Source organism: Thalassophryne amazonica, chromosome 5 (assembly GCF_902500255.1).
Source record: "Thalassophryne amazonica chromosome 5, fThaAma1.1, whole genome shotgun sequence".
NCBI classification, from domain to species: domain Eukaryota; kingdom Metazoa; phylum Chordata; class Actinopteri; order Batrachoidiformes; family Batrachoididae; genus Thalassophryne; species Thalassophryne amazonica.
In genome coordinates, this window is record NC_047107.1 from 61,436,850 (window position 1) to 61,508,938 (window position 72,089).

Here is a 72,089-nt window from a genome sequence, read left to right on the forward strand (position 1 = left end):
TCTAGGCTGGACTATTGTAATTCATTATTATCAGGTTGTCCTAAAAGTTCCCTAAAAAGCCTTCAGTTAATTCAAAATGCTGCAGCTAGAGTACTGACGGGGACTAGAAGGAGAGAGCATATCTCACCCATATTGGCCTCTCTTCATTGGCTTCCTGTTAATTCTAGAATAGAATTTAAAATTCTTCTTCTTACTTATAAGGTTTTGAATAATCAGGTCCCATCTTATCTTAGGGACCTCGTAGTACCATATCACCCAACAGAGCGCTTCGCTCTCAGACTGCAGGCTTACTTGTAGTTCCTAGGGTTTGTAAGAGTAGAATGGGAGGCAGAGCCTTCAGCTTTCAGGCTCCTCTCCTGTGGAACCAGCTTCCAATTCAGATCAGGGAGACAGACACCCTCTCTACTTTTAAGATTAGGCTTAAAACTTTCCTTTTGCTAAAGCTTATAGTTAGGGCTGGATCAGGTGACCCTGAACCATCCCTTAGTTATGCTGCTATAGACGTAGACTGCTGGGGGGTTCCCATGATGCACTGTTTCTTTCTCTTTTTGCTCTGTATGCACCACTCTGCATTTAATCATTAGTGATCGATCTCTGCTCCCCTCCACAGCATGTCTTTTTCCTGGTTCTCTCCCTCAGCCCCAACCAGTCCCAGCAGAAGACTGCCCCTCCCTGAGCCTGGTTCTGCTGGAGGTTTCTTCCTGTTAAAAGGGAGTTTTTCCTTCCCACTGTAGCCAAGTGCTTGCTCACAGGGGGTCGTTTTGACCGTTGGGGTTTTACATAATTATTGTATGGCCTTGCCTTACAATATAAAGCGCCTTGGGGCAACTGTTTGTTGTGATTTGGCGCTATATGAAAAAATTGATTGATTGATTGATTGATTGATTTACAGAGCTCAGACGTTTCCTGTACTTCTTAATCAAGTTGCGGCAGGGATTTTGGTTCACTCCTCCATACAGATCTTCTCCAGATGTTTCAGGTTTGGAGTTTCAGCTCCCTCCAAAGGTTTTCTATTGAGTTCAGGTCTGGAGACTGGCCAGGCCACTACAGGACCTTGAAATGCTTCTTACAGAGCCTCTCCTTAGTTGTCCTGGCTGTGTGTTTGGGGTCATTGTCATGCTGGAAGACCCAGCCATGACCCATCTTCAATGCTCTTACTGAGGGAAGGAGGTTGTTTGCCAAAATCTCACGATACATGACCCCATCCATTCTCCCTTCAATATGGTGCAGTCGTCCTGTCCCCTTTGCAGAAAAGCACCCCCAAAAATGATGTTTCCACCCCCATGCTTCACGGTTGTGATAGTGATCTTGGGGTTATTCTCATCCTCTAAACACAGCAGGTGAGTTGATGCCAAAAAACTCTATTCTGGTCTCATCTGACCACATGACCTTCTCCCGTGCCTCTTCTGGATCATCCAGATGGTCACTGGTGAACTTCAAACGGGCCTGGACATGTGCTGGCTTGAACAGGGGGACCTTGCTGCCCTGCAGGATTTTAAACCATGACAGCATCATGTGTTACTAATGTAATCTTTGTGACTGTGGTCCCAGCTGTCTTCAGGTCATTAACCGAGTCCTCCTGTGTTGTTCTGGACTTTCTCAGAATCATCCTTACCCCACGAGGTGAGATCTTGCATGGAGCCCAAAACCAGGGAAGACTGACAGTCATCTTGTGTTTCTTCCATTTTCTAAGAATTGCACCAACAGTTGTTGTCTTCTCACCAAGCTGCTTGCCTGTTGTCCTGTAGTCCATCCCAGCCTTGTGCAGGTCTGCAGTTTTGTCCCTGGTCTCCTTAGACAGCTTTTAGGTCTTGGCTATGGTGGACAGGTTGGAGTGTGACTGATTGAGTGTGTGAACAGGTGTCTTTTATACAGGTAAAGAGTTCAAACAGGCACAATTAATACAGGTAAATAGGAGGGCTTCTTAAAGAAAAACTAACAGGTCTGTGAGAGCCAGAATTCTTGCTGGTAGGTGATCAAATACTTATTTCATGCAATAAAATGCAAATTAATTATTTAAAAATCAAACAATGCAATTTTTCAGATTTTCTTTTTAGATTCTGTCTCTCACAGTTGAAGTGTATCTACAATACAACTTACAGACCTCTCCATTCTTTGTTGGTGGGAAAACGTGCACAATTGACAGTGGATCAAATACTTATTTTCCCCACTGTATATAAATATGTATTTTTGCCACTATTTCAACATTTATTTAACCTCCAAGCACATAATCAATATTGTATCATATGCTTTGAAGTCACTGAATTTGTTTATGACATGTTTAAATACCTACAGTGAAAGAAACACAAATTCAAATGTTCCATTATTACAACCTCAATTCTAATGAAGTTGGGACGCTGTGTAAAATGTAAATAAAAACAGAATACAATGATTTGCAAATCCTCTTCAATTGAATACATGACAAAGACAAGATATTTAATGTTCAAACTGACAAACTTTATTGTTTTGTGCTAATATTTTCTCATTTTGAAATGGATGCCTGCAACACCTTTCACAGAAGTTGGGACGGGGCAAGAAAAGACTGGGAAAGTTGATGAATGCTCAAAGAACACCTAATTGGAAACAGGCGAGTGTCATGATTGGGTATAAAAGGAGCATCCCAAAAGGCTCAGCCATTCACAAGCAAAGGTGGGGTGAGACTCACCACTTTGTGAAGAACTGCATGAAAAAAATAGCCCAACAATTTAAGAAAAATGTTTCTAAATGTTCAATTGCAAGGAATTTCGGGATTCCATCATTTACAGTCCATAATATAATCAGAATATAATCAAAGATTCAGAGAACTTTTTCATGATATTCTAATTATATGACCAGCACTTGTATCTCTGTTTGTGTATTATTTATTTCTTTAATTATTTTGTCCCCGTCTCTCCCCTTTGAATGCATTAGAGATAGGCATCTGTTTAAGGTACAGAGTGACTCATCTTTGTCGACAATCTTTGTGAAGCTGGCGGGTGAGAACATTGTCTTGTGATGATGACTTCAAACTAAGGTTTGGAAAATGAATCTCCAAATTTTCATAATAAAAGGTGCACATCACCATGCCATGTGCAAGACATATCTGAAAGCTGAGGCAAATCTGACAAAGAGTCAGAGAGATATGCGAGCCCCAAACATACACACAGCCACATCTTACTTTATAGATAGATAGATGTTGATTGATTGATTGAAATTGGCCACTTAGCTCACAACTCATATTTCTGTCATCCACAACAACATCAAAATTGATAGTGAATCTGCAATATTCTTTAAATCACAGGCAGAATATTTGCATAAGTGTGAAAATATACAGAAGGATATTTTATTCTAGGCCATGTTTCCTGCCAGTTTATTTATTTGAATCAAATTTGACTTTTGTTGTGATCAAGTTGCAATTGCCAGTGTTCCCGACCATTCAGATACAGAAGCTGAAGGGTTTTAATTAAAAAATCTGAAGGACCTGGATGACAATGGTGAAATGGTGAGGAGCGTCTAGGCATGTGAGAGGCAAATAAAGAAAATTGCTTAAAATGTTGGAGGGTCAAGGGGGTCCTGGTGGGGGTATGGAAGCGAATTGAGAAAAAGTTTGAAGGACATAAATGACATGGTGAGATGGTGAAGACCTTCCAGTCATGTGAGGGGGAGCAAAGGCCCCCAGAAGATGAAGGGTTTCAGCCATGCTAACGATTCCCAGAACTATTTTACTGAAAAAAATGTGTGAAGGACCTAAATGACATGGTGAGTTGGTGAGGAGCTTTGCTCATTAATGTCAGCGACATAAACATATTATTTACTGTTGCTGTAAATGACATTGATCATTCAATAAATGAGCTCAAGAATACAGACATTTCTGTTCTTGATATTCTCATGAATCTCTTTAACGTTGTTTAACATATACGATGGCTAAGACCAAGCTTTACTAAATTATAAATAACTTTTGAATGATATGAGATAGAAACTTACTTTTTTTTGCCGAAAAGTTAACTCTGCGGACTTTCGAGCTAGCCATCGGCCATCTGTGTACTCCTCATAGAAGCTGTGTGATGACGTGCGCAATGTGAGTGTCCAATCGGAATTGGTTCACCATCACATGGTTTTCCAAAATCCAATCATAGGGAAGATTTCCCTTACGTGAAAAGCCAAAGATCGTTTTCAGGAGTGATATGTTACTAGTTGGCCCGTTTGAATAGCCCCCTGGGTGCTCCAATGAGTACATACTATTAGTATATACTCAGTGCGCCCTGCGCCATTACGCACAGCGATCAGTGAAAGTAGGAGCACATGGAAAGCCTCTGATGACAATCTCGTGCTCAAACAAAGAGTGTGTAACTATCAGGATTGAGCAATCAGAATTGCTCAATCCTTAGTTTGCATGTGAATGTTACTGGATAACTCTGTTGCTTTCTCTGTGTAAAGCACTGTTTACCATATCAATGGACAACAAAACGCATAGACCATTTTGTATATATTGTTCAAAATGTGCATTTGTGTTTATTGTTTGAACCTTTTTGTTGTACAGACTTTCACACAAGACCTCAAATTTACCTTCATAAAGTGTCAAAACAGTTGTTTATTATAGTTTGCTGTGTTTTTTGAATAAATGTGTGTGGAAAATAATTTTTCACTTTATTTTTTCCTTGCCTATTTTTGACTGTAAACCTTTATTACACTTTTAAAACACAAGAAAAACATATATATTCTGAAAGCACAGGTTGTCCTGAAAAAAAGAGACATAAAACTTGATTGTGGAATGCAGGGAGAGCTGTTTGGCAGCAATAATAAAACATTTATGACAGGCGAGTGAAATGTCCAAAAATTGGCCTCGGACCCCAGAGGGTTAATAATCCCACATGTATGTACCATTAAGCCTGCAATAGTTTATCATTAACAAATCATGTCAGTCTTCTACCTTCATCTCAAGACCTTCATTACACCCAAGCAATTTTGAACTATTGTGTATCACATACAATCGACACAGCATATTTACATCAAACTACGTCAATCTTCGGTCCAAGGCTTTGCCTTAGTTATATTAGTAAACATAGTACATCTCATGAAAATTTGAATTGGTAAAATGTAACTTAGAAATGCAAGTGAAGGTTTCAGATGTGAAACCCATTATCTCCCAAATCAAGCCAAATCTTTTTAGTTGAGCTCAACATGTACACTCTAAAATATAATGGTTCAGCTTAATTCAATTAAGGTAACAATTTGCATTGATCGTTTTACGAAATTCCAACTAAAATCTTTCAGTAAATCCAACAAGAATTTTAATTTTAGAAAAACAGTTAAGGATAACCAACTTAAATTCAAAAATGGTTAATGTTAAATTAAGGTGAACCAACTTAAATTTAATAAAATGGTTAATGTTAAATTAAGGTGAACCAACATAAACTTAATAAAATAGTTAATGTTAAATTAAGGTGAAGCAACTTAAATTTAATAAAATGGTTAATGTTAAATTAAGGTGAACCAACTTCATTTTAATAAAATGGTCATGTCAAATTAAGGTGAACCAACTTCATTTTAATAAAATGGTTAATCGTAAATTGTCAATTTACTTAATTGAAGCTATTCTAGCTCATTTGTTTAGCATTTATCATCACAAATATCAATTAATTTTCCCCTCAATTTCATATCAATACCATTGATTTTATAAACATTAATACAATTCAGTCAGTTTAATGGTCAAACTTGTTTATTATCAAAAAAACAAAAGAAAAAGCCAACTTGTCCAACTGTTTGCCATCAAATAAACGTGGAAGATCTAGAAATGCACAGCAAACTCTTGTTTGCTATGAAACACACACACACACACACATTCAAATTATTGAGATTTGGATGACTGCTCTCCTGAACTAAATTAAATGACTCACTCTCTGCATATTAAAGAACAAGTAAAAATAACAGTCATGCAAAAAGGAATGCATAAAAGAATGTTGCTGGTGTTTGGAAAAAATACATCATGGCAATACTTGTTCTCAGTGAAGAATATTGAACACATAAATTCCAAAAAAAAGAACACAGCTAAAATTGATGCAGTTTTTTCTTAATCCTTTTGGTAGTAAGTTTTTGCTGAAATGGCTTCAGAGACGTGTTGATTCGGCTTTGATGCTTCCTAGATTGTAGTTTGTGCTTGTTGTAAAACTATAATGCATTGTAGTTACATACTGTTTAGTCTTTTCTACAGTGAGGCAAAAGAGTATTTATTCAGTCACCAATTGTACAAGTTGTCCCACTTAAAAGATGAGAAAGACCTGTAATTTTCATCATAGGTTCTCAACTATGAGATACACAATGAGGGGGAAAATAAAATATACAGAAAATCACATTGTCTGATTTTTAAAGAATTTATTTGTAAATTATGCTGAAAATAAGCATTTGGTGCATAAAAGAAAGTTATGGACTCAAAACTTCATGATACATGGCCCAATTCATTCTTTCCTTTATATAGATCAGTCGTCCTGGTCCCTTTGCAGAAAAACAGCCCCAAAGCATGATGTTTCCACCCCCATGCTTCACAGTAGGTATGGTGTTCTTTGGATGCAACCCAGCATTCTTTCTCCTCCAAACACAACAAATTATTTTTAACAAACAGTTCTATTGTGGTTTCATCTGACCATATGACATTCTCCCAATCCTCTTCTGGATCATCCTAATGTTCTCTAGCAAACTTCAGACGGGCCTGGACATGTACTGGGGGACATGTACGGCACTGCGTCATTCACTTGGTGTCCCCAAGTGATCTGTGTAAAGGAAAGAATGAATGGGGCCATATATCATGAAATTTTGAGTGAAAACCTGTGTATTTGGTCCATAACTTTCTGTTCAATCAGACAATGTGATCTTCTGGATTTTTTTTCTCGTTTTGTCTCTCATTGAGGAGAACCTATGATGCAAATTACAGGCCTCTCTCATCTTTTTAAGTGGGAGAACTTGCGCAATTGGTGATTGACTAAATACTTTTTTGCCCCACTATATGTATTTTAGTGGAGGTCTAAATATTGATAACTCCTCAAAAGTACAAAAAATAAAAAATGTTCAAAATTATCATTAAATGAAATTATTGTTGCATGTAACTGCATTTGTTTTAGCTGTGTGTGTTAATCAATAACCCACTGGCAAATACAGGTGCTGTATGTTGTACCAAGAACGAACATAAATATAACAGTCCAACATTTACAGAAATAGAGTGCAGCCTAATTTTTAGTACAGCAGTTTACTTTTAAGAGACATTACCTTGGGACTAGCTCTCAGAGCATCCAGCTCAAGGAATATCTTTTGAAATGCCTCAAAAGTGCTTTTTAGTTCTTCTGGATAGCACAGGTTGAGTGCATACATAAGTCCCATGAGCAAGGCACATGCTCTTGGGACAGTCAGGCCATCCAGGACTTCTTCTTCCTCAATCACCACTGTTGCATTGGCTGGTTCAGATGACCCTCTGCTCACAACAATCTTCACGAATTCATCACCATCCTGGCATAAGTAGGTCAGAATCAATGTCAGTTTATTTTTTTTTTTTTTGGTCATATGTAAAAACAAGAATGTACAGTGTGTCTCAACTTCAGGATTAAACCTGGGCTTTGGGGATGGCCACTGAGAAGCAAAACAAACCATTCTAATGGCATACTTTTTGACACAAACACTGCTCACAAAGGCTTGTTCAAACTTACTTTCACTTTAGGGCAATAACAAAACTTACTGAATATATCACTGATCATCCTGATTTTCTTTCCTATCATTCAGTTGCACTGTTTGCCATCCCTAAATACAGCCCAGGCTAAATCCTGAAGTTATCAGTTCAAGTGTTGGATTTACCTACCAACTGTTCTTTGAAGAGATCCTGTTCCTGTTCTCTCAGGTAAACAAGCTACGGATTGCAGCTTCTCTCCTCCTTTCTACAGACGGTTCCTGTAATACAAGAAAATTAAATAAAAAAATAAATAAATCTATCTTTAAAAAGAAATAATGTGCAAACCAAAAACTATATTTATTCATCATTGTATTTACTTTTTTGTGTTGGAAGTGTTGAATGAATAACTATGAAGACATTTTGAAAGACAACTATTATGTATTAATTTATGATCCATCCATCCATTTTCTTCCGCTTATCCGGGGCCAGGTCGTGAGGGCAGCAGTCTGAGCAGAGTAGCCCAGACTTCCCGATCCGCACACACTTCCTCCAGCCCTTCCGGGGGAACACCAAGGCGTTCCCAGGCCAGCCGAGAGACGTAGTCTCTCCAGCACATCCTGGGTCTTCCCCGGGGCCTCCCCCCGAAGGGAGGTGCATGGAACGCCTTCCCAGGAAGGCATCCAGGGGGCATCCGGAAAAGATGCCCGAGACAATTGACAGACGGATCGGTGCAGCGTCTGCAGTGATGCGGTCGCTGTATCGGACCGTTGTGGTGAAGAGGGAGCTGAGCAGGAAGGCGAAGCTCTCGATTTACCGGCCGAGATGAGTTTCTTTCGCAGGGTGGCTGGGCGCTCCCTTCGAGATAGGGTGAGGAGCCCAGTCACCCTGCGAAAGTAACTCATCTCGGCCACTTGTATCTGTGATCTCGTTGAACCATGGCCTCAGATTTGGAGGTGCTGATTTTCATCCTGGTCGCCCCACACTTGGCTGCAAACTGCCCCAGTGCATGTTGAAGGTCCTGGTTCAACGAAGCCAACAGAACCACATTATCCACAAACAGCAGAGATGAGATCCTGAAGCTGCCAAACTGGACTCCCTCCGCCCCCTGGCTGTGCCTAGAAATTCTGTCCATAAAAATAATAAACAGAACTGGTGACAAAGGGCAGCCCTGGCAGAGGCCAACGTGCACTGGGAACAGGTCCGACTTACTGCCGGCAATGTGAACCAGACTCCGGTCATACAGGGAACGGACAGCCATCAGCAAAGGACTTAATTTATGATATATTTACTTAAATATCCCATCAACACCTCCTAAGACATCAAGTGATTTGATGTATTTTAAATGAACTGTGTTACATTAATTTATACCTCTAGCAGCATTTTCTTTATGTGCTGAATCTTCATTTTTGCAGCTCCTCCTCTTGAGGACACCAGTGCCATTATTTTTGGGGTATACTAGTCCAGTTTTGCGATGAATGTTGTCTCAAGGCCAACAGTGGTGAGCCTTCTGAATTCTTCATTTATCTATATAAAACACAAATAAATAGACAATTTGTTAATGTAGAAAATTGACTGACATGGCACATACTGTAAACCATTTTATGAAACAATTTTAACCTGAGTTGCATCGAAAAGACTCTCAAGTCACTGATTGATGGTGCTTGAATGACAACTTCCTGCCTGCGAATGGAGAATGTCTTTGCCATTTTCTCACTGATGACCAGGCAGTTGCTCCTCTTCTTTACTTCATCAAGGAGCTCCAATCTTACATTTTCCAAAGTTCCTTCCATTTCTCCTTGTGGGTGAGGAGGTAAATAGTTCACCTCTGCCCTTTTTGGCTTTGATATTCTTTGCGGGTGCTTTCTCATGTGCTCGCTTCTTTTTGAGAGAGTTCACGTCAAGCTCAGGACATCCAAGTCCTCTCAATTTAGATCTATAGCTGGCCATTTTATATTTCAGTCTTTGTTGCGTAGCATCCATTATATGACCCTGGTTCTTTAAGGCAAGGATGTTTCTGAATTAGTGCCTCAGCAACATCGGCTAACTGCGCACTTGTGGGATAGGCACTTGTGTACGTCGAGTTACATGTTCAGGTGATGAAAGAATCAGTGTGTCTTGTGATCCAGAAGAGCAGGCGCTGCTAGCAGGATGGACAGAGATCTCTGAATTAGGAAGTGAGGTTACTGATGTACTCTCAAAGGAACTGTCAACATCAGAAAAGGTTAGAGTAACAGTAGGAGCCTCAACAATGGGAACCACCTTAATGGTATCCTTGTCCTTGATGTCACTTATTGAGGTAAGAGAAAAAATTCCTCTCCAAAGTCAGCATCCTTATAATGCAAGGTAAAGTTCCCATCAAGTGCAAATTTCTCTCTCACAATAGACTCAAGTTCATCCACAGTATCAGGGATTCCATGGGGTAAGTCCAGTTTGCGAATTTCATGGTCCTGAAGAATGATGCGAAGTTTGGCTTGAGGAGACATCAGGGTATCTATAAGAGAAAACATTATATCAGTTTGGATTATAGAATACATTCATATGCATCCCATAATCATTCAGTATGGGAGAAGAATATGACCAACAAAAGTTACTCCAGATAAATAAAAGCTTAGACTTGTCATCACATTTATCATATAAACTAGTATGCTGAGAGGTACTGGATAACATTACATTACACTGTGACATTTTGTTATCATGAAACTTCACACCAAGTCTTAATTTTGTGTCCATAAGTATACTTCTATAGACCCTACCACAAAAACAAAAATCCTATATGATTGCTTATACTTTGACTAAATAATAAGGCAAACAACAAGGGGTGGAAGAAAGCTTTACATTATTCTTCAGGGCAAAATGTCAATGAAAATAAAACTACAAAGACTACCATCTTGTTGTCCATCTAAGTATTATGGACCTCATATTTACAAGTACTACTCCAGATGATGTTTTTACATCTCCATCTTCGCAGAGTAATCAAGAGCCTAACATCCTCTCCTTCTCAGCTAGAATTAATGTGGTCTGGGTTTAAAAGCCATACCATGCTTCTGGTAAATTGAGACACTAGTATTGCCTAATGTTTGATTATAGACTGAACAATATCACACTTTGAAAAATATTGGAATACACACATTGAAGGAGTTGTATAATGTCACTCACTACACCTGCAAATGAAACTTATCATTTGTGCTCAAGTGTGGGGCAAGCACATTCTTTAAAAAAAAAAAAAAAAGCAACTTTTTTTGCGGAATTAGACAGTAACCCCATATACAGGGGAGGATGATGCAATTTTTGAGGTCTCATCTATAAACTCAAACAAATGACAAGGTATACTGACCCCGTTCCCGTCTATGGTATAAAAAGGTAGTACTTCTGGGTCACCATGAGCTTCCCTGCAACACTGTATGCTGCCATGGGGAAGATGTCAAACAACTCACTAGGTTCAATGAGTTTGACACTTCTTGTGTTTTCAAGCTCATAGCTTCTAAGATGCTCAATATACCATGAATTTAAACATTTCACAATGAAGCCAACCTTCCCATTTACAACAACAAGCTGTATCAGTTCTACAAAATCTGGCAGACCACCTTTTGAACCATGTGCCAAGATCATGCCAGTGGAGTAACTGGTGCCATTGTAGCAAACTGTGTTTGCCATGTGAACAAATGATTCTCCAGGAAATTTTGATTCAACTGCTTTCTTAATGTCTTCCCTCAGCACAATCAAATCCACTGTTGACAATTTTGCTACCTGTAGAGGTTGAACAATTTTACTGCCATGTAGATGGTATGCGATCATTAACTGATGCTTCACTGCAAGAGACAACAGAATGTTTCGGAAGCAAAGAGTATGCCTGACCGCACGCTTAAAAAAAAGCTGTGCTTAGCTTCAAAGCGCATAGTCCACAAAGACACAAGTGGACCAAAAGTCTTTATCAGATGTGGGTAGTGTTCAAGAAAATGATGCTTTGGAATGAGTCTTTCCTGAGGGAAAACCTCCAGGAATCTGTGTCGATGCTCTGAAATCTTGCTGTCAAGGAAACAAATAGTGAGATCTGTATGAACAGAAGAAAGGACAAGTTCAACTATGTCCTTAAGGTTCAGAAGGATCAGCCAAGCTGGTTCATTCTCAGGGATTCTTTCTCCTACTATCAGGGGAAGGAGGCGAAGCAAAGCCCAGTTTTCATGGGCATTCCCACCAACAGTTTTTCATGGGCATTCCCACCAACAGTTTTTCATGGGCATTCCCACCAACAGTTTTTCATGGGCATTCCCACCAACAGTTTTTCATGGGCATTCCCACCAACAGTTTTTCATGGGCATTCCCACCAACAGTTTTTCATGGGCATTCCCACCAACAGTTTTTCTTGCAGCAAAGGTCAGTGGAACTGGTTGTAGTGCATCCGTTCTATCTGCCCATCTATATGGGAACTCTTTGATTAGTTTATTTAATTCATCCAGTGTGAAATATTTCCTTTTGATTAAGGCATTTAGACATAGTGCTAACTCTAAGGGAACAATACCTTCAAAGAGATCATGAAGCAAATCAGGTGGGTAGCCAGATAAAACATTGAAATATTTTAGTTTAGCAGTCAGTGGGCACTGTCCCTTTACTCCATAACAATGAGATGCACTTGTATCTCTCTGCGCTGTCTGAACATGCACCCTGTGCTCTTGTGTTGTCCGAGGACAAAATGCTCCTGTCTTAACTTCACTCACTTGGAATTGGGATCTTTCTCCAAGACAGAACCTGCAGACGTGTGTACTTGAGAAGCTCTCCACAAACCCTCCAATACAGTGGGCTCCAAGGTTATCTGCAACAACACAAAATACAGTACCTTTGACTCGTAGACCTAGTGAAGGAATGTAAAGTCCTTCTTCTTCTAGGCTGGCAATGTCCTTTAACAGTGGTTCTAAAACACAGCACTATAGCCAAACTTTTTAACATCATCAGCCTTGCAGAGAATGGCAAGGTAGACTGATGTCAGCGAGGATCTGAGCAATGGTGGCACATTAGCTAAAACCCAATATACAGCAGTAATTTTGTGTTTTTTTTCTTGATGTGCCAAGTGGATTACACACTTCAAAATCATCCACATACAGAATGAGAGAAATGGCTGGATTGTTTTCTGAGAGCAATGTATTGTTTTTAAAATGTATGCCATCATGAAATGATTTATATTGAGCGTCAGACCTGCTGTCTGTTTCAGTGCTATGTCTGAGCAAATCCTGGATCTCTTTTTTCTTCAAAACCTCATGTAAAGACTTCAAAATGGGTATATATTGGAAACTTTTCTTCTCCCTAGCACTGAGAAGATACTCAATACGTTCCACCATGGAAAAATGCTCCTTGAAATACTCTCTTCTTTTGTAGGAAGTGGAAAGAGGAGCATTCTGTCCTAGAGCTAATGTAATTGGGTTAGACTTGCATAGCTCTGTCACCATCTCTGAGATGATCAAATCATCAACCTCACAATTATGCTTCTTTAAGCATGACTATAAAATATCTTTTAAAATAGGACCTGAAGCTGATGAAGTAATAAAGTGCAGTTCTTCCACTAACTCATCAATACACCTTTGTGGGACATTGAATATGCTTTCCATTTTCAGCAGCAAGTGGACTAATTTGTTTTCAATTAAGTTAGGCAATTCTCTCATTTCTTCATCTTCAGGATCTTCACTCACTATACCCTCCATATCCTCCTCAATAGTATCATCCCCTGTATTTGAAGGATTAGCATACCTCTGTAAGAGATCAGGCTTGAAGTCATCCAGGGAATGATGAGTGTGTTTCTGGCTCCTATGAGAGGCAAATGTTCCATAAATGTTTGTTTTGAAAGAGCAATTTTCAAAAACACAAGACATGGTTTCCTGTTTTTTTAAATGACGGCCAATGTGTTCAAAGTATTCTTTTTCTGTTGAGATGGTGTTTGAAGAGCAACATAAACATTTAAAAGACAGAAGTTCTCTGTGTGTCCCTGTCTCACGGGCTGAATGGCTTCTTGACAGATGGGTTCTAAGGCTGCCCCATGTTTTAAATGAGCAACAACACTCCCAATAGAGGCAAGGGAGAAATTCTCCACCATGTCCTGTAATGCTTTAAAAGATCAGTTCTTCTTGACACTTCAAATTTGCAGATTTTACAGGACCAATTCATGTTTAAAACTAAGCAAAGCTCTGTTTAAACTGCTTGAAATGTTTAGAGATCCACAGCTATAATGCATACAGCCTTTGCAGTATCACTTTTAGAAAAACTTGTTGCCTATGATGTGTTTCTAAATTGAAGGTGGGAAAACCAAAAATCTGCTTGCAACCAACTGCACAAAAATTATCCTTTGTCTTAGGATATAAAATATTTTAAATACATTTGGACTGTCATTGTTGTCTCAATATGTTGAAATTTCTTTCCTTAAAAAGTGAATAAAACAAAAAGAACAAGGGGATGTGTTAAACAGAAGTTGTGGTGACTACACATACATTTTGATGATTCATTAACTTCAGAAAATTCCACGTGTCCCAAGGGCAAAACTAAAATACGCAGGCCTACTGCAGCCTCACTAAAAGGAAACCTTTTCTATGGCATTTCTACAAATAATGTCAGTGCCTTAACATATTGCACATAGACACAGACCAACACGTATAAAGTTGAAACAGAAATTTCTCTCCTAAAATAATTTGTAACAAGTTTAGTTGCGACAGACGATCTATCACCATGCACCTGTAGCTAGCAAAACCTTCACCAAACTTTAAACTTGGACAAAATAAAACAATATCTCTCTTACCTTTGCGGTGGCAGTGGTACAACTAACGTATAATACTAAATTAATTTGTTCGGCAGCCACAGCAAAAAAACATGAACCTTGCAGCAGAAAATGTCCAAGTCTGACAGTCACCTAATTAGAAATAAACGGTCGAGGGACGGCTCTTCAACAGAGAGCGCGGACAAAAGCAAAGTTCAAAATCGTGTGACGAATCCTTTTCTTTAAAACAAATTCTTGCACTATTTGTTAATACAGTTAGTAGCGGTTATGAACAAAATAAAGAAAAAACAGTTACTTACCCAGTGACACAGTGAAATTTTTCTTTTTCCTTCTTCTGATTTTTTTAATAACAGCCACAGTCTGGCTCCTCTCTGTACCTGATAGCAGGTCAAAAACAGAAGCAGGAGTAGAACATCCTCTGAAAGCTGGTGAATATATCACTTTATCAAGTTTTAGCGAGAATGTGACCCTGTAGCTTTCCAATATGTGTAAACTTCATCCAGGAAATGCTGCAGAGAAATGTTTGGTTTGGATAATTCGGAGATGCCTGTAATGTTTGCTCAAGCTACCTCTACGACAGAACAGCCTCAGTTTTTCAAAATAAAAGCTCATAATACTAAGAACATGAACGGTGTTTTTGTTTTGAAACAGGCTGTTTAATGTGGTCGGTCGTACATTATTTCACTTGCTGCAAACTCGAACGTCTTCAAAAACAACCTCACAGACAATAACCTAACTTCTTTGACTTATGAAAGAGAAACATACATCTCTATTTAAACATGATTTGAAAATGTTACATAAACTCAGCCCTAAAACATTTAGGTTAACCTTTGTTTCTTTTGACTTACATATTTTACGTTTATTTAAATTTGATATTTTTCAATTATTTATCATCTGCCAGCTGCCTATGTTCACCGGCTTTGTTTAGGGCAAAGAGCCACGAACTGACAGGAAGGAAGACTCAGTATGTAGCAAAATGTCAGTCCCTGATTCAGCTTAGACAATGAAGGAAGTGGAGCTGATTTTGTCTGGCCTTTAGCCAGACAAAATTTGTTTGCAATGTATACATATTTAAGTTAATAGTTTTCCATATTTTCAGCTGGACCAGCTTCTTAAAATAAGTTATCAATTTGTTCAAGTAAGTCTATGTAACAAGCTTGTTCTTTTATGTTGAAAAAGCTCTTGATTTTAAGCTCAATGAACTAATCCCATATTTTCAGCTAGACCAGCTTCTTAAAATAAGTTAGCAACTTTTAAAAATAAGTCAGTGTAACAAGCTTATTCTTTTATGTTGAAAAAGCTCTTGATTTTAAGCTCAACTACCTAACCCCATGAATCATTTTTTAGAGTGTATGTGTCTGTTTTGGTAACAATTGTGCTAAATATTAAAGAATTTGAACATGCAGTTTCATTTTATTTATGGAAAACTGCAATTTCTAATGCATTTTCCTTTAAACCCCTTGTTTAAAGTGGATTTTTTTTCCATTTAGAAAAAATGGGAATACAGGGTTTTCCATCTGAACGCTTCAAGTATTGAGAGCACAACATTATTTTTCCTAAGTGGACATTTATATGTATGTTCACAGACACTTTTCATGCATTTGTGTACAAACTCAATCAAAGCCACGAACATCAATAATTGGTTAGCGTTATGGCAATGGCACTCCTTTTGTTCAAGAAAATATGTTTCTAAATGTTTAACCTCATAGCAGCATTTTACCTTGACAACATCAAAGGATGTTCTTGAATAAAATATTAATAATGTACCAAAAGAACAATCTATGAATTCAACTACTGCAAAAATGCAAAGGTACAGGCTTTGATCAACTTTTCAACAAAGAAATACATTTCTCACTGAAAGTAAGCAATAACAAAAACGGTTTTGAAATAACACAAATGGATAAAAAGAGATGACACAAAGCGATTCTGCATGTCTGATGTCAAGATTTCAACTTTCTGAAGATTAGTAGAGCAGACATTTTATACAGAGGAATGTTAGAGGAAATAAAAGACTGGACTGCAATTGTTACAGTTCCATAACATCATTTTTATAAATCCCGCAATACATTTGCACAGCATATTTAGGAAGAAGAGGTCATCCACACACATGACCTGAAGTATGGGTGGATCTAAGATTTTGTAAAGGATTGATTTGCAAATAAATCGGGCATGACTGAGAGAATGCGCTTCCCTAGAGGGGTGTGAGGACATACCCCCCCGCCTCATAAAATTTAGAATTTTTAGGTGCCATTTCCTGCATTTTGGTGTTTATTTCAACACAAAATACAAACAGAGAAAAGATATTGTTTAGCCTGTTTTTTTTTCTTCTCTATTTGAACTTGAATTGTATCATCTTGAATGTGATGCTATGACATTCTGATGACAAGTAACAGAACATTTGAGCTGTTGTGTCGAGCTGAGTCACTTGTTGCTGATTAGAGGGTTCCCAAACAACGTTTGGCAGCGATGCTTTGTGCTGTACCTGCTGATAATGGCATCATAGTCACGTCATATATCTCAGTCCATGAAAAGGGCAGGCAGGTCAGCACCTGCTAATGAGTCTGTGAGGCTGTCAACCGCTTTTTCACTGAGGGAAAAAGCACACAAAAAGGATGTCTTTTCTCTCTTGTGGGATGTTCTCAGGATCTTGTTCCTGATCCAAGGAAGGAAATTCAGCAAATTGACTTTAGAGTCGGGGTGGTTGGGGGGATCAACATTCAGTGATGTGTGTGGTGAGTGAAAGCTGGCCTGTGTGGGCAGATCCAACAGAAATATCTGCTGCTAATGTCTTGATGCCAGATATCACAGCACACCTTCAGAGGTCAAGTGGCATCCCTAACTTACAACAGATCAGGGCTGCTTTGATGGCAAAAGGACAAAAGCTACAAAACATTAGACAATGTTATGGCTGATCAGTGTTTGTATTACCTTTTATGTTCACAAATTATCACTAAAACTGTTTTCTTTTTACATAGTTTTAGTCATGACATCATCAGGGAGTAAAGGATCGAGTGAGGGACCAAGCCAGTGAGGGTCGAGGGACAGACCCAGCTGGTGATCAATGATCCACACGGGAATGAAAAACAACACAGAGGAGAGGAGGGGAAAGAGGAAGGAGAGAGAGAGAGCAAGAGCAAGGTCCTGACCGACAAAGGCTTCCTGCAGCAACCACGTGCAGTGTCAGTCAGAAACATCTTGGGCCTGTTCAGTCACCTCCAGGTCCACATCCAGAAATCATCTACAAGACCATCTTCATTGCCACTAGGGATTGCCAGCACACAAGGATGCAGACATACAGGCTGCTCCTCACTAAGCTAGAGAGAATATCCCACACATTGCTCAAGCTCATAACTGTGCTGTTGGCCTGAGGTGTTCCACAAAAGATCCTGACTTGTGGTCTTTTGCAGCTGTCAGCAGGAGTTTGTCCAGAGTCAGTCCAAAGACAGGATTTGATCATCTTCAAATATATCTTGCAGTGCAAGTGTAGAAGACTGACATGATGGGTATTGTCCAACGAGAGGAAGATGTTAATGTGACATTTAACACGGTCATGGGGTGTACACGTCATTCACAGTGATGTAGCTAAAAATCTTGGGGTGATCTTTGATCATAGTGTCATTTCAATTACATATTACAGAGATTATGAAGAATGACTCTTGTGAAATATCACAAAGATTAGCCTATTTTCCTCACAGGTGGTGCACAAATACCGATTCATGCTTTTTTCTTATCTAGAATTGATTATTGCCATGTTTTATTCTCTGTCTTTCCACACACACTGGCATTTTTCCCCTTTGTCTGTGTGTCCTCTAGAAGAAGTCACAGCTGAATCATCCCATGAGGGATATCTACAGTTATAATATTGAGCAGTGAACTGCTGCTGTTATTTTTTGTTTAGTTTTTTTTAATTATTATTTTAAAGAATTAATGGGGTAACATTCAACAGCACTATAAAAACAAACCATGATGGCGTAAGTTTTAATACATACAATGAGGTGTGAGATACAGAGGTCCCTCTCTATTATGGCCACCTGTACTGCAGACTAAAAGTGGTGACATCAGAGGGGTGGCCTTTGTTGACAGGGAGATAAAATCCAGCATGTGCACAGTACTCAGTAACATACTGTATTGCTAAAAGCATGAAGTATGATGAAAAACATCACAGATTTATTGACTAGCCTACAGTGAGAGACAAACAGTGGTGGCTGGTGAAAAAAGTCTTGGTGGGGCTGCTATGCCAATAGATTTCCCTGCCTAATCCAGTACAGGCATTCAAATGAACAGTCAGAAAATTACTACAATTCCACAATAATAATTTTAATGTCTTTCTCAAAATCAGCAGTTTCACAGATAAAGTTAACCATTTACAGCTATATTAGGCCTCATTTATACTTTGGAAAGGAACAGTATCAAATACAATACAACACTCAAGTTCTTGAAAAAGGAACATTTCACCATTTGATACTAATTACACACAGTACACCATCCTGTACTGCACTGCCATTATCTTCAGCCAAACAGATCCTGGGGTTCACAATGACACCCCCGTACAGAATATAATATATCACCAAATTTAGACTCTTTCAAAATATGGAAAAAATCTTCAATTGACAAAAGAACCACACCACCTTCCAGAAAAGAGAGGAAATGAATGAGAAAGAGATTGTGAGTGAGAGAGAAAAAATTATGGTAATATTTTGCATGAACATTACTGAGTGGAATGGAGGCAAAATAATGAAGCTGGAATAACTTAAATTAAATAATTTGGCTAAATAATAACACCAAAAATTTTAAATTCCATCCATCCATCCATCCATCCATCCATCCATCCATCCATCCATCCATCCAGAGCCGACCCAAGGCATACGCCAACTACGCGGTCGCTTAGGGCCTCCACGCCACCAGGGGGCCCCGAGAGCACCAAGACATTGTGATAAAAAAGTAAATATATACATGAAATTAAAATAATATTGAATAATTTAAATGAAATTGTATTACACACACACAAAAAAAAAAATCCATCCATCCACCCATTTTATTCCGCTTTATCCGGAGTCGGGTCGCGGGGGCAACAGCTCAAGCAAAGCCGCCCAGAGCTCCCAATCCACACACACCTCCCCCAGCTCCTCCGGGGGAACCCCAAGGAGTTCCCAAGCCAGCCGAGAGACGTAGTCCCTCCAGCGTGTCCTGGGTCTTCCCCGGGGCCTCCTCCCAAAGGGACGTGCCCGGAAAACCTCTCCAGCGAGGCATCCAGGGGGCACCCAGAAAAGATGCCTGAGCCACCTCAACTGGCTCCTTTCGACATGGAGGAGCAGCGGCTCGACTCCGAGCTCCTCCTGAGTGACCAAGCTCCTCACCCTATCTCTAAGGGAACGCTCAGCCACCCTGCGGAGGAAACTCATCTCGGCCGCTTGTACTTGCGATCTCGTTCTTTCGGTCATGAGCCAAATCTCATGACCATAGGTAAGGATCGGAACGTAGATCGATCGGTAAATCGAGAGCTTTGCCCCTCTACTCAGCTCTCTCTTCATCACGACGGTCCGATACACCGACCGCACCCCTGCAGATTCTGCACCAATCCGTCTGTCGATCTCACGCTCCATCCGTCCCTCACTCGTGAACAAGACCCCGAGATACTTGAGGCAAGGACACTCCACCGACCTGAAGAGGGCAAAGCACCTTTTTCCGGTCGAGAACCATGGCCTCGGATTTGGAGATGCTGATTTTCATCCCAGACGCTCCACACTCGGCTGCAAACCGCCCCAGTGCACGCTGAAGGTCCTGATTTGACGAAGCCAACAGAACCACATCGTCCGCAAACAGCAGAGACAAGATTCTGTGGTTCCTTAACTTAAATTAAATAATTTGGCTAACTAATAACACCAAAATCTTTCAATTAAATAGGTTAAAATGAATTAAGTGTAGAGGACAAAGCAAATTAAGTATACAAAACCACTTAATTAAATGCTTTGCTAAACTTGGGTTAGTCTGACTATAAGTGTCTTGTGTGAACTCAGTGGCTGAGTTAGAATAAAAAAAAAAAAACATGCAAATTGCTATTTTAGGTTTTTTTAAAACTGAGCAAATCATTTGTTTTAGACTGTGGAATACTCAAAGAATATTTAACTTCTGTGGGCTGATCCTCATTATGTGTCAACTGAAATCAAAGTGCCACCATGGCTGCAGCTTTGAACACTGTTACAAACAGCCCCTGCTTCCCCTAACCGTTATAACTGGTCCGCTGTACCAATAAAGATCACAGCTTTGATCCCCTAAAACAAACAAACATCACTCATTTGCTTTATCTTAAATTTTCATCCTCATTTCCACACCAGGAGCAACATTCATGAATAAATCCTAATAGCTCGTCAGCTCACCTGAGCTGAAGTGGATCCAAAAAGGCCAGTCAGTCTGCAGCTGAAAACCTCTGAGGACATAACGAGCAGGAGGAGCAGCAATCGTAAAGTCCCAAAGTTCTTCAACTTACTCCATCAAAAAAAAGAAAAAAAAAAAAAAATATATATATATATATATATAACCCAAACGTCGGTGGGGTTTCTGTTTCCGCCAAAAACAGCAGCACTTTGATAAATCCACGGGCGACCCAAGCCATTAAATTTGGCGATGCTGATTGGCCAAATATTTATTATATTTCCTTACCAACTACACACAATTGGCCCCATGGGTGCCAGTTCTATCGCCCACAAGCCAAAAAATTTGGCGATGCTGGTTGGCCAAATATTTATTATATTTCCTTACCAACTACACACAATTGGCCCCATGGGTGCCAGTTCTATCGCCCACAAGCCAAAAAATTTGGCGATGCTGGTTGGCCAAAGATTTATTAATCTGCTTAGCAACATACACAATTGGTCATTTTGCTGCACTTCAAGGGCAGATGAGTGAGCACCCAAGACTAGAAATGATACGTTCTATGCTTCTGTTGGTGGAAATGCACTGTTGAATGAGAGTTAGTTGGTGGAAATGTTGTTTTAATAATCCATATAACATGTAGGCGCATACTATTAAGTAAAACTGACATTGATAATACTTTTTTTAAAAAAAATATATTTTATAATGTTTCCTCTCCACATCTGGGAAGGCAGCGCACCAGCGCCCTCTATGGGCCAGCCGCCACTGGAGCCAAATCATCCATCCATCCATCCATTTTCTTCCGCTTTATCCGGAGTCGGGTCGTGGGGGCAGCAGCTCAAGCAAAGCCGCCCAGACCTCCTGATCCACACACACCTCCCCCAGCTCCTCCGGGGGAACCCCAAGGCGTTCCCAAGCCAGCCGAGAGATGTAGTCCCTCCAGCGTGTCCTGGGTCTTCCCCGGGGCCTCCTCCCAGTGGGACGTGCCCGGAACACCTCTCCAGCGAGGCGTCCAGGGGGCATCCGGAAAAGATGCCCGAGCCACCTCAACTGACTCCTTTCGACGTGGAGGAGCAGCGGCTCGACTCCGAGCTCCTCCCGAGTGACCGAGCTCCTCACCCTATCTCTAAGGGAGCGCCCAGCCACCCTGCGGAGGAAACTCATCTCGGCCGCTTGTACTCGCGATCTCGTTCTTTCGGTCATGAGCCAAATCTCATGACCATAGGTGAGGATCGGAACGTAGATCGATCGGTAAATCGAGAGCTTTGCCCCCCTACTCAGCTCTCTCTTCACCACGATGGTCCGATACAGTGACCGCATCACTGCAGATGTTGCACCGATCCGTCTATCGATCTCACGCTCCATCCGTCCCTCACTCGTGAACAAGACCCCAAGATACTTAAACTCCTCCACTTGAGGCAAGGACACTCCACCGACCTGAAGAGGGCAAAGCACATTTTTCCGGTCGAGAACCATGGCCTTGGATTTGGAGGTGCTGATTTTCATTGCGGACGCTTCACACTCGGCTGCAAACCGCCCCAGTGCACACTGAAGGTCCTGATTTGACGAAGCCAACAGAACCACATCATCCGCAAACAGCAGAGACAAGATTCTGTGGTTCCCAAACCAGACCCCCTCTACACCTGGCTGCACCTAGAAATTATGTCCATAAAAATAATGAACAGAATCGGTGACAAAGGGCAGCCCTGGCGGAGGCCAACGTGTACTGGAAACAGGTTTGACTTACTACTGGCAATGCGAACCAAGCTCCTGCTGCAGTCATACAGGGACCGGATAGCCCTTAGTAAAGGACCCCGGACCCCGTACTCCCGGAGCACTCCCCACAGGGTGCCCCGAGGGACACGGTCGAACGCCTTCTCCAGATCCACAAAACACATGTGGACTGGTTGAGCAAACTCCCATGAACCCTCGAGCACCCGATGGAGCGTGTAGAGCTGGTCCAGTGAGCCGAGACCAGGACGAAAACCACACTGCTCCTCCTGAATCCGAGGTTCGACTATCGGTCGAATTCTCCTCTCCAGTACTCTGGAATAGAGCTTACCGGGGAGGCTGAGGAGTGTGATCCCCTATAGTTGGAACACACCCTCCGGTCCCCCTTCTTAAACAGAGGGACCACCACCCCGGTCTGCCAATCCAGAGGCACTGTCCCCGATCGCCACGCGATGTTGCAGAGGCGTGTCAGCCAAGACAGCCCCACAACATCCAGAGACTTAAGGTACTCAGGACGGATTTCATCCACCCCAGGAGCCTTGCCACCGAGGAGCTTTCTAACCACCTCGGTGACTTCGGCCTGGGTAATGGATGAGTCCGCCTCTGAGTCCCCAGTCTCTGCTTCCTCTTCGGAAGGCGTGATGATGGGATTGAGGAGATCCTCGAAGTACTCCTTCCACCGCCCGACAACATCCCCAGTCAGGGTCAACAGCTCCCCACCCGCACCGTAAACAGTGCTGGTGGAGAGATGCTTCCGCCTCCTGAGGCGTTGGACGGTTTGCCAGAATCTCTTCGAGGCTGACTGATAGTCCTCCTCCATAGCCTCCCCGAACTCCTCCCAGACCCGAGTTTTTGCCTCTGCGACTGCACGGGCTGCGGCACGCTTGGCCTGCCGGTACCTGTCAGCTGCCTCTGGGGTCCCACCTACCAACAAAGATATTTAGGACTCCTTCTTCAGCTTGACGGCATCCCTTACTTCCGGTGTCCACCACCGGGTTTGGGGATTGCCGCCACGTCAGGCACCAGAGACCTAGCGACCACAGCTATGAGCAGCCGCATCGACAATGGACGTGGAGAATATGGTCCACTCGGACTCCATGTCTCCAACCTCCCCCGGGATCTGGGAGAAGCTCTCCCGGAGGTGGGAGTTGAAGACCTCGCTGACAGAGGGTTCCGCCAGTCGTTCCCAGCAGACCCTCACGATACGTTTGGGCCTGCCAGGTCTGACCGGCTTCCTACCCTCCCAGCGGATCCAACTCACCACCAGGTGGTGATCAGTCAACAGCTCTGCCCCTCTCTTCACTCGAGTGTCCGAGACACGTGGCCGAAGGTCAGATGATACGACTACAAAGTCAATCATCGACCTCTGGCTCAGGGTGTCCTGGTGCCAAACGCACGTATGGACACCCTTGTGCTCGAACATGGTGTTCGTGATGGACAAACTGTGACTAGTACAGAAGTCCAACAACTGAACACCACTCGGGTTCAGTTCGGGGAGGCCGTGCTTCCCGATCACCCCCCTCCAGGTCTCACTGTCGCCGCCCACGTGGGCGTTGAAATACCCCAGGAGAATGATGGAGTCCCCAGTCGGAGATCTATCTAGTACCCCTCCCAGGGACTCCAGGAAGGTCGGGTACTCTGCACTGCTGCTCAGCCCGTAGGCCAAGACAACGGTGAGAGACCTGTCCCCAACCCAAAGGCGTAGGGACGCGACCCTCTCGTTCACCGGAGTGAACTCCAACACTTGGCGACTGAGCTGGGGAGCAATAAGCAATGCGACCCCAGCTCTCCGCCTCTCCCCGTGGGTGATGCCAGAAAAATGAAGCGTCCAGCCCCTCTCCAGGAGTTGGGTACCAGAGCCCAAGCTGTGCGTGGAGGTGAGCCCGACTATCTCTAGTCGGTATCTCTCAACCTCCCGCACAAGCTCAGGCTCCTTCCCCCCTAGCGAGGTGACATCCACGTCCCAACAGCCAGGGGCTGTGAGCATGGACCGGGCCGCCGGGCCACCCGCCCTCGACCGCCACCCAATCCTCTCTGCACCCGACCCCCATGGCCCCCTCTGCAGGTGGTCAACCCACAGGAGGGGAGCCAAATCATATTTTCCAATTTTGAGTTTATACACCAACAACACTTCTGATAGAATCAAAGGCAATCACAAACCCAAACACAGCTAATAAGTCAGCACTTCTGTTTTTGTGCACCCTGCCCACTGCTGTAGGGAAGCATCATATTTACCTTCCCAGCATACAGTGGTACAGCCGTGAGGCAGACGTCTTGAAAAGGAAAGCAGATTTAACTTGTGGTTTTGATTTATAAACCAAATTAATCTGGATAGTTTAACTACATTAATGTCAAGTCTGTCATTTGTACAAAGAGAAAATATAACACATATGTTTTAATTTTACAATAATGCACTAATTCTGAAGTTTTGAATATTGACACACAGATGCCAAACTGCATCATGAGTAAGCTGAGCCTCAATTTCAATTTATATATCGCCAAATCACAACAGAGTCACCTAAAGGCGCTTCACACAAAACAATTCAGAAAACAAAATAAAATGAATAAAAACATTAAAAAGCATAGTAAAAGCGTAAAAAGCATAGTAACATAATATGCCAGTATGTAATATGACATCCAGTAGATGGGTCAAAATGCATGGAACACTGCCATCTACTTGATGACAGTGTGAATGACGCCTGGCTATTCACAACTTAAACAGAATTTTCATTTTTTAGCTTTGCAAATGGCTTTTTTTAACAAATAAAAAAAATACATATTTTACAACTACACATATATTTGTAAAAACCAACACACACGTTACGTTTTGTGTTGGTTAAATGAATCAACCAATCAGTAATCGCTAGTGATGGCAATTTCGAGGCCTCATGAACCAATGAGCCACTTCAACACAACTGGCTGAAAATCAACACACTGCTTTGAGGCGTTTGATACAGTTTGAAGGGTGACATCTGCTGGATTGTTTTGAGAATTACCCTGAGCGAGTGCTGTGACAAATGTTTGCAGTAATTCATGACTGATGTGGTTTGTCCTTGAAAAATACTAATAAAAAATGTCATCTTCATTATTGTGTCTTTCTTAATTATAGTGGGCGACTTTAACATCCACACAGATGCTGAGAATGACAGCCTCAACACTGCATTTAATCTATTGGTAAACTTGATTTTGCTCAAAATGTAAATGAGTCCACCCACCACTTTAATCATACCTTAGATCTTGTTCTGACTTATGGTATGGAACTGAAGTTTTAACAGTATTCCCTGAAAACCCCCTTCTGTCTGATCATTTCTTAATAACATTTACATTTACTCTGATGGACTACCCAGCAGTGGGGAATAGGTTTCATTACAGTAGAAGTCTTTCAGAAAGCGCTGTAACTAGGTTTAAGGATATGATTCCTTCTTTATGTTCTCCAATGCCATATACCAACATAGGGCAGAGTAGCTACCTAAACTCTGTGAGTGAGATAGATTATCTCGTCAATAGATTTATATCCTCATTGAGGACAACTTTGGATGCTGTAGCTCCTCTGAAAAAGAGAGCTTTAAATCAGAAGTGCCTGACTCCATGGTATAACTCACAAACTCGCAGCTTAAAGCAGATAACCCGTAAGTTGGAGAGGAAATGGCGTCTCACTAATTTAGAAGATCTTCACTTAGCCTGGAAAAAGAGTCTGTTGCTCTATAAAAAAGCCCTCCGTAAAGCTAGGACATCTCACTACTCATCACTAATTGAAGAAAATAAGAACAACCCCAGGTTTTTTTTTCAGCACTGTAGCCAGGCTGACAAAGAGTCAGAGCTCTACTGAGCTGAGTATTCCTTTAACTTTAACTAGTAATGACTTCATGACTTTCTTTGCTAATAAAATTTTAACTATTAGATAAAAAATTACTCATAACCATCCCAAAGACATATTGTTCTCTTTGGCTGCTTTCAGTGATGCCGGTATTTGGTTAGACTCTTTCTCTCCGATTGTTCTGTCTGAGTTATTTTCATTAGTTACTTCCTCCAAACCATCAACATGTCTATTAGACCCGATTCCAACCAGGCTGCTCAAGGAAGCCCTACCATTAATTAATGCTTCGATCTTAAACAGCATTAGTGAAGGTTACAAATGATCTTCTTATGGCCTCAGACAGTGGACTCATCTCTGTGCTTGTTCTGTTAGACCTCAGTGCTGCTTTTGATACTGTTGACCATAAAATTTTATTACAGAGATTAGAGCATGCCATAGGTATTAAAGGCACTGTGCTGTGGTGGTTTGAATCATATTTATCTAATAGATTACAATTTCTTCATGTAAATGGGGAATCTTCTTCACAGTCATTTTTGATCAGGATATGTCATTCAATGCGCATATTAAACAAATATGTAGGACTGCTTTTTTGCATTTGCGCAATATCTCTAAAATTAGAAAGGTCTTGTCTCAGAGTGATGCTGAAAAACTAATTCATGCATTTATTTCCTCTAGGCTGGACTATTGTAATTCATTATTATCAGGTTGTCCTAAAATTTCCCTGAAAAGCCTTCAGTTAATTCAAAATGCTGCAGCTAGAGTATTGACAGGGACTAGAAGGAGAGAGCATATTTCACCCATATTGGCTTCTCTTCATTGGCTTCCTGTTAATTCTAGAATAGAATTTAAAATTCTTCTTCTTACTTATAAGGTTTTGAATAATCAGGTCCCATCTTATCTTAGGGACCTCATAGTACCATATCACCCCAATAGAGCACTTTGCTCTCAGACTGCAGGCTTACTTGTAGTTCCTAGGGTTTGTAAGAGTCGAATGGGAGGCAGAGCCTTCAGCTTTCAGGCTCCTCTCCTTTGGAACCAGCTCCCAATTCGGATCAGGGAGACAGACACCCTCTCTACTTTTAAGATTAGGCTTAAAACTTTCCTTTTTGCTAAAGCTTATAGTTAGGGCTGGATCAGGTGACCCTGAACCATCCCTTAGTTATGCTACTATAGACTTAGACTGCTGGGGGGTTCCCATGATGCACTGAGTGTTTCTTTCTCTTTTTGCTCTGTATGCACCACTCTGCATTTAATCATTAGTGATTGATCTCTGCTCCCCTCCACAGCATGTCTTTTTTCTGGTTCTTTCCCTCAGCCCCAACCAGTCCCAGCAGAAGACTGCCCCTCCCTGAGCCTGGTTCTGCTGGAGGTTTCTTCCTGTTAAAAGGGAGTTTTTCCTTCCCACTGTCGCCAAGTGCTTGCTCACAGGGGTTCGTTTTGACCGTTGGGGTTTTTCCGTAATTACTGTATGGCTTTGCCTTACAATATAAAGCGCCTTGGGGCAACTGTTTGTTGTGATTTGGCGCTATATAAATAAAATTGATTTGACTTGATTTGATTCTTAATGTAATAAATAGTCTCTACAGATGCACACATACTGGTTATGAAAGCCTTTATTGTAGACTATATGTAGATTTATCAGTCCTCAAACAATATTTGGATGGAATGTGACGGGAAAAGTGAGAAAGGCATGTGCTACTGCAACTTGTGCTTATGATCCTGTAATTTGTAAATTAGAATAGAGGGGATAGGAGACGGTGATTGTGCAACTATCAACAATTTTTATTAAAAAAAGAATCATTTCAACAGTGCTGGGCTTTAATCGGCTCCTCTTCTGCCTCACCACCTCTCCAGCTTTGGAGAAGACCCGCTCACAAGGCACTGATGTTGCTGGCATCAACAAATATTTTTTTGCCATGCTATGTAAATTGGGATAGACCGTGGCTCGTGTCGCCCAGTACTTGAACGGGTCCTCTCCTCTGGAGAGGTAGGGCTCTGACAAGAAGCGTTGAACCTCCACTGTGGCATCTGCGGTCGCGCTCTGTGTTCTTTGGGTTGCGCCTACAATAAAAAGGAACAATAAATTATCCTTTGAACATTTCTTGACATGTTTCTATCTTTGAATGATACAAACCAACTCTGCTGTCCAGTAGTTCCCACAGGCTGTCTCCGCTCTCCTGCCTCTGCTCCTCCTGTGGTGCAACCTGATAAAGTTGATCATATGTTAGATGGAAGTATACGTAACAAAATAATAGAGTTTATCAAATGACAGTCTACCTGTGATGGCATCCTGTCATGTCAAACTGCAGAGGCACATTCAGCTGTTAGTCTGTTTACTGCATCCTGGGCATGTGATTGGTTTCCAAATGCCAACGTTTTGAAACGCGGTTCGAGAATTGTTGAAAATGCAAGGACCCTCACTGTTTCCACATTGCATCTGGCAGCCAAGAGATGTTGCAAGTGATGAGTGAGTTCAGTAGCGGTGCAGTTAACCAGTCCTGCAGCCTTTGTTTCCAGTTTATGTTGAACCATTCGGATGAGAGGGATAACCTTTGAAGCTGATACAGTTTTTTCCGCTGACAGCTCGGTTGTGGCCATATTAAATGGTGCCAGTACATCCAGGCAATCACTTATGGTGTCATACTCATTGAATGAGAGGGGAGGTATATCTGTGGTGAGGGATGCAAGGGCTGCTCCGACTGCTTCACGCTGCTCATACAACCTCTGGAGCATGGAAAATGTTTTATTCCAGCGTGTGTCCACTTCTTGTACTAGTTTGTGTTGTGGCTTCCGTAGCTGTTTTTGAATGTCACCAAGTTTCTCTTTTGCTTTGACACTGGTTTTAAAATATGTCACAATCTGACGAGCTTTTAATCTTATGTCTGCAAGAACTGAAGTTGAATCCAGAGCTTTCTTGACAACAAGGTTGAAACTGTGTGCAAAGCATGGCACATTGCGCACGTTTAGCAATTGAGCACATCGAATCATATTTGCAGCATTGTCTGTGATTATACAGTGGACTTTCTGTCTCAAGCCCCATTGTTCAAGTTGCAGCTCCATGGCATCCCTTAAATGCTCTGCAGTGTGTGACAGGGTGAAATGTCCCACCCCCAGCAAAACACTTGCTAGCTCAGTGTTGTTTTCTTTTATGTAGTGGCAGGTGACCCCAAGATAGGCATCCATGTTCATCGATGTCCACATATCAGCAGTCAGACTTACTGACTCTGCCTTTTCCAGCTCAGCCATGGCCTTCTTTTTGTCCTCTTCGTATTTCTTCTCCACCATACATTTTAAAGTTTGGCGAGAAGGCAAGGCATATGTTGGGTCAAACCTTTGTAGTAAAGCCCTGAAGGCTTTGCTCTCCACTATACTGAACGGTAGTGCATCTTGCACAACATAGTCCACCAGTGCCTCATCCAAATCAGCTTGTCTGCCTTTAATGGAAATACAGTATGACATGCTGAGCTATTTTTGTTTATGAGTATGCTCTAATCTTAGATAAAGAATAAAATATAGCTTACATGGCCTGATTCTTGCTCCAGGAGTAGCAGGAGTGGCACCAGACGCAGCAGCCTCTGATGTCTCGGGATGTTTGGACCTCAGGTGTCGCAGCATTGTAGACGTATTGTTACTGTACGTCAACTCGTGCACAAATCAAGCACTTGACCTTTTTGGGGGTTATTAGATCAAAGTGCTCCCAAGCAATTGATCGTGCTCTTTTTGGCACTGGCTCCGCCATGTCCCTTCCTCACCACTACTCTCACACACACACACACACACACACACACACACACACACACACACACACACACACACACACACACACACACACACACTCACTCACCTTTCAAACACTTCACCAAAATCACATCTCTTCAGTCACTCAGCTCAGTCTCTGATCTACCTATGAATATATACTCTAACCCAGACCTGGGCAAACCACGGCCCGCGGGCCACATCCGGCCCTTTCTGCATCCCTGTCCGGCCCGCGTGAGGCCAATCATAAATTAAAAAATAAATTAAAAAAATAACGATGTTATGCATGAAATACAACTGTGCTGCTTTTATTTTGAAAATACGCTCACGCCTATTCTGTATGTGTATGAAGGTGAACAGCGGGATGTGATGCTAGCCCTGTCACCCTCAAAATGTCAGCTCATGCTAAGAAAAGAAAAATCGATAACGAATGTCGTGTTTTCAATAAGACGTGGACTGCCAAGTATTTCTTTACAGAAATTAAAGGTAAAGCCGTGTGCTTAATTTGTGCTACAGAAGCTGCTGTGTTTAAAGATTACAATTTGAATCGCCACTACACGACTAAGCATGAGGATAAATACAGAAATTTGTTAGATGATGAGCGTGCGAGGGAGTCTTGCTCGCAAAACTGCAAGCCCGACAAGGACTTTTTACCAAACTTCACACCACCAGAGATGCAGCCGTCAGGACAAGTTATGTAATCTCTCACAAAATCGCCAGAAAAAGTAAAGCGTTTTCTGACGGAGAGTTTGTTAAGGAGTGCTTATTGGACTCTGTTTCACTGATTTGTCCAGAGAAAAAGAACGCGTTTGAGAACGTGTCACTCTCCCGACGCACTGTCACGAGGCGGGTGGAGGACATCGCTAGAAACTTGGCGCTTCAGCTGAAGAACAGAGCCGCCGACTTTGACTGTTTTTCTCTGGCATTAGATGAAAGCTGCGATGTACGTGACACCAACCAGCTACTAATTTTTTTTACGTGGGATAAGTGCAGACTTTCAAATCACAGAGGAGCTGGCAGCCATGCAGTCAATGAAAGGGACAACCACTGGTCTGGACTTGTTCACAGAGGTAAATGCATGTTTGGACAAATTAGGACTGAAATGGGAAAAGCTAACAGGTGTGACAACGGACGGTTGTCCAAATCTGACAGGGAAGAATGTTGGGCTTCTAAAGAGAATGCAGGATAAAGTGACAGAAATCAACCCTGTGCAGAAATTAACATTTTTACATTGCATTATACATCAGGAAGTTTTATGTAAGACAGTTTTGCATATTAATCACGTTGTTGATGCTGTAACTAAAATAGTGAACTTCATCAGAGCGAGAGCATTAAATCACAATTTGTTGCACTTCTGGAGGAAAATGAGACTGAACATAGTGAAATAAGCTATCACTGTGCTGTCAGGTGGCTCAGCTTGGGCAAAGTACTGAAAAGTGTCTGGGACCTTTACTCCTCTCTGAAAAAGGAGAGCTTTCCACACCTGAGGAGACATGCTCAGAGTATCCTAGCCCTCTTTGGCTCTACATTCGTGTGTGAACAGACATTCTCAGTGATGAAGTTCAACAAATCTAAACACAGATCCTCTGTCACTGATGACCACCTCTCAGCTGTTCTGCGCATAGCCACTTCTGACATTCAGCCAGATTTTAATGCCCTTGTTGAAGCCCAGAACCGACTGGATTATTCTCACTGAAGAGGTGAAATGAGGTTGAAAACATTGCAAGATATTGTTTGATGTATTATTGTATGCCTGTATTTGACCTCTACACTACAATTTCACATAGCCTAATTATAAATAGTTACAGAATAGTTTTATTCTCCCAGTTACCAGTACCAGCTATTCAAAATATGCAATTAAGTGCATTTTCCAATGAAAAAAGTTGAGTAGAATTGTTTTATTTACAATATTTACAGTTATAAAGTGAAAAGTTGCCATGTTGGAAGAATTGCAGTAATGGTAAAAATTCAGTTGCCAGAAATTTATTTTATTCTGAAAATGCCTGGTTAAACTAGTCAGATGCTTTTATTGTGAAGCTAAAAGAGCGAACGTGTCATTGTGTGTTTATATATGTGACTTGACTGGATTTCGTGTGGTTCACACCTGTAAGATGTTTCAGACCACGTGTCTTCTGTTTTTCACTCCACCTGTATACTGCAGCTGCAAATTAGTAATTAAATGTGAAATTTTTAGCGTACAACAGTTCTCCTCATTATTAAAAACTTCAGATATTCATGAACTGAATGATACACATTATGTAACTAAGTGCATTTTACAATGGAAGACAGTTGGGCAGAATTAAGCTAAAGATACCATTGGTATGGCCCCTTGACACAATTCAGGTCCCTCATGTGGCCCCTTGTAAAAATTAATTGCCCACCCCTGGTCTAACCTATAACCTGTGTTGATGTACTGTGTGGATAAATGTTGTATATGAATGGATGCCTGTTGTGTGTGTCTGTCTATGTTAGGTCCTATGTGTATGTAGCTAACTATACTAAATGAACTCTAAACTAGACCTAAATATAAACTAATGCTGTCCCTGTCACATAGTAATTGGCAATAACACTATCGCTAGCAGTCTCCTCCTCTCACAAACCCACAGTTTGTGCCGCGACTCAGATCTCATTTAAATACTTGGTGGGTCGTATTGACACTCCCAGATTATTTGACTTTCCTGCAAAGCTCGACACGTGGTTTGACGTAACGAGGCTCGAAACGCTGCTCACCGACACTTCTGGTTCACAAAGCTCGATGCTATGTCGAGCAGCCTGACTCGAGCTTAACATCACTAGTAATCGCAGGCTCAGCTCAGTTTACCCATAATGCAGTTTGGCATCTGTGTTAATGATCAAAACTTCTGAATTAGTGCATTATTTTAAAATTAAAAGATGTGTTAGATTTTCACTTTGTACAAATGACAGAGTTGACATTAATGCCATTAAACTATGTGGATTAATTTGGTTTATAAATCAAAACCATAAGTCAAACCTGCTTTCCTTTTGAAGACTTCGGCCTCACAGCTGGTATGCTGTAAAGAGTAATGACTTTGGTTTTTGTTTTGCGCCCCTCTATAGCAGTCTGGCGGACAGGTCCCTTCTGCTGGGGTAGAGCTGAGCTCAGCATTTAGCTGCCTCACTGCTGCAAAATACATAGCAGACAGGAGCCAACAGGGTTTATAAATGTTTTTCTCTGTTACTAAAAAAACATTAGTGGTGTAAAAGTTATCGGAACTAAATTTATTGGAAGCTAATTGGCCTGCTGATGGTTTTTGAAATTATCTGAAATGCTAATCTGCTAACAAAAAAGTTAGCTTCGATAATTAGCAGAACTCTGCCCACCACTGCAGTCCAAGCCATCACAGCACAAGAATGTGATCCTTTAAAGTAACAAAAATGATGTAAAAGCAAAACAAGATCACTCCACAAAACAGTAAAATTTTTAACTTGCTTGGCAACATCTGATGCCTCAGAAATGTCATAAGCAAGCTCAGAGGTCACAGATGAAGTCAAAAACATGAGTAAACTGAAACACTGAACATACACATTAGAAGATTCACTAGAAGCACAAGAAAGAGTGCTAGAAGGTTGGATGGAACCACAATGATCTGGCAGAGAACACAGGCTTCATTGCTTGCCAGTGAGCAGCGAGAACAGCGGGATTCACAAGAGCATAAAGGAATTAAGCAGGAAGTGATGGTGCATGGGGAGAACTCAATGACTTCTAGTAGATAATGAAGACATGGAAATGCGGAAACACAGATGTGACACTAGTAAAAAACAGAGTGTGGTGAGGATGAGAGAGAGTAAACTTAAAGATGTGGAGGGAAAGTTCAAAGCAAAATCAAAGCCCTGGTGTGTACTGTGATTATGTGACACATGTGCACCATGACATCAGGAAAATCAACCACATCAACATACAAACATGAATCGTGTGACAATAAATCAAAGACAGAGAGGACTACAACAAATTTGGAAGACACAACCATGAACACAGTGCGTGACACATGCAAATGTGGAAGAGCAGATGCCTGGGGGGGGGGGCAGCATATGGGATTCTCTCTGCAGAAACTAGCACAGTTTCTCACAGAAAAGTCGGTACCTCTAACCACAAAACAGAAACAAAGAATGGAACACCCACACACCACACGTGAATGTATATCATGTCACTTGGGCCTGATTTCTGGAGGTACTAAGTGCTACATTGCGTGGGTATTCCAAACTTTGAGCATCGTGGTGGAGACAGATTTGCAAGTGACTTACTTAAATGTAAATGTGAAACTGATAGCGGTGATAATGGGACATTGACAGCAGTGTGTAAATAAGCACATTGCACGTTCATGGCCATAAGCCCGAAATGATATTTTATTATATCAGCCACTTAAGTTACGTTACTGGATGCAGGTGCAAGTCACCTCTTTATTGAGATCTACATGTACATGGAAGACAACTCAATACTCCGGCAGCAGTATATTTGACTGATTTGTCTATTGATGTCTATGTTATATTTATTGTTATCATTTCTGCAATATTTGTCTCATCTATTTTTAAAACAGATTACACTCTGCACTGTTACTACATCCTCTGGCAGGTTGTTCCATGTACCTACCACTCACTATAAAGGAGAATTACTTAAAATTACCCCTTCTGTTTTCTTCTGATGTTGGACGATCAGCAGTACATTCACTTGCAGGTATGCACCTTGTTCTTCATTACGCACAAATCCTGCAGCTTACATCTGTCCATGTGCTGGTAAATGAAAATGAAAGAAACAAAAGAAACATAAAATGATCTATTTCAGAAATGTACTTAATCTTCAATTCACGGTATTTAAGCAAACTGGTGAATAATTTTGCTGCATTCTGCCGGCACAATGCAGTCGCTGTCTCTGCTATGTGTGCACAGTAACACACACACAGCAGAACACAGTGCATATAGATGTGCATGCATCTTCCCACACAGTTGCTGTGCACATTGGAGCAGCTGTCTGCCAGAGCGCTACTAGAGAAAGGGACTGCTGAAGCGGCACAGAAAGAGATGGACTGGCACAAAAGGCGCGAGCCAGCCGACCCGGGCCAGTGTGGTAACCAGGACAGAGCCGTGAGAAGCAGCCCAGACGTGAGTGGCTGTCTGAGCATGACACTGCACCAGCTAATGCTCAGCCTGATTTGGTGAGTATCCTTTGTGGGCTGCGTAATACTCTGTCTTCAAAGGGGTGGCGGCTATTAGGACTGTATATACTGGTACTGGCCAGGATGAATGCGCTCCTTCCCCAGGGCACAGTTGCAGCAAAGAGAATGCTGGTGCCCAGACAGGGATGTGGCACAGCAGTTGGATGCAGACGCTGACTCGGCTCAGAGCACTGGACTTAGAAGTGCTGCTGGTCTTCCATGGCTCCTTTTTAAGTTTATTCTTCTTATACCCCTTTTGAAAAAATTGTTCATAAGACTGTAAAGTAAAATGATTCCCCACCTAATCAACTGGGCACTGTTGTAATTCCACATTTTATCCTAGTTGCCCTCTTCTGAAAAAGAATCCATTCAGCAGCCCAGTCTCATGGTATTTTTTCATGCTTCTGTTACAAAATGAGTCATATATTTGTGATGCGGTTTATTTATTTTATTATTTCTAACCCTACCCTTTCCCCTGACCCTAACCATAACTGCCCCCCCATCCCCTTTGCGTCACCCCGCACTCCGTGCTCCTGTCGCAAAAAGCACCGCTTTTTCGTATCCCAAACCAATAGATTCGTCTCCATCATGACCATATTCTTAAGCTCAGGAGATGTTCAACCTTAAGAATGGCTGAGTATTGACGTTTTGCTTACAGTGAGGCTCTGTAAGTTAAGGTTCGATCCCCCCCGCCCCCCCCAAAAAAACCCCAACAAGAAACAAACAAAAACCCCTCAGTATCAGCAAGGAATTAAATATTAATTTGGAAGTGCTCAGTTTCAAAATATTTGCAGTACTGTCAGCTTTAGAAAAATTATTTTATGTACTGTATGAGAGGAAGCAGATTGTTACCATCAGATGTGTTGCGGTGGCTTGTCAAAATAGCTACAAAAATCTAATACAGCTATTATGTGGTATTCATAATGCACATTAACATTATTATCGTCGGTGGTCCATCAGAATGATTGATGACTAAAAGTTGTAGTTTGTTATCCATGACAGGCACATCTGTGGGTCATTAAGCCCGAGTTAGATCAGCAGTGACATCCAGAGGCTTCAGAAACAAAGCTGTTATGTTCAGGGATTGAACGTCTTCTTTGGTAGTCTTTCTGGAATCCCAGACACTTGATCTCCCAAACAGGGCAGCACAGTGACTTAGTGGTTAGCACTGTTGTCTCACAGCAAGAAGGTCACGGGGTCGATTCCCACCTGTGGCCTTTCTGTATGGAGTTTGCATGTTTTCACCGTGTTTGCGTGGGTTCCCTCCGGGGGCTTTGGTTAGGTGGACTGGAAACATTAAATTGTCCGTGGGTGTGAATGTGTTTGTTTGTCTATATGTAGCCTTGTAACAGGCTAGTGTCCTGTCCAGGGTGTACCCCGCCCCATGCGCTATGACTGCTGGGATAGGCTCCAGCCTCCCGTGACCCTTAATTCAAGTAAGTGGTTGAAGATGAGTGAGTGAGTGCTCTCCTAAACTCTTATTCTTGACTCTGACAGCTGTTTCCATTTGGAGCATTTCTGTCCACTAACTGTGTGCTTGCCTTGGCTGAGTTCACCAGACAGCACTAGCATGGGCAGCCTAGTGTCTGACATTCTACTCACATGCCCAGCCTGTCTTAGCTGTGCTGCAGTGATGACTGCCTCTGTCTGCTCGTTTTAGGATTTCCACTTCAGGCACTCTGTCGGTGACAGAGTTGGGTCTTAGTGAGCATCTTGACATGTTTTCGATCCAGGATGATTGATTCTGTGGCGTATAGCACACTTGATAGCACTGCAGCATTGTAAACTTTAATTTTTGTGGAGGCGTTTATGTCATGCCCTGACTACAGCTATTTATGCGTGTGGCTAAATGGTTTGGTTTCAACAATCCATTTCAAGGTCTGCAGAGCTGGTCATGGTCACTGTGCTTCCCAGGTAAATCAATGCTTCTGTGGTCTTCAGTGCTTCCCTTTCAACCAGAATGGTCAGTTGTGTATCCCCAATGCTCCTCTGGTGGGTTTAAGGTTGATATAGCACTTCTGTCTTTTTCATTTTCAGGACAAATGCACTTGTTCATTGTAGATTAGACTACTGCAGTGTTCTATTTTCTGGTTTACCACAGTCCAGCATTAGAGGACTCCAATTGGTTCAAAATGCTGCTGCCAGACTTTTGACACAAAGCAGAAAGTTTAACCAGATTACACCCATTTTGGCATCTCTTCACTGGCTTCCTGCCCCAGTGAAATCAGATTTTAAGGTAATGCATCTAATATGTATATGTCGTGAACATGAACGAGACATGAATCGTCAGCATCTCACCATGTCATTTAGGTCCTTCAGACTTTATTTTGAGTAAATGCTTCAGGGGAGCATTAGCATGGCAAAAACCTTTCACCTTTTTAAGCATTTTTCTTTATTTGCCTCTCACATGCCTGGAAAAGCTCCTCGCCATCTAACCATGTCCTTTAGGTCCTTCAGACTTTTTTCAGTAAAATGGTTCTTAGGAGCATGAGCATGACTAAAATCTTTTAGCCCCCCGCCTTTTTAAGCATTTTCCTTATTTTGCTTTTCAGCTCTGACCCCACAATTACAGCCCTCTTAACCCCCTGCCAGTTTAAGCATTTTTTTTAATGTAAATATAAATTAATATTCAAAGTTTTCAGCTAGTTGACAGTAGGGCTGTACAATATGGCCACATTATCGTATCTCAATATCGCCTATAAATTGTCATTTAAATGTCACTTATATACATGCTGTCCATATTCTTGAGCCGCTCAGGTGAGTAGGGACAGTTCCCATGGGATAAAAAAGCTTTTCAACCTACCATTCCTAGTTCTCAAGACCAGGCACCTAAGTGGCTCTACTCTCTCTGAATTCAAGTGGACCAGCGAATTTTGTCGGTTATACAACCCCTGGCAAAAATTATGGAATCACCGACCTCGGAGGATGTTCATTCAGTTGTTTAATTTTGTAGAAAAAAAGCAGATCACAGACATGACACAAAACTAAAGTCATTTCAAATGGCAACTTTCTGGCTTTAAGAAACACTATAAGAAATCAGGAAAAAAAATTGTGGCAGTCAGTAACGGTTACTTTTTTAGACCAAGCAGAGGGAAAAAAATATGGAATCACTCAATTCTGAGGAAAAAATTATGGAATCATGAAAAACAAAAGAACGCTCCAACACATTACTAGTATTTTGTTGCACCACCTCTGGCTTTTATAACAGCTTGCAGTCTCTGAGGCATGGACTTAATGAGTGACAAACAGTACTCTTCATCAATCTGGCTCCAACTTTCTCTGATTGCTGTTGACAGATCAGCTTTGCAGGTTGGAGCCTTGTCATGGACCATTTTCTTCAACTTCCACCAAAGATTTTCAAATGGATTAAGATCCGGACTATTTGCAGGCCATGACATTGACCCTATGTGTCTTTTTGCAAGGAATGTTTTCACAGTTTTTGCTCTATGGCAAGATGCAATATCATCTTGAAAAATGATTTCATCATCCCCAAACATCCTTTCAATTGATGGGATAAGAAAAGTGTCCAAAATATCAACGTAAACTTGTGCATTTATTGATTATGTAATGACAGCCATCTCCCCAGTGCCTTTACCTGACATGCAGCCCCATATCATCAATGACTGTGGAAATTTACATGTTCTCTTCAGGCAGTCATCTTTAGAAATCTCATTGGAACGGCACCAAACAAAAGTTCCAGCATCATCACCTTGCCCAATGCAGATTCGAGATTCATCACTGAATATGACTTTCATCCCGTCATCCCCAGTCCACGATTGCTTTTCCTTAGCCCATTGTAACCTTGTTTTTTTCTGTTTTGGTGTTAATGATGGCTTTTGTTTAGTTTTTCTGTATGTAAATCCCATTTCCTTTAGGCGGTTTCTTACAGTTCGGTCACAGACGTTGACTCCAGTTTCCTCTCATTCCTTCCTCATTTGTTTTGTTGTGCATTTTCGATTTTTGAGACATATTGCTTTAAGTTTTCTGTCTTGATGCTTTGATGTCTTCCTTGGTCTACCAGTATGTTTGCCTTTAACAACCTTCCCATGTTGTTTGTATTTGGTCCAGAGTTTAGACACAGCTGACTGAACAACCAACATCTTTTGCAGCATTGCGTGATGATTCACCCTCTTTTAAGAGTTTGATAATCCTCTCCTTTGTTTCAATTAACATATCTCGTGTTGGAGCCATGATTCATGCCAATCCACTTGGTGCAACAGCTCTCCAAGGTGTGATCACTCCTTTTTAGATGTAGACTAACGAGCAGATCGGATTTGATGCAGGTGTTAGTTTTGGGGATGAACATTTACAGGGTGATTCCATAATTTATTCCTCAGAATTGAGTGATTCCATATTTTTTTTCCCTCTGCTTGGTCTAAAAAAGTAACCGTTACTGACTGCCACAATTATTTTTCCTGATTTCTTATAGTGTTTCTTAAAGCCAGAAAGTTGCCATTTGAAATGACTTTAGTTTTGTGTCATGTCTGTGATCTGCTTTTTTTCTACAAAATTAAACAACTGAATGAACATCCTCCGAGGCCAGTGATTCCATAATTATTGCCAGGGGTTGTAAACGAAAGCTGATATATGTATAAAATGGACAAAAGCCATTCTATGTATAAAACTGACAAAATCTGTTTATTCTAAGTTACCTGCGGAATGGTACCTTAAAATCCTAAACCCTGATTTATGCTTCTGCAGCTCTGTAACTCCGTGGCCATGCAATAACATCGACATGTGCGTGACCCTTTTAAAGTTCTCACATCTCACATCTTTATGCAGTTTTCGATAGGAACAGTGGCCTTTTCTGGATTAATTTGTCCCTCAGCAGGCTCCACTTCTTTATACAATCATCAACCTCCAAACCAACGATATGATATGTACAATATTCCTCCATGAATTGAGGGTCGTTTGAGCCTCTTTTTCTGACTCCTTGTTGTAAAGCTGGTCACTTTTCAGACTTTTCTGCCAAACATATTTGATTCATGATAGAAATGTAATCGTCAAGCGCACTGCAAAAAACTTTTAAAATATGATCGGAGAGGAAGGAATGAATTGATCAGGAATAAAAATGTAAAGTGACAAATCACAGCCCTTGTGGTGTTCATCATCTAAGATATTCCTGCTGCAATATTCTCACTCAGTGAAATTTGCATGTTATTTAATGATGCATGCTAATGGCGGCAGTACTTTTAGCAGCTAGCAGTATCCTGATAGGTTGATTTAATGCAAAGTTCCTGCCACATTTCTCCATGTAATGTGGAGTTGCGTCAGGAAGGGCATCCGGTGTAAAACCTATGCAAATTCAACATGCAGATCCACCTTGGATTTGCTGTGGCGACCCCGAGTGCAAACAAGGGAGCAGCCGAAGGGACTTACTTACCAAAGCAAAATGTTACACAGCAAATTCACCTGTATAAAACTAACACTGATAGTGTTAAATTAACACTGCTAGTGTACACATGGTCCTACTCTGCTCAGAATTGGACCATATGTTCACTGTCAGTGTTAATTTAACACTCAGGATTTTATTTATTTGACAGGGACAATTGTCAATAAAACTATTGTCAAAAAATAGTCAACATAGATCGAGCAATATCTGCGACTGATGTAATGCACAGAGTTTATCGCAAGGGTGCGCAACCTCTTTTGAACCAAGACCTATTTTTATAGTTGACAGTCTATCAAGATCTACCAAGCCATATCGAACGCCATAGCGTAGCCGCAATTTATTGTGCACCAATATAATAATACAATTTCCTTGCACAAAGATAAAGTTTTACAATAATAATGCATTACTTAAGTAAATGTGCAAAGGATAAGCACAAGTACACTTAGGACTGGCCTGTAACAACACAACAACAAACAACTCAAATTACACAATGCCTAATTAAAGTTGGAAAAGTTGTTCCCTACCTTAGTGGGACTTCTGGCACTGAGAGGAGGCAAGAAATACGAAAGTCTAAATCCAAAAGCTGTACATATTCAGCATGATTTGAATGTTTCAGGAGTTTTTATTTTTATTTTTGGGCAACAATTCATTAAACCGTTCCAGAAATTTACCTCTGTTGAGCCACCTAACGTGCAGCAGTCCACCAGCTGCACATGGAATAAGGAAAAAATAAATAAAACCACAAACACTGTCATCTTTATCAAAAGCAAGAAATCACGGTATTAATAGTCACAGTTTATCTCTGTTTTATATTTATAAACTGTTACAGATGCGGCTCACCTGTGTCACTTTTGTAAACATCACACAAAATGAACACACAAAAAAAAATCTAATCAAATCTCAACCAGTCATCATCTTTAACAAAAGCAGTAAATCACAAAATAGTTCCAGTTTAACTGAGCTAACGGCTCACTATTTGCGTTCACAAACACAACAAATACATGAAAAATAAATTAACAAAAATATCAACTTTTGAACTGTTTACATATCTTTTGTCCATAGTGTAACATATTTTGGCTCTTTAAGCTGTTATGTTGCTTCAAAACTTCTCATTTTAATTTTTTTTTCTCCTCTGCATTCTGCACCATAGAAGAAGAAGAAGAAGAAGAAGAAGAAGAAGAAGAGCCTTCTTCTTCTTTTATCGTCTTTAATGGTAGCCAACATCCTTATTGGTGCAGTGCTGCCACCTAATGCATCAATCAGTTAGAGCAGCACTGTCTGTTACAGCACCAGTGTCATGCAATTGATTGGAACTCAGCTGGTGATCGACCAGTACTGGTTGGGCACGCCAGGTTTATAGCTTCAACTAATTCACAACTCTTGTCCCTGGTTGGACCTTTCTACAATTTACATAATTCGTAATTCTAAAATTTAATTAAATAACAAACAACCTCATTCATCATTTCAATAGATCATTGACCCACCTTTTCACATGTAAAAACTTCTTACATTTCCACACCTTCCAACACACATCCATAATTTACAAAAACTTAACTCAATTTATATGGGTTAGCACACTCATTCCTCCATTCAATCCTTCCTTGACCCACTTTTTTTACTCACAATGCTATGTCTGCACAGGGGGGCAACACTGGTGACTGTGTATGCGAATAACTGCACAGTTCTGAAAAATATGATTTAATAAACACCTGAAACAAGGTTAGCCTGTTAGCTTAGCTGGCTCAGACTCCAAGACAGGGGCATGTTCAGGCTTCTTTTGTCAGACAGCAGAGCCACCCATGCCCCACTATACAGGGTGATGTACAAAAAGTCAGTGCTGCCAACATGGGGATGCCCAGATACAGGCTTCAGATTGGCTGTTTGCAGTGTCTATAGACATTATGCAGACTTTGTCCAGGATATAGATATATGCACAGTCTGTTGAACCCATTAACTTTTCCATACATTATTACATCGAGATAGTGTGTTTGAATATTGATAGTCTGTATTAAACAAAATGCTACCTGTGGTTAGCATATATGGTTGTTCTTGTGCATTCGACTGCTCCCGTTTTGTTCGGGGTAATGGTATAGATATAATGAATGTTTATGAACATGGCGGGTTAGTGGTTAGCACTGTTGCCTCACAGCAAGAAGGTTTGATTCCCACCTGGGGCCTTTCTGTGTGGAGTTTGCATGTTCTCCCCATGTTTGTGTGGGTTTCCTCCAGGTGCTCCGGTTTCCTCCCACATTTAAAGACATGCAGGTTAGGTGAATTGGAAACTTTACAATTGCCCAGGTCTCCCTTGCAAAAGAGACCTCAATGGGACTAACCTGGTTAAATTAAATTTAAATGAGTTTAATGATACAAATATTAGTTTGTTCCATTGAATGAATGAAAAGACATTCATTATTTGTTTTATTTAACGGCAAAATTCAATCCTCATCATTTGATATTTTAATAATTCATAAACAACTCAAAAGGGACTTACATTTTGGTGTGCATCACTAGTGCATTGATGTCACCAGGCCAACACGAACTTTAAAAAGGAGTCTGAAATTGTTCTCAGTCAACTTGAAAAAGCAGTCAGTTCAAAAACAATTCTGATGATGTAGTTTGTGATGCTGTGCACTGACGTCATGTACAGAAGTTTCACTGCAGTGAAAAATTGTCAGAAATTTGTTCAGCTTTTCATCCCAACAGCTCTTCATGTCTCCAGAAGGCTTACAGCGTAGTAGATTTGTTTTTTTTGTGTGTGTGTGTCAGAAGAATTAGCACCGCCAATTATCTCCTCCCAGTCGTCATCCGTCAAACAAACTCCGCCATGTTTAGCTAAAGGCCATCCCCACTAGTGTGTGCATGGGCGGTGTGCATGCACGGTGGTCGCAGTGTGCAATGGTACAAAATGGATTAAACCAAATTTGCACAGTAAATGAAACACAACAGAAATGGGGCGACTAATCCATGTCATGTGACATACAAAGCACCAATCAAATGACAAGGATCCACTCAGCCTTTATATATAATTGAAGCTGATGGTTAGTTGGCTGTTAACTAGCATCAAACACCATCAGCATAATCTTGAGTTGGTGATTCCACATATGCAAAAAAACAAAATCAATATCAAACACATGAAATTATGTCCCTGGAAAAAAAGCTATTTTCCCCAAAACTGAGTATCCAGTCATTTCTGGAACATATTCTTCACTGAGTACTGGCAGAGACTGAAAGAGGCATAGACTGTTCATATACACAATGTCTGCAGCATGGATAGGTTTGTGTTTTAGTTGCATTCACAAATTGGCATTTCTGCCAATAGGAGTTGTATTCATTATTGATTAATTAGAACAGGAATGACAGAAGAGGACAAGGGAAGGTGTTGATGTATGCAGCCTGATGTTGCTTAATTCATTTAACTTTCTAGACCAGTCATATTCAATAAAATGTTTAAAACTTCTATAAGTGATTCGTTTTTATGCATGGAAATCTGGACTGTGATTAAATTCTGTCTGTTGGTATGTGTGTATATATACAGTGACTGACCATCACACCAGCTGTTTTTCTTCAAATAAATATGCTCAGGATCATACCACCGACATTAGCCCATCTCCCACATGCCTCTTCCTGATATGGTGAGTTGTTCTCCCTTTTAAAAATATATTACTGAAATTAAAAAAGAAAGAAAAAAAGAAAAGAAAATATGCCAGACAGCTGAAACTGAGATAAATTGAATAATGAATGGCTGCAAGTGTATCGGTCAAGAAGGAGAGAGGATATGTAAGGTGTGTGTATGTGGGAGAGGAAGGATAATTTATGTGAAGGAAAAGAAAAACAAAACCCCTCGCTCATAGAGTACAAACCTCCAACAACACTAGTTTCCAATGCCACAAATTTTTACCTTGGAAAAAAATTAAGGTCAAAGTCCTGTTAGAAGTGGCTTTTCATAAACTAAAATGTAATATAAAGTATAGAGCAAAAGGGATTTTCAATGTATCCGCAGTATGGATCAGATGCAGATCAAACTTAATCTATTCATTGAGAGTGCCAGTTTGCACCTCAGTGTCACAAATAAGAGTGATTGAGGCACTTTTGACTGAGATATAATACAAAATGTATGTCAAATGGGCTTTTCAATATTAAATTCAAATGTCCACAAAAATCCACAGTCAGATCAGATCCGGATCAAACTTTGTCAGGCGATAGTGAGTGCCAGTCCGCAATCCAGCTTTCAAATATGAGAGTGATTGGTCCATGTTTTATTAAGATCATAGGTCACAGAGATTTCTCGTATTGTGCCCCTGTTCTGTGGAATGATCTTCCTGCGTCAATAAAACAGTCAGATTCTGTGGAGACTTGCAAGTCCAGACTTAAGACGCACTTATTTTCCCTTTCGTATGGCTAGCATACTGGCATAGTATAGTTCTACACTTTTTACTCTTAATTCATTTTATTAGGAAATGAAGCGTGCCACGGCCTCGACTTTACCTAAATTCTGGGTCTTTTGGTGAAGCTCAGGGCTGGTGGCCGGCGATCACTTTACTATTTCCTGTTTTTCTTGTTGTTTAATGCTGACAAATTATACTGTATTTCTTGTCTTTCTGATGCCCAATTCTGTTTTTCTCTCTGTTTAAGGTGCAGCTCCATCCAGAGATGGATGTGATATTTGTGCTGGTAACCCTCCTGTCCTGTGCACCAACAGCATTTCCTGTATATTCGTTTTGTGAATTGTTTTGCAGTTTTTGTCTGTAGCATGGCCCAAGCAGCAGGTCACCCCTTTGAGTTAGGTCTGCTTGAGGTTTCTTCCTCAGAGGGAGTTTTTCCTTACCACTGTTGTTCTGGGGATTAGTAAGGTTGGACCTTACTTGTGTGAAGCACCTTGAGGCAACTCTGTTGAGATTTGGCGCTATATAAATGAAAATAAATTAAAAATTAAGATATAATGTAAAATATACAATAAATGGGGTTTTCAGTGTTAAATTTAAATGACCACAAAATCTGTAATCCAGATCAGATTTTGTCAGTCAGTAAAAGGATACCATTCTGCTTAACATTCTGCTATACGAAGTAAATTTGATATTTTTTGATAGAATTATGAATTTTTGAAAATTTGTTCAATGTTAAAGATTGGGACTTTTCCAAATTTCCAAGGTATTTCCTGACTGACCATGATATGAATCAGGATATGAATCTTCAGGAAAAATTTCATAATGATATGAAAAATTGTGGGCTCCAGGCTGTTCACAAACAGGCAAACAGAGGCAAAAACTTAACCTCCTCCAACTGAGAACACAGAACTACAATGCTCAGGAAGTGATTATAAATGTAAATGTAAAGCTAACTAAATATGAAATTATGAGAAAATGAAGCCAACTGAACATGAAACCAGTTGAATTCAAATCAAAACACACACACACACACATCTTCAACCGCTTATCCAAGATCGGGAATGTGGTGGGCTGGAGCCTATACCAGCAGTCATAGGGCATGAGGCAGGGTACACTCTGAACAGGATGCCAGTCTGTTGCAGGGCAACACAAAGATGTACAAGCACATTCATACCCACACACACACACCTACAAACAGTTAAAAGTTTCCAGTCTACATGGAAACTGCACATCTTTGGATCAATCAATCAATCAATCAATTTTTTTATATAGCGCCAAATCACAACAAACAGTTGCCCCAAGGCGCTTTATATTGTAAGGCAAGGCCATATAATAATTATGTAAAACCCCAACGGTCAAAACGACCCCCTGTGAGCAAGCACTTGGCTACAGTGGGAAGGAAAAACTCCCTTTTAACAGGAAGAAACCTCCAGCAGAACCAGGCTCAGGGAGGGGCAGTCTTCTGCTGGGACTGGTTGGGGCTGAGGGAGAGAACCAGGAAAAAGACATGCTGTGGAGGGGAGCAGAGATCAATCACTAATGATTAAATGCAGAGTGGTGCATACAGAGCAAAAAGAGAAAGAAACAGTGCATCATGGGAACCCCCCAGCAGTCTACGTCTATAGCAGCATAACTAAGGGATGGTTCAGGGTCACCTGATCCAGCCCTAACTATAAGCTTTAGCAAAAAGGAAAGTTTTAAGCCTAATCTTAAAAGTAGAGAGGGTGTCTGTCTCCCTGATCTGAATTGGGAGCTGGTTCCACAGGAGAGGAGCCTGAAAGCTGAAGGCTCTGCCTCCCATTCTACTCTTACAAACCCTAGGAACTACAAGTAAGCCTGCAGTCTGAGAGCGAAGCGCTCTATTGGGGTGATATGGTACTACGAGGTCCCTAAGATAAGATGGGACCTGATTATTCAAAACCTTATAAGTAAGAAGAAGAATTTTAAATTCTATTCTAGAATTAACAGGAAGCCAATGAAGAGAGCCCAATATGGGTGAGATATGCTCTCTCCTTGCAATGCAAACAAAGGTTTCTATACCAAATATTAAGGTCTGTTTTTTAATGGATCAAATACTTATTTCATACAATAAAATGCAAATTAATTATTTAAAAATCATACAATGTGATTTTCTGATTTTTTTTTTTTTTTATTCTGTCTCTCACAGTTGAAGTGTACCTATGATTAAACTTCCAGACCTTTCTATTCTTTGTACGTGGGAAAACTTGCAAAATCGACAGTGGATCAAATACTTATTTACTCCACTGTACTTCTGGTGATTATGCTAATTATAACATTAAATATGCAAATCCTGTAGTGGAGACATAAGCAGAAATATGAAGTTGGGTAAGTACTTTAACAATGTGCATGTGTCCAAAATGTAACAAAAAGATATTTTCCGATTTTGAGTTTTTGATTCCTGAATAACACTTGATGCAGGCATAGTGAGCCTAGTTCACAGAACAAGGGTCTTCTGTTGCACTGGCTTTCTGTATATACAACGTATATACACCTACCTTGCATGCACAGATAAATCAAACTATGGAAATGAATATCAAAATGTGGAACAAATTGCATGCTGTATGTCGTTATGCAACACACAATAGCATTTTGAGTGCTTAATGTTGTAAAATCTGGCCTCACATATGTACATATTTTTCCCCCTGTGGCATTCTAGGGAACTATACAAACTGCTATGCAGTTTTGAATTAAAAACAAGAAACACTGGCATGACAAACCAAATCATGCACATGTTTAAATTTAAACTTTATTTGGTTCCTTATCAAGCTCTATTCAGGTTGCTGATCACTTGAAAACATTGATTTATTTTAGTTGATGCAGTAAACAGTATTTGCCTTAATTTATTTGGAAGATTGGAGCAAACATTTGCATTTAAGCCTTCGAGAAAATTTTTTTGTCACATAAATATATTCCGGAGTGTCTGATGAAAAGTCTCTCAGCCTTGAGCCTTTCAGCCAGTGCCAAAATTGATGATGTTCAAACAGGAACTGAAAAAGCTGTGAGGTTTTTTATAAAGAGCTCAGAGGGTGACAGCTGAGTCTTGATGACACGAACCTTGACCTTACACCTCTTTAGAATGTCAGCAAGTGCACACAGATGCATGCACACTGATACATGCACACAAAGACACATAGAACAACATGTCAGTGCACTGTGAAAGTCATTGTAGCTGCAAACTGTTTTCTTTCATCTTCTGTGGAACAGATGAGGAGATAAACAGAGGATGGAAACCAGGCTGTCGTCACAGGGGCAGTTCTTATCTCCAAAAAGCCAGCTTGTCAGGGACTCCCTTGTTTTCAGATAAACAGCCACAGATTGATTCCCTCCTTCTTGCCTCTGTTCAAAGAATTGCTCAAAATCTAGGGAACCAAAGTGATGGAAAAAGTTGGGAGGCTGGGAAGAACTTATTAAAGGGGCTGTGACTCCATGACTCCGTGACTCCATGCATGTGCAAAATCAAAAGGTAAAATTTCTATCCAAAAACAGATTTTTCACTGAAACAACATCCTTAAACAGTAACAACAAAAATAATGTTTAAACATGCCATCTTTCTAAGGCCCTTCTTGCTCATTTTTATTAGTATGTTTTATTCAGCTTCTTCCTTTTTTCACTTGAGGACACCACAGCAGATCCAAGATGGAAAATAAATAAATAAAAATACACATTTTGCACATCTGTTTGCCTAAAAGTGTAATTGAGTGCACATCCAGGTCTGAGGAAATGTGGACCTCTTTATTCATTCATTTTAATTTATTTTTCATTATTTATATGTAGGTGTATTGTACCGGATTTTGAATTAAAAGATGCAGCATGAAAATATTCAGCACTCATTTATTTAGAATATTATATATGATTTTCTTCACCTTATATGGGTGTTTATTAGAGTGCTGAATAAGCCAATAGACTTATATAACAAGCCACAGGGCCGTATATAGGAATGTGAAAGGGGGGGTTCAAATCCTTGAGTTGGGGTCCAGTGGGCCGCAGGGCCCCGGTGGGGTCGAGGGGCAACGCCCTTGTGGGGGGCTCAGGGGGCCGAAGCCCCCGAAGCAGAAGCTTTTTGAGGATTTCGTGGGGTAAAAAGCTACATAAATTTCATTTGAAACCCAAAATGTATCATTTTAGGAAATACATTTTTATATACAAATAGTCCTTGCTTGGGATTGGATCAGTTGCCATAAGAACCACCCAGGAAAAACCAAGATAACATTAATGCAAAGTTTATACCTGCCTGTCGGTTGCGAATGACGCAACCGACAGGCGTGAAAAAACTCACGCATGCGCATGAAGGTTCAAGCTTGGCTGATGCAAGCGCACATGATTCAAATCCATATAGTTTTTGCAAAAAATAAAAAGGTTGGATAGTTTTCTAACAGACCTTGTATTTAGCGGTATTAATATTCGCGTATAATGACAATGTGAAAAAGCGTCTTTTTTATTTTTTGCAAATTTGTTCAAAATTAAAAAAAAAATGAAATCACACATACATAAGTATTCGCACCCTTTTGCTGTAAAGCTGAAAATTGAGCTCAGGTGCATCCTGTTTCCATTGATCATCCTTGAAATGTTTCCACCTGGGGTAAATTCCGATGCTTGATTTGTAAAGGCACACACATGTCTACATATATGGTCCCACAGTTGACAGTGCATGTCAGAGCATAAACCAAGCATGAAGTCAAAGGAACTGTCTGTAGTCCTCCGAGACAAGATTGTCTCGAGACACAAATCTGGAGAAAGGTACAGAAGCATTTCTGCTGCTTTGATGGTCCCAATGATTAGATGGGCCTCCATCATCCATAAACAGAAGAAGTCCAGTGTCCCAGTGTATCTAACCTCCCTAGGTATCTTAGACCCCCCCCCCCCCCCCCCCCCCCCGCACCCAAGGGGATGGTTGTCCTAGGATATCTTACACTACATCCTGGATCCCCCCCACCCCCCTGCAGAGTGAGTCTCCTGCAGTGTTAAAGGCAGTTTCATCCTGATTTATACATGGCTGACAGAGTGGGAAGACAGCATTGATGCTATATGTCTCAATGATGTGGTCTTGCCCTGGACTGATTGTAGGCCATTTGATCAAAAGCCTATTCCCATCTTGAACACACATCTACTGGTGGATGCACAAAGGTTGAGTATGGAAGCAAGATCCTTCATTCTGAAGTGACTGACCCCTTTTTTGTGTAAATTCTCTCGATTCACATCTGTAATTTCTTCCCTGGTCATGTATTATTTGGCCCGCCCACTTATGATTGGGGATGGGGTAAGAAATCTTGACCTGGATATTCCCCCCACTACCCCACCCCTACGAAGCAAGTCTGCTGTAGTATTATCATCCATTTCATCTCACTCAGATGGCTGACAGTGTAAAACAACATTAATACTGTATGTCTCAGTGATGTGGTCTTGCCCTGGACTGATTGTAAGCCATTTGATAGAAACTCTATTCCCATCTTGAACACATATCTACTTGTAGATGCACAAAGGTTGGCTATAGAAGCAAGATCCTCCATTCTGAAGTGACTGACCTCTCTTTTGTGTAAATTCCGAAGTAGTTTCAAAAGCTAGCTATAAGTTAATTAGTTCATAGTAAGGCTAAAATAAATCTCAGACTTCAGAAAAATAGTCAGAAATGTTGTGAAAGTGTAGTGACATGGACCCACAACAGGGGGCGTAAATGAACGGACAATGAAAGAGTCAAATATGAACACTTTACTGTTGTGAAAAGCACAACCAAACACAGCAGATTACAGAATGTGTACAATAACCAATTAACAAGGGTGACGTGTGGGCAGGCTCAAGGATAGAGGACGTCTGTCCTGAGAAGAACCGGAACCACACGATTTCCTCCGCCACTGAACCTGGAGAATACTGGAGCCGCCAAATCCCGAACACCCCAGGTGGCCACCGTCTCCGCGTGTCGGATCCGGTACTGCTGGCGAGGAGCAGAGACAATCAGATGTGGGTGTGTGAACACGCAATACAAACAATGGTGGAAATTCCACCTCCACCTCTCATACAGAAAAGCTGGCACGTGCAGTAGTATGTGTACTTATCAAAAGTTTGGAGTGAAGATGTCAGTCCAAACCCAGCCTCCAGCTGCAAGCACTCACAAAACCGACTGCAAAAATATCACAAGCAAACACTGTCTGTGGTAGACAAAATAATGGCTGAGAACAAAGTACCTCCTAAGGTAGACGATATCTCGGCAACGAGGTGGAGATGACGTCCGGTCTTTATGGAGTGGGATGATGAAGTGTAGATGGGTGACAGCTGTCAAGAGATAATGAGTGACAGCTGTCACCCCCGGCTGTGTCCGTGGCGGCAGCGCCCTCTCGTGCCTGAAGCCCGCACTTCAGGCAGGGCGCCCTCTGGTGGTGGGCCAGCAGTACCTCCTCTTCTGGCGGCCCACACAACACAGAAATATAGTTTGAAGGTTGCTCCATCATTGTTTAATACTGGAGAGGTTATGGTGGGCTGAATTCAGCAATATAGTACAGAATTCTTGATATTGGGTTGGGCGGGAGATATCCAGGTCACGATATCTTACCCTCTACTCCATCATGGATGGGTGTTCTCAATAGAATATGATGAGAATTGGAATTTGATATCTTTATCAGCAGGGTATGCTCAAATAAGGATCAGTAACACAGGGCTAGAGCTTGAAGTTGATAAAGCATCACTGTGCTTGTCCTAAGTAGTTCCAAAAAGCTATATCAGTTAATTAGCTCCTGGTAAAGTTTCTGTGAAGGCTCTGTTGTCCAGGTGGTTTCCATAGTAGAGAAGCTTGGGATACCGGAGACCATGTTTGTGCGATGAGGTCTCCGGTATCCCCCATTGTGGCCAGTCTTTACATGGAGCTAGTGGAGAAGAGAACCTTGTAGTCATTCACGGGCATTGCTCCCAGTCACTGGTTCAGATATGTCGATGACACATGGGTTAAAATCAAGCAACAGGAAGTGGAGGCCTTTACAGAGTACATCAACTTGGTGGACTCCAATATCAAGTTCACACGTGAGGATGCCACAAACGTCTTGGACTGTGATGTTATGATTGGAGAGAACAGGCAGCTCCAGACAGAGGTTTACAGAAAACCTACTCACACTGACCAATATCTGCTCTTTGGCTCAAACCACCCCCTTGAACACAAGCTCGGGATGATCAGGACTCTTCAACACAGAGCCCTACAGGTGCCCACAACTACAGAGAGAAGGGCTAAAGAACAACAACATGTCCGGAAAGCCCTCACAGTATGTGGGTATCCACGATGGTCCCTGGATAAAGTGCAGAAGTCCCAAAGAACAAAGAGACCAGACAGACAGGAGACAGAGCCAAGAAGAAGAGTGTCTCTCCTTTATTTAGCAGGAGTAGTTGAAAAACTACAGAGGATCTTCACACAGTACAAAATCCCAGTTTACTTTAAACCTGTGAACACCTTGAGATAGAAATTAGTTCACCCTAAGGACAGGATCCCAAGTTACAAACAGAACAATGTAGTGTATTCTATCATATGTCGGGAAAACTGTAACAAACACTACATAGGTGAGACTAAGCAGCCGTTACACAAAAGGCTATATCAGCACCGCAGAGAGGGCGCCGGGGGACCTCAGTTTGCAGTTCATCTCCACCTTAAAGACACTAACCACACGTTTGAGGACAAGGAAGTTAAAATCTTAGCCAGAGAAAGAAAATGGTTTGAGAGAGGAGTGAAGGAGGCATTGTATGTGAAACATTTAAACCCAGCCTTAACCGGGGAGGGAGTCTGAGACACGCTATGTCCCCTGTTTACAATGGGGTACTCAGGTCAAAGTAGTTTCAGTCTTTTGTTCATGGTAATGAGTCATTCACGTCATCAAGAGAGTCGTCAGGCGAGCCGTCAGGAGAGGCATCCATCCCATCATTACTAGGGACAGCTGCCCTGTCATTAGGAGGGTGCCAACTAGAGCACAATAGGTGCTAATTAGAGCAATTGTTTAGTCACTAGCCAATAGCAGTCTGCCTCTCGGTAGGAGGGGTCTGGTTAGGTTTAAAACTCCAGCTTTTGTGGCTTCTGTTATTCTTCTCTACAAGAGTCAAGACAGAAGTCAGACTACCAGAGCAAGAATTTTAGCTGAGGAAGCTTCTGCGATTTGAATCGAAACGTCCTCACGTCAAGCAACCCAGTCCATTCGAAGATTCAAGCTTCTTTACTCCTGGTAAAGCTAAAATGCATCTCAGACTTCAGAAAAATAGTCAAAAATATAGTTTGAAGGTTAGCGTTTAACATCATTGTTTAATACTGCCAAGGTTATGTTAGGCTGAATTTAGTGATATACTGTACATAATACTTGATGTTGGGGGAGATATCCAGGTCATGATATCTTACCTCCCACCCTATCATGGACAGATGTTCTATAATATTTCAGGGTGTCAATCAGATCCATATACGAGGTCTATTAGAAAAGAAACCGACCTTTTTATTTTTTCAAAAATTATATGGATTTGAATCATGTGTGATTGCGTCAGACAAGCTTGAACCCTCGTGCGCATGCGTGAGTTTTTTCACGCCTGTCGGTTGTGTCATTCGCCTGTGGGCAGGCTTTGAGTGAGCACTGGTCCACCCCCCCTCGTCGGAATTCCTTTGTCTGACTTCTTCCTGAGAGACTGGCCCTTTGCTTGATCAAAATTTTTTCAGAAACTGTAAGGCACATCCAAGTGGACACCATTCGAGAAATTCAGACGGTTTTCGGTGAAAATTTTAACGGCTGATGAGAAATTAAGGAGTGTTACTATCGCTTTAAGGACAGCCCACGGCGCCGGACGGCGTGCCGCGCCCCGAGCCGCCGCCGTCAGCCTGTTTTGAACTGAAAACTTCCAAATTTAAGCCTCTGTTGACCCAGGACATCATGAGAGAACAGAGAAGTTTCAGAAGAGGTCGGGATCAGCAGTTTATCCAGACATTCCACTGTTAAAGGAGATTTTGTAATGAAAGACGTGCGGACGGATTCGCGCGTCGGCACCCAGCCGCTCATTGCGCGGCGCCACAGCAAAACACCTCCATTGGAAGCATTACAGGACAAGTTTGAACATGTCCAGCTGTTAAACAATTTCTCAGATACTCACTCGACTGAAAGCCATCGAAAACCACCTGAATCTTACGAATGGTTATCAACACGGCTGATCCCGACCTCTTCTGAAACTTCTCTGTTCTCTCACGACGTCCTGGGTCAACAGAGGCTTAAATTTGGAAGTTTTCCACTTGAAACAGGCTGACGATGGCAGCTCGGGGCACGGCGAGTGTCCGGCGCTGTGGGCTGTCCTTAAAGCGATAGTAACACTCCATAATCTCTCATCAGCCGTTAAAATTTTCACCGATAACCGTCTGAATTTCTCGAATGGTGTCCACTTGGATGTGCCTTACAGTTTCGGATAAAAAAATTTTGATCAAGCAAAACGCCAGTCTCTCAGGAAGAAGTCAGACAAAGGAATTCCGATGGGGGGGGGACCAGTGCTCACTCAAAGCCTGCCCACATGCGAATGACGCAACCGACAGGTGTGAAAAAACTCACGCATGTGCACGAGGGTTCAAGCTTGTCTGACGTAATCGCACGTGATTCAAATCCATATAGTTTTTAAAAAAAAAATAAAAAGGTTGGTTTCTTTTCTAATAGACCTCGTATTTGTAGAGTATGTTTGGAAGAGGTATAAGATACTTCATAATAATACAATAACATGCTTTTGGAGGGCGGTATGCATTTTCAGAGGCCCGACGTTCATGCCCAGTTGCCGAAAATGACAGATATTCGCCTGAGTTAGATGATGGCGAATATCTGCAGGCGACTGGGCATGAACGGAGGGACTCAGAAAATGCATACCGCACGGCAACAGCATGTTATTTGCATTATTATCACTTTTTACTGAGATACACAACACGTAACGCGTACATAAAAAGTTGGCTCACTTAACTTTTGTGCGCTGCTCTCCAAATTTGGCAGTGTGTCCTCATCAAGCTGGCTGCTTTAGCTGCTGTTCATTGTCGTACTATCCATGAGAAAATCATCCGGAATATCCATATTGGGACCAAAACACACTTCTCGCCTTTTCATCTTTTCCTCTGTGGACAGTTCTTGGGCTGCGCACACGCTATGACATCATTTGTTTACGCACAGCGGGTGGGTATAGCCAGGTACCATCACCGTAAGTCTACCATACCGGCCTAGCAACTCCCCGGTAAAGTGATAATAATACGGAATATTACTATTGTAGATAGCTAAATATGGATACAGAAAGAATACGAATATCATTAACTATCAGTCAAACTGTGCTTCATCTGGGGCTATAAGACATCCATGAGAAATACAGTTTAAAGGTTGCTCTATTCTGATTGGGCCTTGTCAATCAGTGTTGCCCTGTAAGAATGTTACCTGTCAGGTGTGGTGGGTGGGGGGAGATTTCCAGGGTGGGGGGTTGGTGGTGGGGTATCCAGGGGGGAAGATATACTGTTACACCAGATCCACCAGAACTATTCCTTGAGCTGGCTGCCCATCTAACCTGAGCAATCAGGGGAGAAGTAACAAGAAGCTGATGGTTACTCTGACAGACAGAGCCTCTGGAAATATCTGAAAATGGCTGTGCTCCGAAGCTCCCAGTACAACCTTATGAAGCTTGAAAGGTGCTGCTAAGAGGAATGAGCAGAACTCCCCAAAGATAGGTGTACCAAGTTTTGGCATCATATTCAAGAAGACCTGAGGCTGTAATTGCTGCCAAAAGTGCATCAACAAAGCAATGAGCAAAGGGTATGAATACTTATGTACACGTAATTTTTTTTATTTTTTTTTATTTTTAATTAATTAAAAAAAAATTGTGTGTGGTAGGTGAGTGTGTGGTGGGCGTGTGTTTAAATTCCGGCCTTATGTGACCCGGCAGTGAGGATCTAAAGAGTCATATCCAAAAGCTCTGTATCGTCAGGGATCTTCCACACAGAACCGTCTGGTCCCTCATCGCTGCTTGCAGTGGCCGGACAGCAGGAAGGTCCGCTGCGCGTCAGCTCATTGACTCGTGATGCTGCAGTGTGAGACAGCACATCTGCACATGGCATTACAGCTATGATGACCATAATATTATAGATACATAATCTAACCCATAAGAGGGACTGACAATGTATCTGTCATAATATGATTATTATGGATATAACACCCTGTCCAGATGTGCACGCTGCCCCACAGCTCTGAGACGCATTGACTCACAGTAACACACAGTGTTTTCGATATAATTGTGCAGTGTTCATGTCTACTTCACAAAATGGATGCATGTCACAGACATTGCACATTACAATATTTCCTTTGCGCACCCCGAACAGGATGCGCTGGTGGTGCTGTCCGGGACATGCCGGCAGGATTTGATGTGCCTTACCATGGCGAATGCCTCTCAATCCCGATCAGACTGTTAAGAATGCTGTTTTGATGCCATGAGATAATTTAGAACGCAGTCAGAATGCAGTTTGAGGCCACCTCAACTGCTGTTCGATATTTTTCCACCTTGAATGCACCTGTAGCATGTGCTCTACATTCGGGCAGGCCGCATGACTGTGCCCGACTGTTGGGAGTGCACTCAGAATGCTGTCGGTGGTTTTTGATTGCACCTCAACTTTGCCCGAATGGAAGCCGAATTTTCATTCGGGCAGCATTCGGCCTGTAGTGTCGATGGGTGTATAATGTTGTAACGTGAAAGTTGCTGTGTTCTTGCAAACTGACCAGTGTAGTGTTAGCGCACTATAATCTCTACAGAGGATGGAAGAATAGGTGGGTCAAACCATGTCAAGCTTGCTGTGTTAAATACCTGAACATGTGGTCTCAAATTGAGCAGCAACATACTTATGATCAGGTCAGGTCTCAGAGCATGAACTGTGCTACATGTTACTGCATCCATTTCACAATGGAACCACCCTGAGCCTGGAGACCAACAGCCCACAAAAGCACCAGTCCATTCCCATGGATCCATATGTTGATTTCATACATTTTACAGAAGATGTCCTTCCTGATGCAGTTCTAGATGTACCTAAAGACTGGGACAGTGTTTGACGTTGAACTAGGGACCTTCTTGTTGGGAGGCAACAGCACTCTCAGTTAATACATGCAAGCATTTCATAGATCAATACAGTTCCCACTGCCTCTGAAGAGCTCTCAAAACATGAAAAGATCCAGCTCATCCTGGATACTCACTGTTTGAACTGCTGCCCATGAGCAAAAGGTTCAGAAGAATAAAAACCCAGACAAATACATTAAAAAAAAAGTCATTTTCATCCCAAAGCAATAATTGCACTCAATAGTATAATCTTGACTCTGTGTGCAATATTCATTTTGACCAGGTAGGACCAGCTGAATGGAAAATAGCATACGCATACATACAAATACTGAGATTTTATTCTATAATTTTATTTAAAATTTGTAAATTGTAGCTTTTCACTTTTTTACATTTGTTCTACTTGTAACACCAAGGGATGTGCAATATCACTGTATCCAGTATACAATGACAATGAATGCCTAACTGAATTGAATTCATCAGCACAATATGCGGCACATTTATTTTTCAGTTGGAGTTTTACACTTAATATCACTCATATATTGTCTTTTAATCAATATTTAAGTTCTGGATCCCGTAGTGTGAAGTGAATGAAAGTCTACCCCTGGACAGGACAATAGTCCTTTGCAGTTACTTCCCCAGCCAAGGCTGGTACCCATATATAAGTGGGTGGACTGAGACAATTCAGATTATGTTTCTTGTTCAAGGACACAGGCAGGGTGCATGACAGGATTCAAACTCAGTCTACATATTGTTAGGCCAACTCCATATCAAACCTTCACTGCCAGACTGTACAGTCTGTTGCTAGCATTGTAACATTAAATCATCTCCAAAGTTTGCAACCTCAAGATGTGCCTGTGCCAATGTCCAAAGAGCCACAGCACACCCACAAAAATGACACCATCTTCACAACAAGGCTTAGTGGTTGGCATTGTTGCTGGGAATCAATTCAGATTTCAAGAATCGGTTCAATTCTGATTCTTAAGATTCAGAATCAATTATTTCGATCTGATATCGATATGATTGTTTCGATCCGATAACAGGAACTAACATGCATGATTTTAGGGTTTACAAATGTTTTTGACTGTTAAATTTACTCACTTTACCAGCAAAAAAAAATAAAAAGTAAAAATAAAAAGTTAGCTGAGCTAAATTTAACGGCCCAAATTTTGGTCCACTGATGGTTTTCAAAGTTAGCTGAAAAGCTAATCTGCTAACAAAAATGTTCTGCTAGGGTAGGGTAGAGCGCAGCTCCTCATAGCTTCTTGACTGCTGCAAAACACAACAGAGAGGAACTGAAGGACCGGTCCCACTGGGGAGAGGATTAATTGCGCACAAATTGAGTATACAAATTACGGGCGTTCGTTGTCGTCCGCAACAAAATTGGCCACAAATGACAAATGTCTCAGTATGAATTACGGATACATTAATAATGTATAGCAAAAATATGACGAACAATCACGGATGTATAACACATGTATTCAGAATGCATCGCGCATGTGTGGCGGCAACAGCTGTTTTATTGTGCATGTGCGGCATCTGCATTGCGGTCATAACAGAAGTGCACTCAGGCCTTTTGGCATCACTATTCACACCAACACCACAGCCTCTGGAGCAATTGCTGGACTTGGACAAGTTGATTAGTATGTTGTTGGATGGCAGCAACTCACGTCTTTGGGGATCCATAACTACATCTGTACGTCTCCACAGCTGGACTGGCAATGACTGGCAGGTACAGTGAGGAAAATAAGGAGGAAAATAAGGAGGAAAATAATAAGTATTTGAACACCCTGCTATTTTGCAAGTTCTCCCACTTAGAAATCATGGAGGAGTCTGAAATTTCCATCTTAGGTGCATGTCCACTGTGAGAGACATAATCTAAAAAAAAAAAAAAAAAAATCCAGAAATCACAATGTATGATTTTTAAAATAATTTATTTGTATGTTAATGCTGCAAGTAAGTATTTCAACACCTGTGAAAATCATTGTTATTATTTGGTACAGTAGCCTTTGCTTGCAGTTACAGAGGTCAAATGTTTCCTGTAGTTTTTCACCAGGTTTACACACACTGCAGCAGGGATTTTGGCCCATTCCTCCACACAGATCTTCCTGAGATCAGCCAGGTTATTGGGCTGTCGCTGAGAAACGCGGAGTTTGAGCTCCCTTCAAAGATTTTCTATTGGGTTTAGGTCTGGAGACTGGCTAGGCCACTCCAGAACCTTGATATGCTTCTTACGGAGCCACTGCTTGGTTATCCTGGCTGTGTGCTTCGGGTCATTGTCATGTTGGAAGACCCATCTACAACCCATCTTCAATGCTGTAACTGAGGGAAGGAGGTTGTTCCCCATAATCTCGCAATACATGGCCCCAGTCATCCTCTCCTTAATACAGTGCAGTCATCCTGTCCCATGTGCAGAAAAACACCCCCAAAGCATGATGCTTCCACCCCCATGCTTCACACTAGGGACGGTGTTTTTGGGATGGTACTCACCATTCTTATTCCTCCAAACGTGGTGAGTGGAATTAAGACCAAATGTTCTATTTTGGTCTCCTCTGACCACATAACTTTCTCCCATGACTCCCATGTCATGAGCAAACTTAAGATGGGCCTGGACGCGTGCTGATTTAAGCAGGGGAACCTTCCGTGCCATGCATGATTTTAACCCACAACGTCTTAGTGTACTACCCACAGTAACCTTGGAAACAGTGGTGCCAGCTCTCTTCAGGTCATTGACCAGCTCCTCCCGTGCAGTTCTGGCCTGATTCCTCACCTTTCTTAGGATCATTGATACGCCACGTGGTGGGATCTTGCATGGAGCCCCAGTCCGAGGGAGATTGACAGTCATGTTTAGGTTTTTCCATTTTGTAATAATTGCTCCAACAGTTGATCTTTTTTCACCAAGCTGCTTGGCAATTGCCCTGTAGCCCTTTCCAGCCTTGTGGAGGTCTACAATTTTGTCTCTGGTGTCTTTGAACAGCTCTTTGGTCTTAGCCATGTTAGTGGTTGGAGTTTTACTGATTTTGTGTGGTGGACAGGTGTCTTTATGCAGCTAACGACCTCAAATAGGTCATTAGCTGTTATTAATTTGGAATAATAAGTGGAGTGGAGGTGGACTTTTTAGAGGCGGACTAACAGGTCTTTGAGGGCCAGAATTTCTGCTGATTGGCAGGTGTTGAAATACTTATTTGCAGCAGTAACATACAAATAAATTATTTAAAAAAAAATCATACATTGTGATTTCTGGATTTATATATATATATATATATATATATACGAGGGCTGTCCGTAAAGTATAGGTCCTTTTTATTTTTTTCAAAAACTATATGGATTTCATTCATATGTTTTTACGTCAGACATGCATGAACCCTCGTGCGCATGCGTGAGTTTTTCCACGCCTGTCGGTGACGTCATTCGCCTGTGAGCACTCCTTGTGGGAGGAGTCGTCCAGCCCCTCGTCGGAATTCCTTTGTCTGAGAAGTTGCTGAGAGACTGGCGCTTTGTTTGATCAAAATTTTTTCTAAACCTGTGAGACACATCGAAGTGGACATGGTTCGAAAAATTAAGCTGGTCTTCAGTGAAAATTTTAACAGCTGATGAGAGATTTTGAGGTGATTCTGTCGCTTTAAGGACTTTTCACGGTGCGAGACGTCGCGCAGCGCTCTCAGGCAGCGTCATCAGCCTGTTTCAAGCTTAAAACCTCCACATTTCAGGCTTTATTGATCCAGGATGTCGTGAGAGAACAGAGAAGTTTCAGAAGAAGTCGGTTTCAGCATTTTATCCGGATATTCCACTGTTAAAGGAGATTTTTTTAATGAAAGACGTGCGGGCGGATTGCAGCGTTGGCTCGCAGCTGCCGCGACGCTCCGCCACAGGAAAAACACCTCTGCTGGAAGCCTTGAGGACAAGTTGGAACATCTCCAGCTGATAAACAATTTCTCATATACTCACTCCACTGAAAGCCATCAAAAGCCGCCTGGATTTTACAAATGGTTATCAACACGGAGGTGTTTTTCCTGTGCCGCCGCGCTGCGTCGGCTGCGTCCCGACGCGCGGACCCGTCCGCACGTCTTTCATTAAAAAAATCTCCTTTAACAGTGGAATATCCGGATAAAATGCTGAAACCGACTTCTTCTGAAACTTCTCTGTTCTCTCACGACGTCGTGGATCAATAGAGCCTGAAATGTGGAGGTTTTAAGCTTGAAACAGGCTGATGACGCTGCCTGAGAGCGCTGCGCGACGTCTCGCACCGTGAAAAGTCCTTAAAGCGACAGAATCACCTCAAAATCTCTCATCAGCCGTTAAAATTTTCACTGAAAACCAGCTTAATTTTTCAAACCATGTCCACTTCGATGTGTCTCACAGGTTTAGAAAAAATTTTGATCAAACAAAGCGCCAGTCTCTCAGCAACTTCTCAGACAAAGGAATTCCGAAGAGGGGCTGGACGACTCCTCCCACAAGGAGTGCTCACAGGTGAATGACGTCACCGACAGGCATGGAAAAACTCACGCATGCGCACGAGGGTGCAAGCATGTCTGACGTAAAAACATATGAATGAAATCCATATAGTTTTTGAAAAAAATAAAAAGGACCTATACTTTACGGACAGCCCTCGTATATATATATATATATATATATATATATATATATATATATATATATATATATATATATATATTATGTCTCTCACAGTGGACATGCACCTAAGATGAAAATTTTAGTCCCCTTCATGATTTCTAAGTGAGAGAACTTGCAAAATTGCAGGGTGTTCAAATACTTATTTTCCTCACTGTATGTCGATTTCTGTTTGTTATCCATTTACAAATTGTCCGCAAATCAGATGCAAAGCAGACATATTACAAATGCTTCATTCGTGGCCAATCTGTATGCATTCGCCACAACTTACTTTAGTTTGTGATGTGGACGTGATAGGCACGCTATATATCCGTTTTACACACTGTCCCAGTCCGCTGCCAAGCCGCAATACCCTGTCAGTTGCGAATATCAGAGGATAACGGCGGATATACAGTGCATAGATTGAGTATGTATTGCGTATGTAAGGCGGATGTCATCTGCAACCACAATTTTGTGCAGCTCAAAAATCCTGGCAATGGAAAAATGTGCCTCTGCGGATACTTGCGAATGTCAGCCGACTCATACAAGCATGTTTCATGGATATTGTGGATGTTTAGCAAATATGAACCAATTTTGTGCGCAATTCATATGCAAATCTTCCTAAACGCCAGTGGGACCGGGCCCTGATGTGTGATCTTAGGATTTACAAATGTTTTTGAGCTTTACTTACGATGCTAGCAAAAAAATGTTAGCGGGCTAAAAGTTAGTGAAACTAAATTCAGCGGAAGCTAATTGGTCTGCTGATGGTTTTTGAAGTTAACTGAAATGTTAGCGGTTAGCAGATTAGCAGAACGGTGCCCACCACTGCCAGTGACAACATAACATAGTCTGCAACCTCAGCATGAGATGACACTAAATCATACACACTGTAGCTTTAAAAGCTTTAAACAGCTCTGACTTTGAGCCATTACTAATAGGTGTGCAGCTCAGAAATAACAAACATTAAATCTCCCTTACATAATTGCTCAGATTCCTGATTACATATTGATTTGAACATGTTTAACCAGTTGAAAAACTGCTTTAAATATAGCATGCAAATGTTTGTTTGTACTAAGTAGTGCACATACTGGGGCCTCTTATGAAGCAACTGTTGAAGTGGACATTGTAGAAATGGCACACAGAACTTTATCACAGTGTGTGTGAAGACAACACTGACTGTATCAGTGTGTTCTGTGGAGACATTACTGTCTCTCCTCAAACCATCATTAAAGAACATTATCCCACATCCTTCATTTGAACTAATTACTGAAGTTGCATTCTGCTCACACATTCGAGGGGCAAAAGCATACACTCCTACAAACAGGCATGCATTTATGCACACTCGTCCTTCCTCTGCTTTTCTTTCCTGCGTAATCAGCTTGCCTTTTCATTTATATTACTAAAATCACGTTGTTGTTGTTTTTTTCTTTTTTGTTATCTGCATTTAAAATATAGATGCTGCAGCAGCAAACTGCTAATTATTTAATTACCTCAATATTGGTCATTGTTGGAACCACTATTGTAATTAAGTGTGATTTGAGATTTGAGCAGTACACATGAATTAATAATGTGCTAATCAAAAAGCACTTGGCTTGATTGCCAGCACATTATTTCCTCTAGCAAGGGGTGAAATGAAGTGTTGTCTGTTTGAAGCTTGTGAAGTGTATCTGCTTCTGTCAGGGCTTCCAGTGGTTTCCTGATGTTTGGTGAAATTCAGTATTTTATTTTTGAAAAAGACAGGCTGTGTTGTATGACCTTATGCAGTCTTTGGAGCTTACAATTTTATACTTATAAACAGCAAGATCGATCTCTGTTTGCTGTAGTGCTTCAGCTGACTTACATAAACAGACGTGTCATCTCTCATACCCCCATCACACATAGCCAGAATCACGCAGAATGGCGTCAGAATGACAAATCGGCACACATCGGAAAAGTGTCGGACTTCAGCTCCAAAATGTTCTGGCAGCCATCTGCAAAAGTCCACACAGTTGGTCAGAACTGGCCAACGGCACCCAGTGTGATGCACATGTTCAGAACCCTCCGGGCACCGTTGACATGGGACACCTATCTGACGGTGGTCCATGTGTTATCTGAGAACCATCTGACTGCAATGTACATATCTGATGATGGCAAAACAGGATCTGAAATGATTTGAGCACATACATAGGGAACCTCGAGATGGATCTGGTACGGCAAAGCCTGGCGGTATGACTTGAGGTGTCACGTATAATAATGCCCCCCCGGAGTGCAAAGGAACTGCTGAAATGTATGTGGCATGCTTCATCATGATATAATTATGAATTCTTATCATGTACAGTGAATGTGAATAGTGGCTATCAAACCAAAAACACCATGTGCTACTGCGCACACACCACCGCAAATCTGAACAGGCTGTTATATCCACAATAGGCCTTACAGTACAGATATTTGTCTATTCCTTCCCATGGGCAACTTAAATAATGTCAATACTGTCTCCATCATAACTATATAGCACGAGCAGCTGCGCCTCTCCGTGGTGCGCAGTATCGTGTCATTGCACGTGTCAGGCTCAGAGCTGAACGGATCTCATGCTGTAATATATGATCACCTTCTAACTCTGTAGGAGATATGACATGGAACTGTTGTGCTAGGATGTGGTAGGATTAATAAACATGAATCTTGCCTCCAACAGCGGTCCAGGAGTGTTTCACAGTGCGGACATCGTTGCATGGGCGCAATTTGGTGGGGGATAGGGGGGACATGTCCCCCCCCCCACCTTTTCAACCAGGGGGGACAGAATATGGGACAAATATGTGTGTACTTGAAACATGCTATGCCAGTCTTATGTGCAAACCATGTTAGTCTTAAGCCTGGTTCACACTACAGGATTTTAAAATGATCTTTCGGTTTCCAAAACCTGAGAGACCACACACATGAAGATAAAAAATCATGGCTCTAACAGGTTTGGTCGTACAGTGTGTGGTGTTCAGCCACACGTTAAGGACAACAACACCACACACGAAGAGATTTCACACACAAACATTTCCAGCTCAGACAGGAAATCTCGCAAAATGTCTCAAGATTAAACATGACTTCAGAGTAAACAAATGGAGATACTTTGTGGACTATTTAAAATGGAGGGAAAAAACGATACAAAAAGAAAAAAAAAGGCGTTCTTTAAAGGAGTGGAGACAGCGCGACCACCGGACTTTCTGGTAAGTCAGAACAGCTGTTTTGATTTTATTTTCCACTCTGTGCGTCCATCACCTCGCTTTCTGATTGGCTGCACGTCACATTCAGCAGGCTGCGTGCTCGTTGGTCGGAGGACACAACACATGCAGCAATATCGGGCCAAAAAAATCCAACATGTTGAATATCCCCGATTTGTGATCGGAGCGCTCCTGACGCCCTTCCAAGCAGATCAGAGCGCTCTTAACACACAACACACGGCAGGAATATCTGATAAGATTATCTTTAGCGTCATCACGGTTGTCAGGGCGTCCTTAAGATTGTCAGAAGGGTAATTATCCTGCCGTGTGAACCCGGCCTTATGTGCAAAACCATGTCAGAATAGTATCTTTGTTTCTGCAAGTTTGTATTTTTAGCAGCATTGACTTGTTTACAACACCTGTTTCTTGTTTGTCACATTCAGAATTTTCTGGGACTGCATTTGCCCAGCTTTGAAGCCTCTAGGGACTAGTGTCTACACATAAGCATCAATGGACCATATGCTAATTTGCTACATTTTGAAAGTTAGAAAAGGAAATCAGAAATCAGAATCAGAATCAGAATTTCTTTATTGTCCCGTAAAGGGAAATTAATGTTGCAGCAGGAGCACACAAAGGACAAGGTACACAAAGATAACAATATCAACAGTGAAAATAAGACCCAATTAAAAGTCTAAAATCAAACAAGGAAGGAAACAAAGGAATAAACTTAATAGTAATAACTAACTAAGTAACCTTTATCACTAAACTTAGTAATAAAAGTAAAACTTAATAATAATAATAATAATAATAATAATAATAATAAAAACAATACCCATACAATGTCAAATATTCAATCCAGAGTCCATGCCAAAAACAAAAAGTATTGCAAAAATGCAATATGTGGAAGGTTCTCATCTTCTCATCTTCCTCAAAAAGAACAATCTTTGCTGAACCTTTTTGGAGATAACATCAACATGAGGTTCAAAGCAAAGTTTATTATCAAGGACCACACCCAGATATTTATAGCTCTCCACCATCTCAACATCAACATTTTTAAGAACAGTTGGTGATGGAAAACAGATAGACTTCCTAAAATCAATAATCATATCTTTAGTTTTTGACCCATTCAATTCCAGAAAAGCTATCTGGGACCTCAGAAAGCCCATCTGCAATTATTGCTTGATCTCCAAAATCAGTCTATGCAAGCAAAATTATGTTCAGTATGAGTGTTGTCATTAGTGCCACTTCGAAAATTAAATTCATGATAAGTAATTTATCCTAAACTTATGATCTGTTGTTTTTTTCAAACTTATGCAAAAACAAATCTTGAGAAAAAAAATACAGTATGCGATAGTTAATAATTATTAAGAGCCTGTTCTTTCATATTTATGAAGACATTTTACCACATTGCAGTTGTTTTTTTAATGAAAACTCAACCTATCATTCTTTTTGAGTTCTACACATGTGGTGATACCTTATTTACAGCAGGATGTTAATAAAATCAATGCTGGCTATTCTCAGAATAAAGTACTTATATCCACAGTTTCAAATTGCATAAGTCAAATGGTGTCCACTTTATGGTCTTCTTAAAACATTAAAATTACTGTTCTGGATGCTCAGAATGCATCTGAGCTTATCAAGAAACCGTTGGCTTCTGGGGGCATAAAGTGGCCCCCAGACCCCCAGCCTATGGGCTTCGGCCCTGCAGGCCTCGCACTTTGTACCCCCCCAATTTCTAGTTCTAAATTGCACCCTTGTGTGGTTGTGGAGCCGGGACCGCAGCCTCTGGTTAAAATACTCTCACCGAAAATAAAAAATTTAATCACATGTGATAATCCAACCATCATGGTGTCCAGATTTGCATTGTGCTCCTGAAGTGAGCAAAAAAGAAAAATGAAATTAAAGTTCCCTGGAAAGGCTCCGTCTGATGCAGGGGACAGCATGGCACACTGCCAGCAAAGTTTTAGCAAAGCTGTCCGGTGGCACTAAGTGGGCCTGCCCGGCGCACTCATGCTGCGTTATGCATACACACACACACACACACACACACACACACACACACACACACACACACACACACACACACACACACACACACACACACACACACACACACACACACACACACACAGGCACATGGTTGAGTGATAATTGCAGCCCCATGCATGTGCGTGGAGGGCACATCCGCCATGCACACACACACGCACTGCGCATTTGTGCGCATGAGGAACACAGCCCTCCAGTCCCATGTTTGCCATCCATATGATTGGACATCCGGCAGTCTTCAGTCTTCTATAAGCCGTGGTCACAACCCGCTGTACTTGCATGTGTGTGCAGTCTACTTGCAAAAACGTGGGCTAAATTTGGAGATCCGTACTTCGTAAGTACTGCCTCAGTATGAATTTAGGAGCACGCAGACTCACACAGACATGCCGTAGAGGTTTTAGTGCATGCAGAACTTTCGCTGCGGTCAGGCTGCAGATTCACCAGCAGTATAGATGACGCACGCTGTGAGTACTGCCTCAGTACGGATTCAAAGCAGCACATTTTCATTCAATTACTATTGAATTAACCAAATCCGTACGCAGGCAGTACGGATTACGGCACTCACCACATACTATGGAGGCCGACAGACTTGCATGCACAACGCAGCTTCTCACTTGAACTTGGACTTTATTTCCAAACGTCAGCAACACACACTCTACAGCTTCAGTCTGATAACTAGCTGTAACTTTTCGAGGCAAGTAAACACTCGTACAACTGACCGCTGCAGGCTGGACATGCTCATGCATCGCCGACGCCGAAAAACACCTGCCGCTCCGGTACCGCTCATAAAAAAGAAAAGCGACCCCACACACACACACTGCTTTATTGTCAACTCTCTTTATCGTTACACTCCTAGAGACATGCGTTGAACGTACTCCCTCCCTCCTCTTGCTACTGCCTCCGTACGTTTTCACAAAAACGTAGTGGCCGTGGCATCCGCAGAAAACATACGGCGAAAAAAAACACACAGTGGGTTGTGACCGGGGCTATATGGCCATCTGACGGCAGTCTGTGTCATCTGCCTGTTGTCTACATGCACTTTGGATAACATCGTGCAGGTGTGGACAAGGTCATCAGGATGCATTCTGACACGGCTGACCACGCCTCTTTTCCTCCCGACTGCATCGGATTATGGCAATATTTGCTGTGTCGGGCTGGTTCCTGCACATTCTTCCTATGTGTGACTGGGGCTTTAAGAGGTGCAACAGAATTTCACAAGGGAAGCAGTGGTCTGACTTTGCTGAATTTGAGATGAGATGAAATTTACTTTATTGATCTCACAGTGGAGAAATTATGTTTACACTCCAGTTACCTCAGACAGCAATTAGTCCACAATTATTACTTGTTTACCGTAATAATGGCACACATCAGAATTAAAGACAGCACATACACATTTGACATTGTTTATGTGCACTAAGTTTGAAGAAGTCCGTTATCTGAATTGAGGTAAGTGGGTGAAGGCCATGCAGCAACCCTGAGATGAGCCGCCGTCGGCTTGGGGAGAGGGAATGGAGCATGCTTCAGTCCTGTGAAAAGCAGTTTGTCTTTGTGAGTTGAGATAAGAAACAGCCAAATGATCCCCAGGCCGAAGAAATTCCTCTGGAGGAAAACAGTCGGGCAGTTTGACCTTCAGGCTTGATAAGCCTGAAATGTTATGGTTTGAGCAGTGAAAAACACCTTTTAACAGTTCCACTTGAACAACCAAATCCCAATTATGAATTAAGAATATTCCCAATTATGAATTAAGAATATTCACCGGCCTCTAAAATCTTCAACTTCAACTGCAAGGCACGCATCTACTCCAAGATGTCATCCAATTTGCGTCTGAGTTCAAGAGTCATCGCAGTCTGAGAATGCATTGCTTTGCCAACCTCCTTAATCACGACGGACAAGCGAGGGGCCGTGGTTCTTGATGCCACCGTCTTGCCATTTTTCCGGTAGATCAGGGAAGCACATAAGCCAAAAAGTACCAGCCCTGCTACCATAAGTCCAAAAATGAATAAATCCTTGACATCCTCAACGGAGAAAGGCGCCAAGCATGCCACATGCCAGGAACTCCAGGAGTCGAGAACATAGCCGGCAGGATACATTCCATCTGGGCAGGCAGGATCCCCCGGTCCTGACCTTCTTGTAGAAAAATGGTGTCAATAGCGTTCAGAGACCAGCTGATCAATTCCATGGTTAATCCAATAGTAGTCCAATAGATCCAGAATCCAATATAATGTGAGGAATTCACAGCCTGGTGAAGTAGAGACTTGAAGGTTAAAGCAGAGGACAGAGATAAGGGAGAATGGAGGAGATGCGGCCACCCTCGTCGGAGTCCCAAGGTTTTCATTGTGTCTCCAATTACATCGACTCCCAGCTGCGGGGATCCTCAGTCACCTGTGGGAGAACAACCAACACCTTTTTTTTTTTTTTAAATCTTTGTTACAGCCTTACTTTAAAGCCAAAAGAAAAAAAACAAGGCATCGATCCAAAACATGGAAGGGTGGAGAAATGTAACTGTGTCAGGGCCAATGAACCAGGTACCTCTGGCGCCCTCTTTTGGCTGCCCTGGATCTGTTCCGTAATTCTGCCCTTCAGTATGTTTATAAAATAACTCAGCCAGTGTGCAGCCAGTACATTCTGAGTGCCGGTCCCAAGCCCGGATAAATGAGGAGGGTTGCGTCAGGAAGGGCATCCGGCGTAAAACAAGCCAACCCAACTATGCAGACTAAGAATCGAATTTCCATACCGGATCGGTCGCGGCCCGGGTTAACAACGTCCGCCACCAGTGCTGTTGCCCAACAGGGTGCTGGTGGAAATTGGGCTACTGCTGGGCGAAGATGACAAAGAAGAGGAGGAGAACATTTCCACAAACAGCGGGAGAAGAAGAAAACTAGAAGGGTGGAAATGAGAGTAGGGACTTTGAATGTTGGTAGTATGACTGGTAAAGGGAGAGAGTTGGCTGATATGATGGAGAGGAGAAAGGTAGTCATATTATGTGTGCAAGAGACCAAGTGGAAGGGAAGTAAGAACAGGAGCATCGGCGGTGGGTACAAGTTGTTGTACCATGGTGAGGACAGGAAGAGAAATGGTGTTGGGGTCATTTTAAAGGAAGAGTATGTTAAAAGTGTGTTGGAGGTTAAGCGAGTGTCTGACAGGGTGATGAGTGTGAAGTTGGAAATTGAAGGGGTGATGATGAATATCATCAGTGCATATGCCCCACAGGTAGGTTGTGAGATGAAGGAGAAAGAAGATTTCTGGAGTGTGTTAGATGAGGTGGTGGAGCGTGTGCCTAAGCAAGAGTGGTGATAGGAGCAGACTTCAATGGGCATGGTGGGGAAGGGAACAGAGGTGATGAGAAAGTAATGGGTAGATATGATATCAAGGATAGGAATGAGGAAGGATAGATGGTAGTTGATTTTGCAAAAAGGATGGAAATGGCTGTGGTGAATACCTACTTTAAGAAAAGGGAGGAGCACAGGGTAACATAAGAGTGGAGGAAGGTGCACAAAGGTGGACTACATTCTTTATAGGAGATGCAAGCTAAGGTGCTGTAAGGTGGTGGCAAGAGAGTGTCCCGGATCAACACAGCGTTCACTTTGGAAATGATCTGGTCGTTTCAGCCTGTCGATCGCCGCTCGGAGCGCGGTGCGCCCTCTGCCATTGTGCGCCGTCTTTAAACCGGTTGTAACACTCCTTAATCTGTGTGATCCCCATAGAATCGTCCCTGAAAGCCGTCTGAATCTTCCAAATGGTTTCCACCTGGCTATCTCTCACAGTTTCTGGAAAAATTTGATGCAGCAAAGCTCCAAATCGTTCAGGCAGTTTCCTCACTATGAAAATCCGACAAGGGGGGTGGACCACTGCTCACTCAAAGCATGCTCACAGGTGAATGACGCAACCGACAGGCGTAAAAAAAACTCATGCATGCGCACAAAGGTTCAAGCTTGGCTGATGCAAGCACACATGATTCAAATCCATATAGTTTTTGCAAAAAATAAAAAGGTCGGATAGTTTTCTAACAGACCTCGTATACAGGAAAGATTTGTATATACCTGAAATGGAATACTTTAATAACTAAAATAAGTATTCAGATAATTCTAAACCTGTAAAATGCAGTGACTAGATGGATAGATAGATATAGACTCTAGACATCCCCATTTAGTTACCACAATAATTCAAAAAGAGTAAATGCTATTATCTTGTAACTCACTATGTTAAAAGGTCATACGAGCTTCACACCGCTGCATAATTTACATCTACATTAAAAAAAAATGCTTATGAGGACTGTAATTAGGGGGTCTGTGGGGTGGAGCCCCACAAGAAACTATGCTAATGCTCCCCTGAACAATTTACTTAAAAAAAAGTCTGATGGACCTAAACGACATGATGAGATGCTGAAGACCTTTGCTCGTTCATGTCCGCAACATATACATATTACAGTGAAGATGAAGCCACTAAAAGGTTTTTGAACATTGATGTACCAAATCAGTACAACTAGTAGCTTCATTTGATCTGTGTAATAAGCTACAGACATGTCTTCCACCTGCTGGATGTTGAGTAGATGCTGGATTGGTGATGAATTAGGAGCAGGTGTGGTTGTTTGTGATACAGACTATTTATACACAGAAGTGCACTAAATCAAACTGTTACTTTACTATTATTTCACTGCTGTTACAAACTAAAATTGGCCTCAACACAACCTTGCCAAAAGGTTTATATGAATTTAGCAGTGAAGTGAGGGAAATGGTTGACAAAGAAAGTGTAATGAGTTTGTGAAAAACTGTTTCTGCTCAGAATTGGGCTAAATCGGTGAAATAAACACGATTGTTTACCTGTGGTTATATTCCAAAATTCAAATCACATGATCACAAGTTCACACAACCCTGCAAAAAGGATATTGCATGAATGGAGTGAAAGCAAACATCTTCCTTCTCTTGTCTTCCCTGTCTCTCTCAACATATGTGTGCATTTGAAGGTACACATAGGTTGAAATGAGCTTGTTTGAAGATTTCTTCGCTCTCAGACTGCAGGCTTACTTGTAGTTCCTAGGGTTTGTAAGAGTAGAATGGGAGGCAGAGCCTTCAGCTTTCAGGCTCCTCTCCTGTGGAACCAGCTCCCAATTCAGATCAGGGAGACAGACACCCTCTCTACTTTTAAGATTAGGCTT

At 41.7% G+C, this 72,089-nt stretch overlaps 2 long non-coding RNA genes across 3 annotated transcripts; one reads left to right on the forward strand and one right to left on the reverse strand.

Annotated features, from left to right (window-relative positions):
* Positions 1 to 6,830: 6,830 nt before the first annotated feature.
* Positions 6,831 to 29,718, reverse strand: LOC117510625. 2 transcript variants are annotated; one of them, XR_004560767.1, is made up of 5 exons: positions 29,707 to 29,718; positions 13,713 to 13,718; positions 9,002 to 9,157; positions 7,823 to 7,911; positions 6,831 to 7,476 (listed from the first exon to the last, which is right to left on the reverse strand). It is a non-coding gene; the product is annotated as an uncharacterized LOC117510625 (long non-coding RNA). The 2 variants fall into 2 exon arrangements; XR_004560766.1 differs by lacking the exons at positions 13,713 to 13,718; positions 29,707 to 29,718 and adding an exon at positions 9,251 to 9,270.
* Positions 8,592 to 22,607, forward strand: LOC117510627. The gene is made up of 3 exons (XR_004560768.1): positions 8,592 to 8,867; positions 15,042 to 15,044; positions 22,542 to 22,607. It is a non-coding gene; the product is annotated as an uncharacterized LOC117510627 (long non-coding RNA).
* Positions 29,719 to 72,089: the final 42,371 nt, after the last annotated feature.